The 72,089-nt window shown below is 42.8% G+C and overlaps 1 protein-coding gene across 1 annotated transcript; it reads right to left on the bottom strand.

The window, feature by feature from the left end:
- Positions 1 to 22,968: 22,968 nt before the first annotated feature.
- On the bottom strand, positions 22,969 to 49,226 carry EMX1 (empty spiracles homeobox 1). The gene is made up of 3 exons (XM_029594567.1): positions 48,638 to 49,226; positions 43,079 to 43,263; positions 22,969 to 23,551 (listed from the first exon to the last, which is right to left on the bottom strand). Exons 1-3 carry the CDS (start codon positions 48,984 to 48,986, stop codon positions 23,384 to 23,386), a joined length of 702 nt encoding a protein of 233 aa, XP_029450427.1. The 5' UTR covers positions 48,987 to 49,226; the 3' UTR covers positions 22,969 to 23,383.
- Positions 49,227 to 72,089: the final 22,863 nt, after the last annotated feature.

Below are 72,089 nucleotides of genomic sequence, written 5' to 3'. Positions count from 1 at the left end.
TCCCATGGTTCCCCAGATGCCGACAGTGAGGCATAGGACAGTGTCTAGATTTGCACGCCATGCACTACATTCTCATAACCTCTTGCCCTACTTTTGATAATTAATTTTACCATCTGTTAATAAATAAATGGTTAAATAAATAATTTCCTTTTTCTTTGTTTTCTTTTGTACAGAATATTCCTCCTGCTCCTTCCAGCTCACTAGGAATCCACCTCTATTGGGCCGAAGTATAATATGTTATCATTCATAACCACCTTAGGATTTTCCCCTATCTTTATCCATCCTCAACAACTTAGCCCAGCCATTGGAGCAACAGTCCTGGGCCAAGAGCCACAGACCGTATCTCCTTCCAGAACTTGGTACGTGTGCCTCCTGAGCCTGGTCGCTAGCTATCACATTTGCACTCCCTTCTTCCAGGGCTACGAATGATGCCTCCACAGCATGCCCAGCCCCAGTAATCTCGGAGTAGAATCCTGGCCTGAGAAGCAAATCCAGATTGTCCACATGGCGGTGTGCATTGCTTCCCACTGAGCCCCTAAGCAACACAAGAATGGTTTTCTGAGCCCAGAGGCATTTAAGAAAGCATTCAAGCCAAAATCCTTTTTCATATTTAAAGGAAAGATGTCTTACAGAAGAAATCTTATAGATTTTGGGACCTATGCAATAAGGCCTAGTGGGTATGTTCTGGCTGTTTGGCATGCGCCAAAAATAGCATGCTATGCAGTAATGGCTTTTCACGCATGTTAAACCAGTCTGGAAAGATGCTAGGATGTGACAGCTAAAATGAGTGTCTATGCACATGTAAATGAAAAAACTCATGTGTAAATGAGGCTGTGACATGTGCAAATAGTGTGGTATGCTCTCCTTCACCCATTATTTAGCATGTGCTTGTTAAAGTAAAAAATCAAACACCTATTTTGAGCCAGGTGTTAACTTTTTAGCATGCATGCTATAGAAAGAGATCAGCTACCAGCATTCATTGCACACTTCCCAGAGTAGAAGGCACATTGTTTTTACTGTCTCTAATACAGGGCTATTTCACAAACTACTGTCAAATGGCATGGTTGGATGACCACTGCTGTCCTTGATGACCTGATGGCCAAGGTAATAGTGCAGTCAGGCACATGATTTGAGCTGTGAGCTGAGGATGGTCCCTTTTTAGCTAAAACTAAAAATTGTTGAATATGAGGGATTAATATCCTGCCACCTGACTCCACTGGGGACATGATGATATAATACTCTTTGCCAAAGCAGAGGGCTTAAACCTCCTGCCTAAAAAAATGTTGTTCTTGATATGGTTTAATTGTTCAAGGACCATTGCAGTCATTCTGAACCTTGATCCAGAAGAGTGGACTGGAAGACAGATTACTGTGGTCAGCAATTCTTGTTGTTTGAATGCAGAGTTCTTTTCAAAGGGTTTTCAGACACTCCTGAACCATATCATTCCTGTAGCTACAGTCTCAGCCAGGGCTGCAGCTGATATCTCCTTCCGTTTCTTGATAACCTGCACAGAACACCACCAGGACAAAAGCTGACTCTAGCCCCAACTCCTCAGGATGCTTATAGAGGAGGAATGGTCAAATGCCAGTGGCCTCAGAGTCAGGGATGGTAGATTGGTCTGCGTGGTGTCAGTGGAATGGATTTGCCAGGGTATTCCAAGGCTCCATCTGTTGTCGGCCTTTCTCCTTATTACAGACTCTCTTGGCTGAATATCAAATGAGGGTAAAGGTCCCGCATCCTGGGTGTGTGTGGAAGAGACCACCAACTCACTGCTCCAATTAATATTAACATAGCAACATAATGACAGTAGAAAAAGACAAACTGGCCCATCCATTCAGCTCCATTATTTTTGTCTGTGCTGCCAAGGACATATGCCAGCTCTCAGCAACAGAACATGACTGCCTGTAAGATATTCTCCTTATCCAAGTTTTTGTCATAGTTCTTCTTTGTTCTCTACCCTTATGGGTAGCTGAGCATGTAAGACCACCGGATTGTTCACACCCTGCACCCCTTCCCTCCCTTCTCATTTCTAACCACAAATCCAATCAGCCACCAACTACAGCATGGTTGTTGCCCAAAGATCTGGCTTCCTGGGTTCCTATGGCCTTTCTGAATGGTGCTCATAGCCTCCTATAAGACTACAGACAAAAGACCACAGAAGCTGTCACTCGCAGACCAGTCAAACCCAAAAGGCAGCTAAAATGGCAAGTGTAAATGGTGATAAACTAGACCAAAGACTCATAGAAAGGGTGTCAGCAAGCCAGGAATAGTGCTAGGCCTCTTGTACAAAGCAGAGGTAACCCATAGTGCAATAAGGAAAATGTTCTTTTTTTGAAAATTAAGTGATGCAAGTAAAACATAGAAAATGTCATTAAACATATATAGGTAATCAATACATGTCAAAGTATATAATATAATCCAAAATAAGTCCCCACGAAGGCTCTAACAACAGTAAAACATATAGGTAAAACAAATTGCCTTTTGAAAATCTAGAAATGCTATATCTACTGGCTCAGCCCATTCATTATTTCTTAACACCTTAAAAAAACAACCAGGTCAGGACTTCCCTCATCAATGTGCAATTGCATGTGATGAGCACTATTAGTTTCGGAGGGGTTTTGACATGCGTTTTGAACGTGCTAAACCCTTTATTGTATATTGGGTAGTGGATGCCTCATCCAAAACGTACATCCAACCTGGGGTAAAATAGTGCGCTCAGTTGAGTGCACTTTACTGTATTGGCCTGAAAGAGTGTGAGTATCTCCCCAAACATCCTCCCCACTTAAGATTGATACAAAGAATCTATTTAGGTTTTTTTCTTTGCTATGGTCTTGTCATCCCCTGAGTGCCCCTTTTACCACATGCTCACCTAATGCACAGCTTGCTCATTGATTATGACATCCGCAGCAGATATTGTCATATGAGACATCACCTTCTCGGTCTTCAAAATATGACTAAGGCTACAATAATCAGGAATAATTCCATGAAGCTAAAATTCCTGATGATATCTGACTCTCTAGCATTCTGACAGGTGTGCAGTGCACCATGTTCCTTGGCAATGGACAGTGAAACCCAATACTCCCAGGGGCATAAACATGCAACTCCAAGTCCCTGCTAGGAACAGGCATTGCCTGTTTTTTCTGTCATTTTCTTGCAGTAAAATCTCCCAAAATTCCCATATCATTGTGCAGTGTCTGTGTTACTCCAATATAGTGGTGAGCACCACTTGTGCCAGATGTGGAAGATAATACCTGCAAGAAAACCTACCAATGGTAATGATACAACATTTAAAAAGTTTGATTAGTTGTCAAAGATTGCATCCATGCATTTTTTTTTCCACCTTGTGTGTCAGCTAAATAAGCCTTTTCAGTTTTTCTAGCTTCTTCCAGGACAATCTCAACATCATTTCACTGAAATCTAGTTTTAATCATAAGAATACAGTGCTTGTTGAGAGACAAGCTTTCTTAATGTGTGTGTGTGTGGCAGAACTCCTGGTCAGCCACCATATTGGCCCTAGCTCTCAGCCTTAGGATTACCATCAGTTTAGGTGGAGAGGGCCTTCCCGCATAAGCTCTCCCACAGAGGCTACCTGTGAGTGATGATCTCCTAGTTCACACGGGAGGAGGGGGTTAGTGTGTGGCAGGGTAGATTTGATTTTAAGAGAGAAGGAATGTTTTCAGTGGGTTCACCAAGTTAGGCTCTCAGCTTAGCACAGAGAAGGGAGAGAGACTGACCCTGTCAGGTCCCCAGAAGTGGACTGAGGGGTGGGGGGGGGGGGGGGGTAGAGAGAAAAGCAGAAGGATTTTTGCATTTTTTTTCTGAAGTTCTGACCTGTGCTATTCCTGGCAGGCTGCATCCCCTGCCAGGGACGGATTGGCCTATCGGGGGGATCGGGCATCCCCCCGGTGGGCCGGTCGCGCTAGTCACGTGGTCTGCCGAGCGCGGCCGTGACAGAGCCGCGCTCGGCAGACCACGTGGTATCTCCTGGGCCGGCCTGGGCGGTGAATCCCCGGGCCAGTCTTCATCGGGAATCCGCCGCTGTCCCCTGCTCAGGGTAGTCAGGAGGGAACTGTGTACCTCTTCGCCCAGTTCAAGAGGAGGTTGCCGTGATCGCACAGAGAGAAGAGAAGTGTTTAGATCAGAGATTTACTTTTTCACCAAAAGGGAAGGAAGCTGTTTTTCCCTTCACCCTTCCGTCCCTGAGCTGCAAGCTGGAAGGACTGCTTTCTGTAGCAGGGCTTTCTTCCTGGAAGGCTGCATCTATCTTCTGAAGAGGAATTCAGAGGGAGAGAAAAGGAGAAGGACATCTGGAGACCCCCCCCCCCCCCCCCCATGGAGTTTCCACCCCTGGAACACCAGGCACTGTCAGGTGGAGCGCAGGATTCAACCTGGCCCTCAGGTACTGTGGTAGGGGATCCACTCACGGTTGGGATACCCCAGCCCACTTGGGTCACTTATCATTCCCTGCCATGGAGAATAAGCCAGTTTCAAGCCCCTGCCTGGAGGGACACATCCACAGACTTAGAGATCAATTAAATCCTGGCTCATGTAAATCTAAGGACCCTGGATGTAACTGGACATTTCATTTATTGCACCTCTTGATTATTTTGAACCCAATCAAAGTAAACTTGGATTTGAACCCTCATCCAGAAAGTCCAGCTTAGTTTGTAAGCGTACCTGACCCAAAGAGCTATGGTAACACACACACACGCATAGGAGAACATTATTGCCTGGGCCAAAGAAGGTTATCCGTTTCCCCCCCCCCCCCCCCAGGAGAAAGAATTGTTGGGGAAAGGACAGAAGAGCTAGCCATGGTTAATAAATTATTTTATGGCCCTTTGGACTTGGAAAGGGTTACATGTGCTGGGGCAGAGGTCCATACGTAGCCCATTGAGCATTACTATCCTACCCATTAGGCTCCAAAGATATGGTCACCCCCCCCCCTCCCCCCAGCAACCTGAAATTCTTTCCCTGCTGAAGCTTAGATTATACAAACTGAGTGAAGAGAGAAGGAGGGGAAGGGGCCAGGGGCATGGTTGCCATTTTATGGGGAGCTGCCATGCAACCCTAGCCAGGTGCCTAATTTCCACAGGCAGGTAATCCAGTGCTTCACTGCACTCCAGAAATATTGTCAAATATTCAAGTATACTACATTGGTTAGTACGTTACATTGTTTGCTAGGTAACTACACAGCACTTTCTCCAGTTATTAATGACATTGTCATTATGTGGCAGGCACGCTGTTTATTATTACAGGATCAGTACTCCACTAATTGGGAGCTAACTAGGAAATGTGCTCTTCTGGAGCTTTCAAAACTATTTTAAAAGTGAATTTAACAAATATGTGGAAAAATAACTCACACAAGCTTGTTACAAATGACCAGGGCCTGCCCTCTCTGCTTCACCCTACTTCTCTTTTGCACTGTGGAGATTGGTCTGGAAAACAGAGCATTGACAATTGTTCCTTTTTTATTTTGGGTTGGTTTTTTGGGGTTTTTTCTTTTTTAATCTTTCTTTCTTGCAGGATCTGACAGGTGAAAGCAACAAACCAAAACCTGAAAAGTATCCAGACTCATTCATTAACTGATAAGAGATAAGGACAGGAAGGCTAATAGCTCACAAGAATAATATTGTTTTGTTTTGTTTTGTTTTTTTTCCATGTTATGACATGATCTGTATGAGATAGATATCAGATTACTACTTAAAAACTGTAAATATTTTCATCCTGAGTAGGTAATACAAAAAAATGTGTTCTCATCATAACGTAATGGGAATTTGCTGAAAAAAATTACATATTTGCAGGTGATATGACTTGCTGCAAGGGGTGTGGTGGCTGTAGGGTAAAGGAACATGCAGAGCCTAAAGAGCAATCCTAGGCATCGGGAACGATATCTCATCCGGCCAAGGTCATCAGAAATCTAAACATGATGAAATTCTGCCACATCTCAACTTTTCTCCATCTGAACAATATTTTTAGGGATAGATGAGTTGACTTTTACTTGATTTTGAGTCCTAGCTTAGATTTGTTGGGACACAACCCAGGGTTATGCGAACGCCGTCAAAGCTGGGTGAAAATCCAGTTTGGAGCATCCTGGCAAAGTTCTGACTGAGTTCTTTGCTTACTTGAAGGGCCAAGATTGGATTTTCTGTCTCCGAGACCCTCAAGGCAGAAATGTTCACAGATATTCTGGATTTTATTTTCCTTTTTTTTTTTTGCAAATGCTGATAATATTTCTGGCCTTCCACCTGAAAATATTAATTGGCGATCCCAAAAATTGTTGCAATAGGGCAAATTTCAGGAGTTCAGACTGAATGAGAGCCAGAACCCAAAACCAGTCTTGGGTGAGTTCAGGTCTAACATACATCTACGTACTTTCCTGTAAGGGCAATTTATTTATCTGCTGCAGTGGGGTTGCTACTCTTTTAATTCATTCTTTTCTGTCTGTACTAAATAAACTTTTTCCCTGTTCCCATGTAATTATGTCTACTTTTAGCAGATAAAGATGGATTGATCACCAATTTTCTCTGTAGGTTTTATTAAAGTAAAACTGCAGATGATTTAAATGTTACTTACTGCCTTATCTATGGCATTAGAGATGTCAGCTTCTGCCCACTCTGAACTGAAAGTTAATATCTCTTGTGCTTAAGGCGACTCTGCTTCCATCATATGTTAAGGACAAACTGAGCCAGTCCCGGTTGCATCCCATTGCATGCATGGCCATGTAGTTCTGTTTTTGTCTTAGAGAAATACATTGAGAAATCAAAAGTACAGTGCTATGCTAGTGATGGAGCAAAATCAGAAGTGGCGCAAATTGTTTCACTTGATATGGAGCTACACTGTCACTCTATTTATGCTAAGAGGTCAACTGCACAATTGACTGACACAACTCCATCCCCAACTCTTATCCTGCATACCCAAGCAAAGTTGGACCATTTCACTCCAAGCAGTGCAATAAGTTTTCCCCATAGCATTTGTAAATTATAAAATCTAAGTTTTTCCCCTAAAGCATGCCTCAGGCTTCTTTCTCTCTGGCTGTAATTGTTGTAAGCTCCTCCTCTCACGTTCCCCACCCATCTCAGTGCCCCTTGACAATCCATACAGAATGCAGCAGGAAGCACTTCCCTCTCACCCCTCCCCTGACTTGCTTCTGCACTCAATTCAAGTGTTTTTCTTCTCTCTTTCAGACCCTGTGCTTCTCTCTTCCTTCCTGTACCTCAGCTCTCGTTTCTTCTAACAGCCCTAAGCACAACTCTCACCTCCATTGCCTCTTCAGCTTATTCTTATCTCCCAGTGTTTTCTCTTGCAGTTACCTATGTCTGGAGGTTCCCCCTTACACCTGGCCTTAGAAACATATAATACGGCAGCAGATAAGCACCGTAAAGATCATTCAGCCTGCAATACCATAGTCCCCAGTGGATCTCTGCTTCCCTGTCTTTTCTTTCTCTCCGTCTTCAAGATGCACATCAGGAAGGTATTTCTTACTCTCCTCATTTTGAAATTGAATCTCCAAATTCCACAGCTCTGCATTTTAACCACCAGGCTGCAATGTCAGTACAAGCAATGAAGAAATGGGGTTATATCTATGCAGTCAGGTGTGCTGTGTCTAAATGCAAAGGTAACTTCTCAGCAGGCCCACTTCATCAGTTTGAAATCAGCCTAGGATGAATTGCACTGAGGTTGGAGAGCTTTCTTTCTACAAGGTGAGCGCAATGTAAAATAGGGAATGTGTCTTAGCCTGGAAGTATATCTACTTTAAGCTTTCTAATTAAATTACCTATTAATCAGAGAAACTGGAAGCTATCCTGGAGCACAGGATAACTTCTGCCTTTGCGGTTGTAGGCGTACCCCAGTTATTACAGATACTTGAAGGGGGGAAAAGAAGGAACTCACAGTTTTCTGATTTATCTAACACTCTCTACTGGTGAAAACTCTTCTCTGAAGAGCCATGTGGGAATCTGAGGTGCATTATTTATCATCTTCTTGTAGGCAGGGTTTGAATTGAATGGGAAACAAGAGGAAAGAAAAAGAAAATCATTCCCCTTGTTAAGAAGGGCCAAGATGGCGCCTCTGCTCCAACAATAATTATTAGACTGGCTCAGTCCCATTAATGTTTTTGAGCCACAGAAGAAGGCGATGAAGATCCTGCTTGTGAGCAGCTGGGGAGCAGGCCAGAAAAAGATCCAGTCCACAATATACTTGCTAAGCCTTTCCCACTTCGATCCCTCCGTTTCTAGAGCCAGAAAGCCAGCCTGTCTCAATGCCACCTTACAAAAGATGACTGCAAACTGCTTCATCCTGCACAGGGGGTGGGGAGCCTTTCAGATAAATGAGATAGAAAAGAGCAGAGACACAGCAAGAAGGAAAGAAGAGTAGAGATACAGGGAAGGAGGGGAGGGAGAAGAAAAAAGACACACATGCAGGGGGGGAGTGAAAGCACAGACACACAGGGAAGGCAGAAAGAATAAAGACAGGTACGGAGGAAGGGGAAAGAGAAGATCAGAAACACAGGAGAGAGGGGAGAGAATAGAGCAGCGATACATGGAGGGAAGAGAAAGAGAAGAGTGCAAAAAGAGACACCAGAGAAAAGGGAGAGATAAAAGCAAAGACAAGCAGGGGAGAAAGAAGAGCAGAGACACACAGAGGAGAGATATGGAAGGAGAAGGGATGGAGGAGAAACATCAGACAGTGAGAGGGCCATGAGAGAGGGCAGAGAGGACAGCAGGGACACACAGGAGAAGGAAGGAAGGAAAAGGTATGAACAGAGACATTTAAGGAGGGGCAGAAAGAAGAGCAAAGCTACCCACAGTGAGAGGCTAGACAGAAGAGCAGAGACAAACAGGAAAGGAGGGTAAAAGGTAATAAAGAGTAAAACAAAAACACGCAAAAAAAATGCTCTTTTCCTTTGACTAAATTGGTAGATGAGAAATATAATAAAATTGTGTCCTAGTCGTCATTCTGCACAGAGGAAAGACTAAGTGGGAGGAGGCAAGCACCATTGGATGGGATGGCGCTCGCAGAGCACTCGGAGCAAGTAGTAGCCGAAAGAGAAGTATTGTGGCTGGGAAGACGGGCAGCCTTAAGGAGGAAGCAGAGGTAAGGCCCCGATGGGGATCAGTGGGAGGGGGCAGCAACAGATCAAGGCCTTGGAAGCTGGAGGGGACTTCTCCCTTATTAACTTTCTCAAGCACTGCTCTTGGATGCTCATAGGACAAAGGAATGATATCACATTCTGCAGGCAGGCCGGGTGCAACAGGAGGCCGACACTGAATGAAATCAGTTTGGGGAAGATGTGAGCCTCCTCACCTCTCTAGTCTGCAGTCGTTCCAAGCCGCCTGAGGCAATAGACTAGAAATGCAAACATTTTGTCGCATTTGGAGACTTGAATCATGCTAGATTTGCATTGAGGCTGACAGAAAGATTTAGGAGGATGTGATCTTTTTCAGCTGCTACACAGTAGAGTACAAATGATAAAATGCAAGGGTAAGGGAAGCACCGTATCTCCCCTACTCTCTCTCTCTCTCTCTGTATATATATATATATATATATATATATATATATATATATAATATCTAGATTATAGAGTCACATAGATATTATTTTAAGGGACTGAATGGAGGGAGATTCACATTTATCTTTCAGTAATTTTAAATTCCATTCCCTCTCTAGCTGAACTTTTACCTCTCTGTCATTACAAACAGCACCCAAAGCCAAGAGTTTTACTTCTCTCCTTATTCCCTTTCAGCTCCTCAACTTCCCCTGGAAACGAAAAGAGAGAGAAAGAACTACCAGTCTTTTCCTGCTCCCTTTCTGTGTCATCATTACCCTTCCTTTCTGTGCGAGGGCTGTTATTCTTTGGTCCCCTCCCTTCCTGTGTGTCATTTTTCTTATGAAAGCTGAGAAAGAGCTTGCTTTTCCTCAGGCCCAGTGTCATTGAGTGTGCAAACCGTGCAAATGCACAGGGAGGCACACCCGGTGGGGTGGCATCAGGAGCTGGGAGAGGCCCATGCTGCCACCAGTGGACCAATCCCACCAGTGTCAGAAGAAGAGGATGCCCGTGGTGCTGCTGGTAGACACAATCCCCCCGGCAGCGGAAGAAGAGGAAGCCTGTGGTGCAACCGATATATCTGATCCCAACAGTGGCAGCAGAAGGACATCCATGGAGTTGCTGGTGACCTGGTCCCACTGGCAACAGAAGAAGGAGGTCTGTAATGCCAACAGTAGACCTGATCGCACCGGCAGCAAAAGCAGGAAGCCACAGCAGAGGAAGCTCATAGAACATAAGAACATGCCATACTGGGTCAGACCAAGGGTCCATCAAGCCCTGCATCCTGTTTCCAACAGTGGCCAATCCAGGCCATAAGAACCTGGCAAGTACCCAAAAACTAAGTCTACCCCATGCTACTGTTGCTAGTAATAGCAGTGGCTATTTTCTAAGTCAACTTAATTAATAGCAGGTAATGGACTTCTCCTCCAAGAACTTATCCAATTCTTTTTTAAACCCAGCTACACTAACTGCACTAACCACATCCTCTGGCAACAAATTCCAGAGTTTAATTGTGCATTTAGTGAAAAAGAACTGTCTCCGATTAGTTTTAAATGTGCCACATGCCAACTTCATGGCGTGCCCCCTAGTCCTTCTATTATCCGAAAGAGTAAATAACCAATTCACATTTACCCATTCTAGACCTTTCATGATTTTAAACACTTCTATCATATCCCCCCTCAGCCGTCTCTTCTCCAAGCTGAAAAGCCCTAACCTCTTTAGTCTTTCCTCATAGGGGAGCTGTTCCATCCCCTTTATCATTTTAGTCGCCCGTTCTCTGTTCCTTCTCCATCGCAATTATATCTTTTTTCAGATGCAGCGACCAGAATTGTACACAGTATTCAAGGTGCGGTCTCACCATGGAGCGATACAGAGGCATTATGACATTTTCTTTTTTTTTCATCATTCCCTTTCTAATAATGCCCAACATTCTGTTTGCTTTTGTGACTGCCACAGCACACTGAACCGACGATTTCAATGTGTTATCAACTATGAAGCCTAGATCTCTTTCTTGGGTGGTAGCTCCTAATATGGAACCTAATATTGTGTAGCTGTAGCATGGGTTATTTTTCCCTATATGCATCACCTTGCACTTATCCACATTAAATTTCATCTGCCATTTCGATGCCCAATTTTCCAGTCTGACAAGGTCTTCCTGCAATTTATCACAATCCGCTTGTGATTTAACTACTCTGAACAATTTTGTGTCATCTGCAAATTTGATTACCTCACTCGTCGTATTTCTTTCCAGATCATTTATAAATATATTGAAAAGTAAGGGTCCCGATACAGATCCCTGAGGCACTCCACTGCCCACTCCCCTCCACTGAGAAAATTGTCCATTTAATCCTACTCTCTGTTTCCTTTCTTTTAACCAGTTTGTAATCCACGAAAGGACATCGCCACCTATCCCATGACTTTTTACTTTTCCTAGAAGCCTCTCATGAGGATCTTTGTCAAATGCTTTCTGAAAATCCAAATACACTACATCTACCGGTTCACCTTTATCTACATATTTATTAATCCCTTCAAAAAAGTGAAGCAGATTTGTGAGGCAAGACTTGCTTTGGGAAAGGTCATGCTGACTTTTTTTCATTAAACCATGTCTTTCTATATGTTCTATGATTTTGATATTTAGAACACGTTCCACTATATATCCTGGCACTGAAGTCAGGCTAATTGGTCTGTAGTTTCCCGGATCACTCCTGGAGCCCTTTTTAAATATTGGGGTTGTTCTGGCTCAATAAAAACATACATGTTTTCTCATCCACTGCTGGGGACAGAACAGGGATTACATTAGCCACCCTCCAGTCTTCAGGTACAACTGGAAAATTTTAATATGTTACAAATTTTTACTAATAGATCTGAAATTTCATTTTTTAGTTCCTTCAGAACCCTGGGGTGTATACCATCCTGTCCAGGTGATTTACTACTCTTCAGTTTGTCAATCAGGCCTACCACATCTTCTAGGTTCACTGTGATTTGGTTCAGTGCATCTGAATCATTACCCATGAAAACCTTCTCCGGAACGGGTATCTCCCCAACATCCTCTTCAGTAAACACCGAAGCAAAGAAATTGTTTAATCTTTCCATGATGGCCTTTTCTTCTCTAAGCACTCTTTTAACCCCTCGATCATCTAACAGTCCAACTGACTCCCTTGCAGGCTTTCTACTTCGGATATATTTTTTAAAGTTTTTACTGTGAGCCTGGGTCTGCTGGTAGATCCCAACCAAAGAAGAGCTGGAGACACCTGTGGGTTTGTCTGAGAGGGAGCGTAAATGTGTATGAGCTTGTGTGTATGTGTATAAGAAAGAGAGGAGAAAGTTTGTGCATCCCACTCCCACTAATCCATGACAATCTCAGGGTGACTGGAAATCAAAGGTTCCCAGGTATGGGGAGTGTGAATTTTTAAAATCCGTTTTAGTTTTATTTTTTAGGTGTTATTTGCTGTATCTGCTGTTTTAAAATATTTTATTGGTGTTTGGGACATTTAAAAAAACATGTATATGAGTTTTTAATTATTTGATCTTTTATTCATCAGCTTTTAAAAAATAATATTATTAGTATGTTTTTAGTATTATGATTATTTATTTTATTTCTTGATTTTATTGTTTGATGTTTGAGGAATGGTGATGGGTCTGTTTTTTTCATTGTTGCACTGCATAGAGAGTCTCGCTTCTTGCGGTTTCCAGTTCAGTTTTTATCTGTGCATACATATGTCTACTTTTTGGTTGCTCTATTCTGTATTTAGTGAGGGTCTATTTATGTTCTGCATGTGTGACTGAGGTAAGGCTTTCAGAGGGTCAAGCCACACACAACACATATCATAAAAGGCCTAATCCCATATGGGTTCCAAATGTCTTTTTTGCAGGGCTTTCTGGTTGGCATCACAGCAGTGCATGTAAATAGAATGCAAGTGAAATTTTTACCTCAGAATACTGTACTTTGATATTTTTCATGTAAAAGATAAATGCATAACTCTTAACTGTGTGTGTGGAATGGGGCGCTTTGTGTAAGGCTATAAGGTTCGCCTGGGGCACCTAATACCCTTGCACCAGCCATTGGTATGGAGGGGTTGTCAGTTTTTAAAGTTTGTATCGCTGAAGGAGGATGGGGGTGTTTTTGGTGACCCTGGGACAGAGAATGAATGAATGGGGGGGGGGCAGCACAGTAATTGTTTGCACGGCGCAGCAAAAAAGCTAGCACCGGCCCTGTTTTTCCTTTATCCCTGCCCTTCTATGCCAGTCACAGTGTAGCTTGCATGATTCTTCCAGCCCCAGCTGTTTCTCCAGTATCACTTCTAATTCCAGGTCTTGCACGGGATGGCAAAGATCATTAACCTGTGAGCCAGACCCATGGTCTTACTTGCGTCCACTTTATACATTCAATCCAGATGTTAAAGTCTGGGATTCAGAGTTGGGAGATCTCCTGGCATTTCTAATTTTTCATTATTGCTTTGTGACTTGTGGTCTCCATGACTTTGGACCAGTCATTTTAGGGCCTGCGCTCTTCCCAGAGTGCTCTAATTTACCAATTGAATTTAAGTGATGATAGTGCAAATTTAAATTTAGATCATTTAAAGTATCTCACCCAGAAATGGCTACATGCATTTGGAAAAAAAATTACGTCATTAATACAAACTAAGATTAATCACTTTAGTACATAATATGCTCCATTAATCCAAGAAAACTTAAAGGAACAAATCTGATCTAATGTTGTAGCTTGGGACTATGATTCATATTTTAGAATTTTGAGTGGCCTTGGCACAGTCATGTTATCTTCCATTGGCTCGGTTTACCCATGTACAACTGAGTAATAATAGCATGCAAAGCAAATTTCACCAGTGTGTAATTTGGATGTGTGCACAGTTTAGATTAATGCATTTTATAAAACCCAGTGTATTTTGCTTAGGTCAGGTGCACCTGAATGCATGACCCTGGGAGCAATTTTGAGTTCACTTGGTTGCAACGTATATGGATGCTTTTACAGGTAGTTTCCTTTTGAAAAGTAGCTAGCATAAAGAGCATGCTCTAAATGCCTCCACATACTTTGCACTTACAGTTTGCGTGTGCAGTGAAGGAGGGATCAAATAGTATGTGTTCAATTTAAAAATACTGAGTATGCATGTTATTTTGCTCCCCGGGCCAAAATACGCTTCCAAGTACATTCCTTTCTAATAAGACTAAAAGTGTACATGCTGTGAACTCTATGCATGCTTTTCAGCCACTCTTATTGCTTGCTTATAAATTCAAACTTTACTTTCAGGCCTGCTCTACTCATGCAAAGTAAAACTGAAAATACTGCAAATGGCTCTTAAAATTCTAGTGAGGGCTATGCAACAGAAACATACTGAACTTTGGTACGTAACACATTTGTTGTTGTAAGAACCCTACAGAGTGGCCAACAAGCTGAAAATTCCATTGCGCAATAGGATGCCACTGTATGTTAAACTCATTGTGGCTCTATCCATTTCACGTTTTCTCAAGGTCACAGGGAATGCATAAGAAAGGGAGCCACTGTACTAGTTTGTAACATACATGGGGCACATATAACCAGCATGCTTTATGCATATTTTCAAAGAGAAACAGCATGGGCAAACGGTAATGGATGTACGTTAAATGCAGGAGGATCACTGGGGGTGGGGAATAGCACATATATTTGTAATAATGGATACATGTGTTAGTTTCCTCCTGTGCTGCCTCTGCTGACGGCTCCTGACAGTGCAGCTAAAAATGTGCAGGCTGTGGAAGAATGCATCTGCTTTGCAACGGACTGAACCCAGGGTAAATGGCATTGAAAATGTCTCTGTGAAGGCGATAGCTGGCTGCGGCCAGATAAAGCTGCACTGGCTGACCATCCAGTCTAAAATGACCCAGATGTGTCCAGGTAACTGTGGACCTGCTCTGCACCCAGACAGAGTTACTTGAGTAACTTTGTCCAGACAGCACTGAATATCAGGCCTTGCCAGGTGAAGCTGCTCCCCAGGAACACCCCCCTCCCCACCCCGTGCCACTTTTCCCTCTGGGGGTACATTATTTCCAGGCATTGATTTGCTCAGCCAAAACTTGACTGTGGGGGAGGAAAGAGGGTGGAATTTAAGTCTTGAACTTTGTCCGGCTAACTTCCAAAGTTAGCCGGACAAACCCTTTGAATATTCACTCTGTAGGTTCTCTTGGGAAAGGATTGCACTACTATGATGCTATTTGGTGCTAGTGCGCTGTGTGCTGATGATTGCACTACAAAATTTAAGAAGAAAAATTCAATCATCTTTTTAAAGTAATCCAGTTTATCTCTCGAACAAAAGTTCACTGTGTCCAAGGATTCACTATGAATCAAGAGGTTTTTCCCGCCTTATGTCTCTGACACATGAAAAAGAACTACTGAATAGAGCAAAGAGCACACAAACAGATGTGCAATGGCACACCTTTCTTTTCAGGGCATGGCTGGGAATTGCGGTCATTATGCATTTATATATGAGAGGAGTCTGGAAAGGTCAGAGTGGAATTTACAGTGGTATTTCTGTGAAAATATCAAACGCTAATACGTCACAATACTTGCTCACTATAATTTCCTCTTCTCCTTTAAGCCTCCTCCCCACTGGAATACACTACAAAGAACTGAGAGCGTAAGGAAATGTTCATTATATCAAAATATTGACCACAATGGAGTTCAATGTAAGAGGCCTCCATTTGATAATGACCAGGTCAGCACAATACGCCAGCTCACCCGACTCACTGAGAGACATGGAAACCTCCAACTTAACAAACCTGGCAACCTTTATTCTCAGAAAATAGTTCCTTATAATTACATACAGTTCTTTTTTTAAACACACATAGGCCATTATTAATTAACAAACACTGATATTTATAGTACAGTCTTCAAAACAAACAAACAAACAAAAAGAGACAGGAGGGAAACTTCACTATGATTACCCAACTTTCAGAGCAGGTCCTTGTTCATTTCTTATAGGGTAGTATGTACAGAAGAAGCCGGAGGCCAGTGATAAACTTGGCTTCTAGGAATTCATCTTGGAAATGTGTTCAAATGTAAAAGGTTCTTTTTTACTTCATTTTGAAGAGAGGGGGCTGGCATACAAAAATAGTTTGCTTTCCTGAGACAACCCCTATGAAAGACACCTCTATTTCCCATACTTTGGTTTAATGTTAGGGAAGGCTATTGAACATATACAGTACATAAAATATTTCCCAAACCGTTACAATCCTCATAGAGTCAGATGTCTTAAGCATTTTCCTCTTAGGTGCAACAGGGAGAGACCCCTTCGTTCATCTGTCTAGCATTGGGCAGTAGTCTTCCGGATGACATCTTTAAAATTGATTTCCTAGTATGTCTATGGGGGGGGGGGGGGGAGGGGGTGTGGAGGGTTCAGAAGCCAGAATAGACTTTTTATTAGCAGAAAATATTGACCATACAAGAGGAAAAGTGACCCTCAGGGCCTATATTGCCAGAAGCACAATTCCCCGTTAGCTCGATTTGACTCCAAGAGGACCATTACTTTTCCATTGTGTACATCATTGTTAGTGCATATTTACTATTATTGTGTGTTATGAATGGTATAAAGATATTATGGGAAATACATGTTTCTTTCATACTGCCTTATGTACCCACCCATATCTGAAGTATCTTTCCATAGTAGAGTAGAGTTTATAAAGAATATGTTACCCATATGTGATGATTAGAATATATGGTATATGTTCACATTATAGCAGTGATCAGATAGCCCTTAAGAATATAATGATAACTGCCACATCTGGCATCAGTCCATCTTCCCATGTAGAAAACAACATTAGAGGATGATTTTTGTATTTGTGTACTGAGGATATTTGTAGAATGTAGTGTTTTAAAAACTTTCAAAATACACCGAAATCTGAAATATGACCTGTTTCCATATAAATATAATACACTGAATCTTATTATATGTGCTACATATTTAAACTATACGGTACAGCATGTGTTCATGGAATATTCATATGCATCAGATTTTAGACATATGGAAATAGGCCTATTTTTATAGCGCCAGTATATATTATTTATTGGAGGTAATTTTCAAAGATTTACATGGGGGCTGCACGCATAAAATTAGCAGATACTTCATAAGTAGCATATACATGCATAGATGCTATTTTCTAAACCTTGACAGTACTTGCATTATCACGGGTAAATGTGAACAGGGGAAAAAAAGGAGCAGTTTAGGGATTCAGAAGTATGCGCACAAGTTGCTATTTTGCAAGCAGTATGCACACATACATTACCGAACTTGTCCACATGCCTTTACACCTGCTAACTGACTTGCACAGTTGAAATCGCATTTGTCCTTTTGGGTGGGAGGACTTAGGGGTGAGAGGTTCAGGATCAAGCACTGGAGAATCTGGGTGAACTGGTGAAGGTACTGACGAACTGGTGATTCTGAGTGATTTCAGAAGCTAAACACGTGCATGCGTTCTGAAATGCTTGCCTTGCATTTATTTAGTTCTGGATTATTATGCGCATAAAATATATTCATGTCTTTTTATAAAATGGGTAGAGAAAGTATGTGTGTTTGTTCATATCTTATAAACCATGCAGCTCCTGCACCACAAATCTCCATAGGCCCACTTGAACATGCAAATGATGTACTGTGGACAGTTTTGAAAGTTGGGCTCTATCTTGTCAAGTGAATTTTTTCCATACAGGACATTCGATATATTTTGTTAATCATGGAACAAATATGTGATGATCACTTACAGTCTCGTGAACACGCACCAAAGCAGAGAACAAGAGAGGTTTTTTTTTCCAGAATGACAGTTTAGGGAGCTGTTTTTTACTTCTTTAAAATGTACATTTAAAGTTGAATGTTTTATTTTTAAAATTGGGGCTAGCCAGTAGGTGTCCTGGTTTTACTTTTTTGATGTATGTGCCTGGGGGGTGGTCAGGGGGTGGAAGAGCAGTACCCGAGATCCCATGCCCTGTGCCCTTTCCCCTTTCCCGACTCTCATTCTATTTCTCCTCAATATAGGCCTTCTCTCCCTCCCACACTGTACAACTTAATAACCAGAGGTGAATAACTGTGGCATTACCACAGCTGAACAGTTCAGCCATGCATCCCACCCTGTCATCCCATGGCTATGTTTAGGAATGACCTTTTCCTATTAACACAAAATGAGAAAAAAATGCTTTAAATAAATTAGCTCCATAATCATAAAAGGCCATATTAGAAAAAAATATTTTCCCATGGCTTTGGAATAGCATAAATTATTTTCAAAATATTAGAGGGTTGATTTTCAAAGCCCTATGCACGTAAATTATGCTCGCGGCCGGGCCTTGTGCGTGCCAGGCGAATTTTTGAAGAGGCGCGGCCACATGCATAAAGGCCGGTACGCACACAAGTGCTGGGCTTCCTGGAAGGGGCAGGCCAGGAGGGGGCAGGGAGGGGCGGGGGCAGGCCAGGACAGCATCATTGATCACCGTCCCGAAGACTCGCGCACCGCCCGGCTGCCAGCACGCGCAACTTCCTTCAGCTCAGGAGACGAAGTAAGTTGTCAAAGGAAAAAAAAGAAAAAAAGTTAGGGTTTAAGGGGTGGGGAGGAGAGGGGAAGAGGGAGGGAATTTAGGTAGGGGGGTAGGGAAGTTCCCTCCCAGTCCGCTCCTTAATTGGAGCGGACTGGGAGGGAACTGGGGAATGCCGGACTGCATCACCGCACGGAAATTGTGTGACTCCCCCCTTGCGTGCGCCGCCCGCACATTCACGTGCCGATCATAAAATCCAGCACGCATGTGCGCGCGGTGCATGGATTTTCTAACATGCACGCGCCAGCACGCGCATGTTAGAGAATCGGCGCGTCCATGTGCGTGCGCCGGGAAGCGTGCGCACAAGGACACACACGCGCACATTAGAAAATCTACCCCTAAGCTTTTAAAAGCACAGGAGTGGTGTTGGGAAGGTGTGGGTTCCCAAGACCATGAAAGGTTTTGGTTCCGATAGTCAGTGGCAAGTTAGCTGTGCAAGGAGTATTTGTGGAAATCTTTTTCACTGGCACAATGACACTGTTAAATTCCAGTGAAATTAGAGAGAGAGAGAGAGAAAAAACACACAGTTTTAGTTCAATATAAAAATTTTAAATGACTAAAGGATAGACACTCTGGGCCGGATTTTCAAAAGGTTACGCTCACCGAGCCTATTTTCAAAAGGCCCGGCAACGCGCGTAAAGCCCCGGGACGCGTGTAAGTCCCAGGGCTTTACAAAAGGGGCTGTCCGGGGGCGGGGCAGGGGCGTGGCCAGAGCCCTCTGCATGGTTGCTCGGCCGGCACACGCAACTTACTTCAGCCCCAGGGAGCGGCCTGGGAGAGAACAGGGTTAGGCAGTGGGACTCGGATAGGGCTCGGCGCGCGCAAGGTGCACAACTGTGCGCACCCCCTTGCGCGCACCGGGTAGCGCGCGCACATGTAGGCCGCGCGCATATGTTTTAAAATCCGGCCCTCTATGATTACTTCACTACAGTGCTGTGTATTGTGGTGGGGAAGGAAAGAAAGGTATATTCTTATGCAGATGATTCTAGGATAGGTTTATACTCCACAGGGTATGGAAAAACTGGGGAAAGATTTTTAAAAGATGAAGAGGCATCAGGTCTGGGGAAACTAAGATGTAATGCAAAAAACAATGCATCTGGGGAGCAGTACATGATGCAGAACGAAGCTCAGATGAACACAAACTTGGAGAGGGTTCCCGGGATGGTCATATTTTATGAACTCAAAGTAGCACAGCAGGAGAGTAGGGAGTGCCTGTGAGCTTCTAGAGTGCCTAGAGCAGTGGTTCTCAACCCTGTCCTGGGGACCCCCCCCCCCCCAGCCAGTCGGGTTTTCAGGATATCCACAATGAATATGCATGAGAGAAAATTTGCATGTTATGGAGGCAGTGTATGCAAATTTTCTCTCATGCATATTCATTGTGGATATCCTGAAAACCCGACTGGCTGGGGGGGGTCCCCAGGACAGGGTTGAGAACCACTGGCCTAGAGAGAGGTAGCCATAGCCAACAGAAAAAAGGAGGTGGTGCTAACTCTATAAAAGTCATTGGTAAAATAGCATCTGTAGTACTGTTATACAGTTCTCAAGGTCAAATCTGTGGAAAAACATAGAACAGAGGCAATCACAGAAACCTAGAATATAATGGCATCTCGTCTGCACCATTCAATTATTATAGAACTCAGTTTATCTCTGCCTTTCCCTTCAATTCCTTACAGCTAGGAAACCACTGAGTAATCCCATAGTTTCTTGAATTCTATTACTGTTTCTGCCTCCCACATCTCCTGGAAGGCTGTCTCATGCATCCACCAGCATTTCTGTGAAGAAATATTATCTGATGTTACTCCTGAGTCTGTTACCTTGGAATCTCATACTCTCGCCTACTATAACTTCTTCCCCAGCAAAAATAAAAAAGTTTATTTCATTTACATTGTTCATACCTTCAAGATATTTGAATGTCTCTGTCGTATCGCTCCGTCTCTCTTCTAGGGTATGTATATTTAGGTCTTTAAGTCTCATCTCATAAGGCTTTTGATGTGGGCCCTACACCACCTCACTCGTTCCTACCTGGACTCCCTTGAATCCAGAGAAAGGCCACCAAAATGGGGTAGAATCAGCAACAGGAGCCACAAGTCATGAGACTTAAGGCTCTAAATATATTTGCCCTAGAGAAGAGGTAGCTTGACAGAGAAATTCTGTCACTACCTGACAGGCATAAACTGTGTACTAGAGGCAAGCATATTATGGTAGGAAAAAAAGATTCTAGAACATGAGCTCATAATACAAAATTCAGGCCTAGCATAAGGAAGCATTTCTTCAGAGAAAGGGTGGACGATGCTTGCATAAAACCTCACAGTAGAGGTGGCAGGGTTAAGCATGGTAGTGAAATTCAAAAGGGCAAAGAAGGAAGTAATGATAAAGTTGAATATCAAGTAGGTTGTGTAGTAAGGCAGTAGGTAGGAAAACAGGCATGCTGAATGGGCCTAGTGACCTTTATTTGCTACCAGTTTCTCTGTTTGCATGATACCCACATTGCGTCATCTGACAGGCATGCGGACACAGATGCTGATGATTAGAACAATTCATCTCATTCAAATCCATCTTATAAATTCATAGTAAAAAATAATCAAGGTGTTTTGTGAGGACTCTAGATGCTGTTAAATTATGAAATGGTGAAAAAGGCATTTTCTTTTCACATAATCAATGTTTAAGATGACACACCATGCCTCTCATTGTCATCAGCCATGAATACAAAACTGAAAGAAAGAATCTGTGTCATTTGAATAGAATATTTGGCTAATAACCCCAGTGCTGCTAAGACATTTTGCATTCTTAAGATCCTAGAACTGTTTTGTTCTGCTTCATCATACTTGTTAAAGGGACTTCAGGTCCTGAAAATAGTAAACAGACTTGTAGAGAATCATCAATACAAACAATGCTAAATAAGATAGAAATTTGTAGCAATTTTATCTTTCTCCAAACAACTTTCGAGCTCAGCTTGAACAGATGGACATTAACTGACTTAACTAATATAATCACTAGCTTAAACAGACATCTCACAATAATGGCAACTGCCTAGCTAACTAGGCCTGTCTGGAAATGTACTTAACACAAGTCCAAGTGAATTCTAGTAGTGCAAGCATTAGTAGAACAAGTAGGACTTCAAACAAGAGAATACACTTGGATGGGAGTTAAAATACCCAAATGGCCTCAATTCCCTTATGACAACATGGAGTACATTTAATAGTTATGTTTCACTGTCTTGAAATCATAAGCATACATGAGGAGAAGAGACATTCTTGCTAGCACAAGAGTACCCCTCAATAAGCCCATTAATAGATAAATAAAGCTTGTGAATAATACACTAAACCAGAACTGCTGTCTTGTCACATAGGGCATTTAATAATGAAAATGCTTGCGCATTGCCTTGGCCAGAATGAATTAAGACAGTATCTGGAATACAATCTTGGAACATACACCTGACTCTGGTCTTGATCTGGAGCCTTGGAAAGGTCACATAGGCCTTTGTGTGTTTTCAGAATCCTGTAAGAAAGGCAATGTTTTTAAAGGAGGTTGCAGCAACAACAAACTTGTTACTAGAACAGTAGAACATGATTGTTTCCTTTCTGGTTAGAATATTTCTTGTCAGTGGCACATTTTATTTAGAACACTACTATTATAAACAATATCCTTATTATTCTTATTATAATAGGGCTTTTGTTTTCACATTAAAAATGTGTAGCTCTAAAATATAGGAGCAGAGAAAGAGAAGGTGCACTATAATTAGATGCAAATTTGTCACAAATATATGTGCAAAGGAAATCTCCATGATTTTCAGAAAAGTCCAGAAACTGCCTTCCAAAGACATCTAAAGAAGACTGTGAGAAAAACAATGTATTACTGTTGCCAGCTGGTCATGAAAAACCATGAAATAAGTCATGGCTAGGAACAAAGAAACACATGGTGTACACTGCAGTGTGAATGATAAACGTTGCTCAGAAAGTCGAAGGAACTGCGTCACTGTCCTGTAAAAACTGATGACTCATTTCTGCTTTACCCAAAAGAGCATCTTTGGCCATTGGCCTATGGTTACCATGAACCTGATAGTTTTAAACTGTGAAATTCACAGTAAATGTCTAATAAATTCCCTTTCTCAACCTTGAGGATATTGGAGGAAGTATGAAACCTATAGAAGAGTGACTAGCACGTGTAATTGTTTTTTTGGACGGCTAACCTGATTTAACTAAAGATTTAAGGTAACAAGCACTCCTTCCTGCCCAGTCCCTTCCTATGCCACAGCAGCTAAGATAATTCAATCTGGCATATTGCCAAGCTCACACGTTCAGCACCACCTATGGCTGACGAAATGATAAGATTCTCATTAAGCACAGTCAGAAAACTCAGGAACCTGTTATCTTCCTTGTTTATTAGCACACAGTAAAGACACTAGCTATTGTACCTAAAACAGAAGAAAAATAAATTAAAATTTTAAAAATTGATCTCTTTGTCAGTGGTTAATTTATAGTTGACCAACAAGTTCAGCTGTGAGGGATGTCGGCATATGACTGAACTTTTCACCCCTAGCTTCCCATTCTTCTTGCTCTTCAGAGATATCTGATTCTCCTTCTTTGAAAACAGTGGTAAAGCTGAGCCGCATTGATAGAGTGAGCTGCATGACAGAATCTCAAAGATCATTGTCAGTTATGCAAACACACTCAGAGATGGGATTTGTCTCTTGCTGCTGTCACTAGAGGTCTCTTTTGACTTTGCCCCATACTTGTTGCGATGGGTGTTGCTGCTGTTCATGGCCTCATGGTCCCTTAGTCATTGGAAGTGACATCAATGTCTTCTCCGTTGGACTGCTTGGTGGCAAGTCGCCACCTATTGATGTGGTGGGAACCTTTCTTCTTCTGTTCTGATTCTGCCCCTTCCTCTTCCAGCTTTTGCCTCTTGTATTTTGTCCTTCTGTTCTGGAACCACACTTTCACCTGCAGGATGTGACACAGAAACCAAACACGGTGAGATGGAAAACTGGCTCCAGTAATGTCCTTCAATAAAGTTTACATGAGATCAATCTTAATCTTTAGGAACAGTTCAATCAGTTCTAATTTCCTAACTTTTAACAGAACTCTGGAATTTGCCTTATTTTTTTTCCGATCAGAGCAATAAACTCATATTAGTGTTAAAATAGAAGTTACAAAAAAAATGCAACTAAGCAGAACGAGTTCACCTAAACATCATAGATGCAAGCTTTTATTGAGTTGCCATAAAGAATAGTCTGAAACAGGATTCTTATTTAGAAACATAGTTTTGGAATAAAGTTTAATATAAAGGAGAAAATAAGTACCATTGTGCACATCATTCTTAACTACTAGCTAATTTCAGAACACTAAATTGACATATGGATGTACATAGCTTATTCATCTTTAAAAACTGTATCTGATGAAAGAATAAACTAATTTTTTTTCCATTTAAAAATAGCATATCTGGGGTTTTATTCAATAAAGACTTTTTCTATAGGCACAGAATGGGGAAGAATCCTTTTTGAATAAAACCAATAATGGCTGCCCATTATATTTTGGTAAATGCACGTATTCCATATGTAGACTCGGTAGCATTTTTTTAAATCTTTCTGATCAACCAGTAAATAAACTTCCATGGGAACATTTCATATCTTTATTTATTTTTATTTATTTATTTATGTATTTATTTATTTAGTAGCATGTTAAGCAATGATATATCTGACCATTTTTGTCCAATCAAATGCTATTGATATCACAAAGGCACTCTGGCAGTTATAATCAAGCCCCTCCATTAGAGGCAGAGTTTCTTCTCACTGATCACTCGTAGGGAGAAGGAAAGGCTTCCATGATGGTATGCCAAAGACTTGCACTCACTCACGATTAGTGAGAGTGAAACCTGTATCTAACAGGCAATCGCTCCATTATGCATTCTATGCCTGTGTGGGTAAAACCACTACATACAGATTGTTTTGGTTTTGGCCCAAGATGGAAGTGACCATTTTGATATTCATTTGCTAAAATCAGACTTGGCTCTATTTGTCACTCAGATGAGAGACTCAGAAAAGAAGCCACATAATGAATTGTTGCACGGGAATTAGATTTGCGTCTTACTCCTAAAGGTGGAACTTTCAAAGCTGTGTCAAAGCAGGTCCATTTGTTGTCATGACAAAACCTGCAGCGCTTCTAGTCATGCTATGCCTTATTGGTGGTTGAGTGGAGGACCGCAGTTTCCAGGACTATAAATCCGGGACATTTCACAAGTAATAAAAATTAACTTATTAAATAATATATGGTATTTCATAAAACATGGACAAAATTATTTGACAAGCTTTAGATTTATAGGACAGTTCTGCGACTGATTTACTGGTACAGGTTCTTTCAGTGTCTGACCTAGGTGTATCAAACAGAACACTCTCCCCCAATCTCTCCTCCTCCCACCCCATCCCTGCACGCTCACCCCCTCCCCCTGCTTGTGGTTGCTTTCACATCCAGAGCTTATACCCAGTTGCTACGCCAGTTATCTGTCAGCTTGCATTCTTTATTCTGCACAAAATGCTCTTTGCTCTCAAGGGTTTCGCTTTCTCAGAAGTGTTTCTTTTTTGTAAAAATGCTGACTGGCATCTGTATATCAATTATTCACAGAAGGGACAGCCCTTGTTTCTAAATCCACCCCGCGATTAACAAGACAGCAAGGCACCTCCACTAAGCAGGAAATGAACGAGCAAAACTTCACAGTATCTGTGATGGTAGTCGACGGTGTATAAGCAGTAGCACAATGCTTCCGAGAGCTGATGGACGTTAGCATTATAACCTGCACCAAAACATTATCTGATAATGTTTGTGCAACATCACACTAACATTAAAACAGGCTGTGAATGCCTGCCCGAGGGCAGGAGACTTTCTCAGGACTGTCTGTCCGCACCACGGAAGGTGATAGTCTGTTTACAGGTTTCTCCTGCCATTCTATACCATCTTGCTAATGTCAGAAAAGCTCAGTTAAACTGATCCCCTCTGTCAGCAGCATCCCATGCTTTGGAGCAGATTTCCAGGCTCTCTGAATGATTACATATCTCCAGTTTGTCTTCCAATAATGTTGCCTGGTTAGGCATCGTGAGGTTTCTAGCTTCAGTACTGATCTCTAGGACCCGAAGAATTTCCAGTAAATTCTTTGCCCTCATCAGAGATATGATCTATCTTTAGATGTCAGAAGTTTTTATATAAGATTTAAATTGTGGATGTAGTTGTTTCAATTGTAAATTGTTATATACATTCTTGATGTACACCACTTTGAATAGATAGACTATATTTGCGGTATATAAAACTTTTCATATAAACCTCAAAAGTTACCATACAGTTTAAATAGCATTTTTCTGAAATTCAATACAGGTCTGGTTATATTATGTAGCGTTTAGTCTTTTTGAAGAAACCTAGTCACTGAAAAAACAATTGTAATACATGATTGATCGCTAAATGATACCAGAAGCTAAACCACCTCTCCACCCCCCACCTTAAAAAAAAAAAGAAAAGAAAAACACATTGGGAAGATCATTTTCTGCAGTCCACACAGAACTTTCATAGCAGACTTAGATGCATAGCCCCGCTTCAAAAATTCCTGGTTTTACGTGCATACTTGGAAATGATTTCCCTTCCCCAGTTCTGCCCAGGAACACCTTTTTCTCATGCCCATAAAAGTACACACCAAATTGCTTTTGAGTGTACTTTACATGCGCAGTACTTCAGGTAATTTTCCAAAGCCCATTTGCATGCATAAAATTGGGTTTTATGTACTTAAATAGCTTTGAATTCAGCCTTAAATGCAAAAAAAATATACAACAAGGCAAATAAAAATTCACGTGCATGCACATTGATTAGAATCTGGTAAATATTTGCAAAAACCTATCTTATTATATCATAAAATAAAGGTACAGTATAAAACAGAATGAATATTATTATTAACATCACAATTAGAGTAAGGGAATGCAAAGGTGCTTGCATTATTTCATTGATATTGAGGCTCCTGGACCAAAGATGCAATCTTGTATTAAATTAGCCTTCAGCATAGGTTTAGGGGCTTGGAAAAATGTTGATATTGCACAGTCACGGAAAACATGTTGAAGGCTATTGCACTGTCAGACTCTTGGAGGCCTCAGAATTTTTATTGCATATGTATAGCAAATGAATGAACATCAGAATCTGAGGACTTAAAAAAACGTCCTTAATGTTTTCATATCCTACTGCAATAAATTGGATGCACATTTCTTCACATATTTCTTTTATTTTTTTATTTATTTAAAGCAGTTTTTATACCAACGTTCGAGGGACATCACCTCGGTTTACACGTAATAGCAATACATAAAAGTAGGTAACTTTACAGAATAAAAGGACGATATAATAGGAGGTGTAACAAAATATATCTAGATAAGGAACATAAGTGCCAAACATTAAAACATAATAAAAACCTGGAAATGGAACAAGAAGAATAAACTGCAGGGATTATATGAGCACAGGGGGGTGGTATAACATTAACATGGGGGGCTGGGGGAAGTAAGAATAAACAATATTAATAAATACAACATGGTACTTATAGCATACTTTATGGGCCGGATTTTAAAAGGGTTACACGCTTAAGTTAAGCGCGTAACCCTTAAAAAAAAATCCTCCGCGCGCCGAGCCTATTTTGCATAGGCTCGGCAGCTTGTGCAAGCCCTAGGATGCACGTAAGTCCCAGGGCTTTGCTAGGGGGGCTTGTTGGGGGGGGCGTGTCGGGGAGGGGGCCGCGCGACGTTCGGGGCGTTCCGGGGGGCGTGGTGCCAGCCCGGGGGTGTTCCAGGGGTGTGATCGAGGCCTCCGGACCAGCCCCCGGGTCGGGTGATGGCGCGGCAGCGGGCCACCGGCGCGCGCGAGTTATGCCTGCTGGTGCGCGAACAAAAGTACGTGTGCGCGCTGTTTTTTAAAATGTACCCCATATGTTCATTCTCAATACGTGTGTCCATTCCTACCCATCTGTCTCTCGTCAGGGAGTCATTATGTGACTTAGCGATTAAGCTACGTTCTCCCAAAAGCCACTTTTTAATGCTGCTCTTGGACAACCTACTACAGATGCCAGAACTTGGCATTACCTATCTCAAGGCACTGGCTACGTCTTCAACATCTTCAGACACGGTCATCCCAAATGGCAGAGGTTTGAGTCAGGAATTAAATCCAGGACCCCCCCCCAGGGGATCATTTTCAAACGTCCCGCAAAACTTATGCTGCAAATACAATGCCTAAGTTACTCCAGTTTTCAAAGCGAATTTTACTTGCATAAAACCACTTTGAAAATGATCCCCACCAAAACAACCTCACACGCGTTTACACCTGCACAAACCTTCCCTAAAAGTGAACGTGTATAAGGTTGAATTTTATAAAGTTTCAAACCGATGGCGCGTTAAATGGGCGCGCGTGACTGAGCACTTTGCTTCCTTAGCGTGTGCCGATCCACCCCTCCTGGGCACCCGATTTTAATATTTAAATCGGGTGCCACAGTAAAAAAGGAGGCACCAGGGGAAACTGCATGCCCCTAGCACCTCCTTGGCAGTGGGCACCCAGGAGAGGTGACTGTCAGCAGTCATTAATTGAGCATCCCTTTTCCTAACCTGACCGCTGGCACCTTTTTTTTTTCCCCCAGACATTCTAATTTTTTAGTTTAGCAGTATTTTCTGCTTTGCCGTACACTTTTTTGGCTTCTCCAAAATTAACATCTGCTCGGGGCAGGCGTTAAATTTGAGGAGTAAAAAATGTGCATGTTGGGCACACTTTTTTTTTTTTTGCATTGGGGAATAGATGATAGCCTCATCAACATGCATTTGCATTTGAAGAGTGCTATTACCAATGCGCACGATTGGATACGTGTTTTGGACGCCCTAAGCCCATTGTGCATCAGGGGTTATGGTAGGACGCTTGTCCAAAATGCGCGTCTAATCACGGGTTGAGCCGTGCGCTGCAGCCAGCACGTGGTATTGTATCGGCCTGTATGTGTGTAAATCCAAACTCCTCCCCAGGAACACCTCTGCTCAGTCTGGGTAAACGTTTTTTGCGGACATGACTTACGTGTACACGTTTACCCGTGTATCAGTGGACAATTTTGAAAAAGGCTGCGTCTGCCTATAAATCACTATTTTACATGCAGAATTCCCTTTGAAAATCATCCCATGCTGTTTAGTTACTTTTCCTTCAGATCTGTAAATGTCTTGGGGGGGGGGGGCTTAATGGGACATTTCATTCTATTGCTTTGGCAATGGCTCCCTACATTTGTTTTTTCTTTTTTTTTTTCTTGTAATTTTCCTATGTTGTTCCCCACTCATCGATTAGGTGGACTTTAAATGTTAAATGAGCTAATTGTTTGCTTATTGTGCTTTCTTTTCTTTTTTTTTGCTGTCATAACTCATTCTTTCTTGGCTTTAATTCATTTATTTGTTTCAAATGTTAATAAAAATAAAGTTTGTTTGTTTTTAATTACCCCATCAATTGGCAACATTTGGTGTTAATCAATGATGCCCTGAGCTGATGTGCTACTGACATTTCTGACTCAAGATTGACATTGAGGTCAAATTAGTTTGCTTTCTAAACAGCTAAATAAAATATGAGAAAAGTGATTTTTAGTGCTTTCAACAATTATTGAACAGATCTGTTTGCATTAAAGAATTTTATCATCAGCCAATGAAATGATTTTCTTGCCCAGTATATGTAACCCTTTTAATTCTATGAAACCCTTGAATATGTGTCATATTACTACACTTAGACTATGATCAAGGTGAGCGGAACATCATACTCAGTGATAAGGTGCACTCAGCTGTGCACACATGGTTGCCTGAGTGCACATTTTTATGAACACTTTACTTGATGCATAAAAAAAATGCACACAAACATGAGTAAACGTGTGTGTGCAAATTAGTGCTCCTCCATGCAACTCCCATGTTAATCAAGGTATTAGCTACTATTCCCCAATGCAGAAAAGTGTATAGGCTTCACTCCTGTTTTCTTAAAGCTGGGAATTTAACTCCTGGTTGGAGGTGGAGTAAAGTTTATGGAGCTCCTGTCAGTCTATGGAGTTTATGGCGTGGGGGGTCCTGTTAGCAGAATTTACGCACAAAGAACATGTACGAATTGTTTTCAGTCCATGAAATGTATGAGGTGCACATAAATCATGTTTTATGTGCTGAAAACAGGGTTATTGTGCATAAATTATGTTTTATGCATGCTAAGCATACTCTTGTGCACACATTTTTTGGGTTGGCCTGCTTTTTTAAACCCCTGATCCATTAGCAAGCTATTAGCTTACTGCACTGGGAGTTTACTCTTTTATCAGCACCTGAGTAAAGAAAATGTACACTGAAGTTCAGCACACACCTTTTAGTCACATCTTATGATATCGGGCTCTAAAAGCGATGTGGGCACATCTGGGTTTGATGAGACCAGATCAATTACTCGGGAAAATGTTCGGCCATGTTCAGTAGACTAATGTTGCCAGGCATTTCTTACTGTCTCCTAGTGAATCTCCGTCTCATCCTTCTCCCATATCCACCCCCCCTAATAAACAAGATGTCATTAGCACATTTTAGCAGAGAGGAGGATGACCCTGGGTGTGGAATTACCCAGGGATATGCCAGAAGTTGCAAAGAAAGTTGATGAGCGATGTACTGAAAACTAAACCATACTAACTCATGCCTGAATTAAAAAAATATTTTAAACAGAATCCATTGGGTGAGAACACAGTGTGATGGCAATTATACACATTGACTGGTTCCAAGATATGCAGTGTGAAGTACCACTCTCATTTGGCCACATTCCTTGGAATGCGAAAATGCAAACTGTGCATATTTAATACTCTATTTTTCTCCACACGAAGTCAGATGTGTATTATTGATATAAAGTCAGTAGGATTAGGGATTTGAAAGAACTCTATCAAAAATGTCATCATCCATTCTGTATCATAAGTCATAGGCTGTCATTAAGACTAAAAACAGTGGGAATGAGGTATAAGGCTATGAACTAACCAGGAGAAAGATTTTGAAATGAATTTTCTATTTGATTTAAAATAGGACAAGACTCTCTGTAAAAGGTTTGCTATATATTCCAGCTTTAAGAGAAACACTTGTAGACAAATTGTCTATTTCCATGTTCTGTTAATTACAGCACCCCACTGAAAGCTTCCTTTGATGGTGAGCTCAAGGAGACATCATCTCTGTTTTCTTCAGCTTCCCATGCAGAGAGTTCCTCTCATAGCCAAGTCTAGGAGTGGAGGGGAAGTAGCAAAGCGACTATTAAGCAAGGAATTGAGAGAACTGGAACAGAAAGCGAAGGCCTTTATGTGCAGCGGGTAGGGGATTTGTGGTCCCTAAGTTTCAAATGGGATCTCATAAAGATCTGCAACCTGCAGCTTGGCTTTTTCCTGAGGACGCTAATTTACCTTTATAAATCAAGAGGGCAGAAAAATTGTGAAATAAAATCAAGGAAACTGCTCTGGTGCATGCCTTTCAGTCCCAAAGCAGGCTAATAATCAAAGACGAACTGACTGCCTTAGCTCTCTTGTCTTCTCTGCAAAGACCCTGGCTATGTCCGGTTGATGTGTTTCCTTTCTCTCAAGGAGGGCTGATGGAGATCTCATACAATTTTATGCCCCCCCTGCTAGCTCAAGAGAGGCAACAAAACATTCAACCTCAGAGAGAGGCTTCCTGCAAGTATGCTAGGAAATCTCGAGAGAAGGAGAAAGGCAGGCATACTCAGTAAAATAAGGCGGCCAAAAATGACACTCCCTAAACTAAACATTGTCATCGAACACTTCAAGTTGTTAGCATTTTGGGGGGGGGCGTCTCCGGTAATTTTGCCCCATATATTCTGCATGTTGACGGTGTTTTCAGCATTTTCAGTACCAGAAAAAACATCTGTCAGATTTATCTAAAGCTATAGTGATATCAGCATATCCACATTAAAACCCCGAAAGCCCTTAGAGGTTATACTTTAGTCACCGACCAGCGACCCTATAAAATCTCTGATCTTTGCCTGCCAATTTAACTCTCTTTCTTTCTCTCTCTCTCTCTCTTCTGTTCATGAATCAGCTTTGTCAAAGTTAATCTGTTTTATGTTGCTGCCAAGCAGACTGCTCATACATTGGCTTGAGCTTGCTTTCTTAGGGCAAGGTTCTCTTAGCATACCTCCTAGAGAGTTAATTACTCAGCTCCCGAATATCACTTCTTTCTCATAGATAACAACCTGATAATTCCACAGCGATTATTTGTATTATTATTCATAAAGCTCTTAACAGTACAAATCACATGTTTACAGAGAGCTTGCAATCTAAATATGAGCACTCGAGGTTAAGTGACTTGCTCGAGTTAGCACAGTGAGTGGGAGAGATGGGATTAAAACCTGGATCTCATGTTTCACATGAGCACTAGGGTGCACTGCCAGCCCCATTTAATCACAAGCCGAAATCACAAGATGTGCCCCGAATCCCCCTTAGAAACCAGCAAATTTGAAGCTGCGCGCGCACGTACACACACACACACACACACACACCATGATAACATCTAGCTAAATTGCTAAAGGAAATTCTCAGGAACAGTGCCATCAGCTGTCTTTATCCTGTCTGGAATCCAGCTCCACCACAAGGCTCTGATGAGTTCTCCAAAAACCCTGTTTGTCTTCCCTCTTCCAGCATCAGCAGCTATAAAAGTAGCTAACGCTGTTTTAATAAAGTCCTAGGGGTGGTGATCTGGTATCATTCCCATTAGCTGTATTGAGTTGCTAGCTTTAGAGCCATCACTGATGAAACACATGATTGCTTTATTAGTTGGAAAGTAAATGTGAAAAGTATCTTTATATTCTCGGACTAGCACAGTACCCCTATATCAGCAATATGTTGCTTTAATTGACAGTACTGTGCTATTAAAAATGTCCCAGTGTCCGAATTGTTTAATATTTCAAATAACCGTGCTGCAGAAAACATGGCAAATATTTTCATGGATGCTAATTCACACTGGCATAGCAGTGAGATAATATAATACCGGTTATTTATGGCGTTGTGTTATACTACAGTGCTACTGATAAATATTGTTACAGTAAGTTGAAAAGAGAGCTTAATAGCTTTAAATATCAGAAGGAAGGGTGTAATAGGCAGCCCATTGAAGATGGTGCTCAGTAAGAGATACCTTGCGCCTTTAATTTAGGCATCTAAAAATTGTGTATTTGTCTTGGCAAGCACTCAATCTGAATTTATTGGTCTCCTCAAACAGACCATTATTTTTATCTGAAAATTAAAAAAAAAAAAAAAAATCAGCCTTGCATGAGAAAATGTAGCCAAGGAGAACGAGAAATAAAGCTGGTCATAGAAAATGTATTACTCTCCTCCGTGTTCCAAATAAATAAGGTAAAATATAGGGAATGTCTACCAGGAAAGTCAATTAAAAATAACAGGGCCTGCCTAAACCTCAGAAATCACCCAGATTATAGACACAACAAAAGCAGTCTAAGTACTGCCAATATTATCCTATCAGTTCCCAGCCCACGCTTTCTGCAAATACTCATCATACCACTGCCTTGCGTTCCCCCAGCTACGTATGGGAGTAGAATTCACGGGGTTATTATTATTATAACATGGAGAGTCTTTTTTTTTTTTTCTTTATACATGGAGAGTACACACATTTTAACTTTATCCTTGTTGAAGGATAACATTCTAAGGTGGATCAATGACAACTGGTAAGGTGATCTGGCTGATAGGATGTTTCAGATGTTGCAATTATAAAGGGTAAATACTAGCAGCCGGGGAATATCCAAGCTACAGCATTATCATCTGCCACCTACAGGTGTTCCTAATAACAAAACAAATATTGCATTCCTACAGTGCCTTTAAGTTAAACTTAATCACATGGAGCCAGATGTAATAAGGTGCGCTGAAGCTGCCGCGGGTTTGTGCGCACTTGTACGCACGTTTGCATGTGCATTTTCCTGCGCAAAGCCCTATACGGAATGTAATAAGGGTTTTGTGTGCAGGAAAATAGCACATATGAATGCGTTTACAGCCCCGCGGTTTTTCCTGCACAAATGATGCTAACGGAATGCAAAGGAGGCAATTAGCTAATCATAGGCAATGCAGGGAGCCGCACTAATGCTAGTGTGGGTTTTTTAATTTGGGTTTTTTACCGCCATGGTCAGGGAATGAGTTAAGTGTCAGCACCAACTTGGGTGGCCTATGTTGGCGTCTGAGCGTCCTGAAAACCACCTAGCTGAGCGCCTATCTCGGCGTTTGAGTGGCCAGCTTAGCTAGGTGCCTTCCTGGGTGCCCGATTGTATAGATTTGTGACCAACTAAGTGCCTGGCTCAGCACCTGAGTGGCAACATTTGCTAGGCACCTTTCTGGGCACCAGAGCATCCATATTTGCTCCCGACTGAGTGCCTCTGTCGGCACCCGAGCATCCAGATTGGTGCCCAACTGAATCACTATCTCACTGCTATGCCAGTGTGAATTAGCATCCATGAAAATATTTGCCATGTTTTCTGCAGCACGTTTATTTGAAATATTAAAATACTTTCCAGGGTCATACTTTCACTTAATAGAGAGACCCATTTGCTCGCTCACTTTTATGTGTGGATTATCGGCACAGGTTTTGAGCGCAGATGCGGCCGCTTTTTACATAGGCCTTAACCGCGCTTATGTACACGTATTTCTCCATATGTGCATGGATTTCTGTGCGCAAATCAGCTGCATAATTTATTTTGTTTTCATCTCACGGAAGCAGCATCTTCAGCCATGCATGGTGATCAAATCCCATGCTCATAACTAGCGCTTGTTTTGCCGTGGGTCTTATTATATCGGCCCCATTATGTTTTAGGCACCGGCAGAGCTGGACGGTTGTGCAAGTTGCCCAATAGTTTTCCAAAGGGCACAAGGAGATGGAACAATTCTATTAGTAGCACCCCTACAGTTGGATGAATTGGCCCGCAAGGAGGAAACATTTTAGTGAGAGCCAGAAATAAATTCTAGACCCATAATTTTTCCTGATTCCCAGTTACTTACTGTAACCACCAAACCTCTGCTCCAGTTCATATGCTAATCATCACCTCCTAATATAACCTCATTTCACACACATCCAGAGATGGTAACAACTTCACAAATATCATTTTTGTACTAATACTTTCTGAAGCTATAGGAATTCCTATCAGATGCTCTGTATTTCTTCCAATAAGTAATCAGCTTAAATGTCTCCGATCACAGAATTAATCTGATCAGTTTGGGATGATACATTGGATGTGTGTGAGGGGTGCAGGTGGAGAATTTCATGTTGGAGGTAAGTTGGAATAAGCTGGCAAGAGCTGCTGACTTGTTGACAAAGACCTGGGAGTCAGAGTTTGGGGTAAAAGTGACCAGATAAATATATAAATACTGGAATATTTCTAGCTGCATATGTATCGTGTTTGTGTGTGTGTGCGTTTTATTATCCATTCTGAAATGATTCTGGGATTTGTAGCTCTGCTTTTGCTATTTATGTAATAGCACTACAAATGCCAGGATTCTGGTTTATGGAAATTGAAGAGCAAGAATATAAAAAAAAAAAAAGTCACAAGATTCATACAGGTCACATTTTTCTAATTTCTGTCCTAGCTCTGCTACTGATTCTCGGTATGAATTTATGGTAGCTACTGTAAAGCCCTCAGCCTTGCTGTACCTAGCTATACTCAGATAACAAATGTGCTCCTTTTTCATTGTCTCTTTTAAGATCGTTTTCCAATATGGGAAAGCAGAAAAAGATATTTGCGCTCTCAGAATCCAATTTGGAAAAATATATATCAAATCAAATCCATATCGCTATTTACTCAGTCAAAGGCAGTTCATTATTGCCATCAAGCCTCACAAATCTCTCAGATAGACATGCTATACTTACACAGCTCTACAACTGCTAATGTATTTTTGTTGAAAGTCTTTTTAGGATAATTCATACATTGTTGGCTGTTGTAAACAAACAAACAAAAAAAACCCTCCAAATAAAGATGGTTAGATATTATTCTTTCGGGATAAGACCTGTGGAATTTTTAATGTATCACAATACATTTGCAAGCAACACTAGTCACACTTGATTTCTACCTTACACCCTAATACCTGCATGAGCAACACTTGTCAAGAAATGGTTTCTATGCACCTAAAACCTTGTGCTATATAGCATAACTAAACATGCCAAAGACAGCAAGGTAATAGAAACAGGGACAACTTGGCACATCATGTCAAAATTACATCCATGAAATATCACTGCACCGAATATTCCTGGTGCTATGACTTCAAATATTTTCAAATATTAGATACTATCTATGGGCAAGAAGATATCTCATGTGGGTATGCATGTACTGTATCTGTGTCCAAACTGCTAATTTCTTTAAATTTTATATAGCGATATTATGTCATAAAGGTTAACAGCAATAAGGCAATACATGGTGTGATTACAATTCAAGTAATCTAGCACCAAAGAGAAAACACCAAATAGCTTCCAAACCGGCCCAAATATCTTTTTCTGTAGCATGAGAAAAAAAAAAGCCACAGGCTGAATATCTTCAGATAGTTGGCCACTAACAGCATGCCCACCTGTTTGGTAGAAAGAATGACTGATAAACAATTGGACAGGATTTCCATTTGTCTAGAGAACCCATAACAAACAGGCCCATACAGTAAGGAACGCTAGGCTGAGTGCACTGTTTAACCTGCTTTTCTGTACACCCTCTGACTTAATATCCTAGCAATATTAAGTCGAAGGAACCAAAACTTAAAAAAAAAAAAATCTGCCCGCTGGTCAGCGGTTAGCAAAACGAACGCTCAATTTTACCGGTGTCCATTTTCCTAACCCATGGCTGTCAGCGGGTTTGAAAAATAGAGCATCAGTTGTCAGACCCGCTGATAACCACTTCTGCTATAAAGGAGGCGCTAGGGATGCGCTATTGTTGCATTGGGAGAGTGGGCAACACGGAGCTCTCACTCTCCCGCATTTTTTACTGTATCGGCCTGAAAGATAGCTAGACAGATGAAACTGCGCAAACTTTGTAAACAGAGATAGACAGATAGATAGATAGATAGATACAGATAGATAGATAGATACATAGATAGATACACTAAATCTCACAGAGAGCTAACAGACAGAGAAAAAGACATCATGAATTTACTAGACTAATATAATATTTATTGTTGCACTACTGCTTCGGACACTCCTGAATTTTGTCCAATAAAATTTGCAGTTCTGTTTTCTACAAAATTGTGTGTGTGTGTGTGTTTTAATGGGCAAGAGGAGAAGGCTGCATTGTATCAAATCTGCAGTACCTAGGAATGTGCAAGAGGTGGTCTCCGAAAAAAAACTACACCACCACCCCACCCACCCCCCAGCCTTGCCCCTCCTATACTTTGCATATCCAGTTGTGCTCTAAGCAATATCAGACAATTTTCATGGTCATGCTATGGAGAAAGCTAAGAGGGTTAAAAAAAAAAAAAGAAAGAAAGAAAGAAAATGCTGGCTTGGCAGAAACCCAGAACAAAAAACTGAAGTAGAGTAATACAGTATGCATCAACCAGCACTGTTTGCATAAACAAAGTCTCCAAGGGACTGACTTCGTAGGCATTATTTACTTCCAGTAGCGCTTGTTAATGGTTCAGAACCTGCTCCTGGTTTCACGCTTCCGTTTCGGTGCAGGTCACCGGTCACTCAGATACCGAGGAGTGGAGGGGACATTTCCCGCCAGTGACGCAAGAAGCGCGCCAAGGAGCGTGAGCCTGCAACACTCCCCCGCAGCTTGCAGAGCTCTCCTCGTCCGTCGGAGTCACAGTCTTAGGAAAGCGCCAAACGTTTGCAGGCCTAACAAAGTCAGGGTCTCCTTCTCCAAGAAAAGCCTTACTAAATCAGACCCTGAGACCGAACTGGTGGCGATTCCTCTGGAATCGTCTTTTTTTTTTTCAATGCAATTTGTGGCTCCCACCCTGAGCTGCAACCTGCAGAGCCTTGCGGCACTTTATTTCTCTAATACCTATTGATGCTCCCTGTGACTCTTTCCCAAGGGCTCTTTATTTGCAGAATGAGATTGTAAAAATCAGCTGCCCCACCTTGTGAGTTTCTGCCGTGGATCTACCAAGGTAACCATCAGCTGCCACCCAGCTGCAGTATTTTTAGTCTCTGTGAGCTGTAAATTGTTACAGTCTGACTGTAAATTCTAGCCCGCTGTAACACACTTTGCACAGTACAACTGGAAAAGCCAGCAATGAACTGAAGATGATGAAGATGGGAGATAGTGGAGGTCTTTCCAACCAGAAGAAATTTGTTTCCCACAAACAGGGCTCATTAAAAGGAAGGCTCCACTGAATCTCAGTCGTTCGCGCTATAAGAAAAGATCGTTTCTTGTAATGAAATGACACAGCCCCACTGCTAATACCAAGAGCCTGACCTGAAAACGCCGAATTTGAAAATGGGAATAAACCTTTGCTAAGGCGCATACTCCTCGCACAGAGAATTTTACTAACCAACGCCTGCATCACTTTGTGAAAAATAATGACTAACTCTGCTTTGAATGGAGGTTGTTGTGTTGTTTGTTTGTTTTTTTTCCTTGTGCAGAATGGTGACATTTGTGTCAGAAGCAGAACGTAAGGCCCTGGCGTTGCCACATCGATAAGGGCGGAAGCCTGACGGCCGTAGGAGATTTCAGCTCCGCTTTAAAGCTTCTGGGTGAAGGTGAGGTTGGGAGACACAATGGCGGCACATAGCCAGCGAGTTCAAAATCAGATCATCCTCTGCCCATCCGTCACAAAGAGACCAATGAGGAAGAGGGGAAAAAAAGGGTTTCTGAAAACTTACCTGTAAAGAGAAGGAAGATTTATAACCATCTAAAATATAAATTTAAAAAAAAAAGTCCTCTTAAAAAGTAGCAGTATCTCAGGGTTTAGGTGACACTGAAAACATCCTGACGAATGCTAAAGATCACCAACTGCACTAGCATTTCCTCCTTGGTAGACAAATAGCTACTCTTGTATATTTCTACATAGTTTTGGTAATATAACTATATGTAATAGGTGTGGAAGACGTTGGGGGGAATGCATCCGAAAAGCATACATTTTAATTAAAATGTCACTTCACTAACTGAAAGTTTATATTCACGAATAAAAATCTCTTTACATTCGCATAGACTTTATTTTCTCCAGGACGGACAACCCCAAAACATTCTAGTGCTAGGCAGGATATTCCCTGGAAGAGGAGCCTAAGAGCAATTAATCGGACCCAATGACCCCTCTATTCTTCTGTTCCTTAACAACAAAGTTGCAGCTTATTGATGACACTCAGAACAATTCTTATTTACCATTTGATTCTTATTTTCATTTGGAATCTGCTCTATACCTGTGTTTTTCATGATAGTACAGCACCTTACAGCAAACTACACACTCGTAGGAAGGTGAGTCAATCAATAAGGGGAATTTAAGTTGCTTTGATGCTATGCTTATAAACGCACCCTATTTATTGCCTCCCATTCATGTGTATGCATGCTTGAAAAGAAAGAAAATAATTAAGATCTTAATATCTAATTACATTTCAAATTCATATTTATTAAGTCTCAATTTGGTAGTTTGAGAGTTGACTATGTATGCGGCCAGAATTGTGGTCTAATATTTTTATCTGAACAAAAACAAACAAGCAAGCAAATAAACAAATAAATAAAACGCAAACTTCCTATAGGTTTGGTCCATGATCTGTGAGGGGACTGTGGAGGTCCTGTCTCCTTTCCTCTCTGCAGTTCGGTGTCTGACTGTATCCCTGCACCGAGCTCACCTCGGGCTTTTCCGCTCTCGGGGCTCAGTTGCTATATGAAAGGCCGGACGGAATAAAATACCATAGCTCCTTTCCCTATCTCGCCCTCCCCACCCACTGAGGACAGATAACAGACTACAGTGCGGCGAGCACAGACTAGATTCAACGGAAGGGGACCTCCAGCATGTAAAATACAGGCAAGACCAAAAGCGGCGAAAGGTTCTACCTCCCCGCTCTCCTGCAATACATATAACCCCGATCCTCCTCTCTTCCTCTTCCTCCGTGTACACACGCATGGAAGTGATGGTAAGAGGATACCATCTGGCCCCGGATATACCTTATCACCGGCTTTACCCCTCAATACAAGCATGACACTGGAGTCAAGGCACAAAGGTACCTGCAGTACCCAAATGAAATCCGCCCTGGAAGTGTCTGAAAGGCGGAATATAAATAAATACATACATACATACATACATAAATGCATAGAAAACACATTACAGAAATAAATAAAGCCTGTATCCCGATGTACACGGCAGTGAATATGTCATAAGGGGAAATCTGCAGACCTTTTGACTGAATCTCGAATACATTCTGTGCAAACGGTTTTTGGTTTGTTTTTTTTGTTTTTTTTTGTTTGTTTGTTTGTTTGTTTTTGTAATTGACGAAAAGTTACGACACCTAAGGGTATCGTTGAAATCGGGAACTCCACAATCAAATAAGGCTCTTCTCTGGGTCTCCGGTAAGTTTATACCCTTCCGCGGACCACGGCATTTGCACATAAGGGGAATAACAAATAAAGAATAAAACACACACTGATCTTTAACGTGAAATTTTCCTTACAATATTCCATTCTACTCTTTGGTTAAATCTACGCAAATAGGCCGCAAACTGTCAGTCTGTCTTTGCTTCCCCGTTTTTCACTTTTCATTCCCTGTTTCATTTCCTTTTGTTTGCTTGGACACTTTTGTGACTGCTGTAAGACACATGCTTATGTTTTATTAAAATTCTTCAGATGTGATTTCAGTTGTAATATTTAAACCTTATAAGGGTGCATCGTTTATGCTGACAGATGTATACTAAAAATGCATAGCTATATAGTGAACATAAGCGCGCAGTTATGTATAAGGAAAATATATACTATATGTAGTAACTCCGTGCATAGGCATATAAAACTGAATATATATTATCTAGTTAATACTAGCTTGCCTTCAGCTATTATGCTTTATTCTTTGAAACGATTATCCTCTCTCTCTCCTATTGGAAAAATCAGAACACCTGAGTCTTGCCAGACTTGTAGGGTTTTCGCTTCCTGGGCGTTTCTCATATATCCTCACCCCCCCTCCTGGCAGAGAACTAAGTCTTGGCCTTTGCGGATTTGATATGGTATTCATACATGGCAAAAAAAAAAAAAAAAATCTTAGCTAGAAACCTCAAAAGTAAAAAAGAAATGGATACATTTCAAATTGAATTAAAAAACAAGTTTCCTTTCCAAATAGTATTGGTGGGGCTTATTTATTGGACATGGAGCCCACTATGACAATCTGGTATTTGCAGCTTCAGATCCATTCACTATGCCGAGGTCCCAACGGGGACGCTGTTTATCTGCATTACTTTACCCATAACACGAGACTAATCGTTGTCTTTAAACCTACAAAGGTTCACGTGTGGTTACGGAGCTGCTGGCGAGCTGTTGTGTGCGTTACAGTATGTTTCTGCGCATAAACGATCTGGGAAATCTTAGCACAGTGTACACTCAAGTACCAGTATCACAGATGGTTAAAGACTAATATCGCTGGAGACTGCATGGTTAAAGGTGTGACGGCTGTCAGTGTAGGTTGGCATTGTGAGGAGAGAGAGAGAGAGAGAGAGAGAAAAAGAGAGAGAGAGAGAGAGAGAGAGAGAGAGAGAGAGAGACCCCCGTCAGCCCAGTTGGGGGATCCCCGCTGAAGGTCTGGGTCAGGATGGGCACTGGTTGGGACTCAAGCAGCAATCACTATTTGGGTAGGGTAGGGCAGGTGCACCCTGGCTGTTTCCTGAGCTGCGGCTCTTCTGAAATACTTGGATCGGAACCTTGGCTTTTACTTTTTTCGTTTCACTCGAGTAAACAGCAAAACGGAAATCACAGCATTATTTCTGCTATCGCTTTCTGCTAAGCTGAAAATTGCCCTGTTACGTGCACAGAAGAAAAAAAGAAAATTAGAAAGCGGAGGGTGAGGGGAGTCGTTTGGCTGCTAGGAGCTTTTACTGAACCGGGTTTGTATGTTCTTCTCCGCTTTCCCTTTCATTGATTTCCCTTGTCTTATTTTAATCATATAATATAGCAACATGATCTCACCTCCTTCGCTTTTTCTCCCTCTCACACATACACACAAATATATATATATATATACATCTATGTATACACATCCACCAATATTTCCATCTGACCTACATACGTTTCCCTGTTGCATCAAGGAAGGCTCTCGCCCAGGAGCATTCACAATTTCGGGCGCTAATCAGGAAAGGCGCAGCACAGAGCACCGCAGCTAAGGGAGCCGCTGCGCACATTTTCAAAGCAGTGGCAAATAAATCCTAGGAACCTGTTCAGAGAAGGCCGAAGCTAGAAAGAGCGCCCGCCTGGCACTCAGACTGTCAGGTTAAAAAATCTGTGGAAAAGACACCCACCCCCAATCCCTAACGAAAGAGAAAAGCCCAGAAAACTGTCCCAATCTGGACAATCAAATTTGAAGTTTTTGGTTTTTTGGGGGGGGGTGGTTATTTTTTTGTAAACGTTAGCATCAAGTTTGCCTCTGCTTTTCAGCAGCTGTAGGTCTGAAGAGCGAAACGAAAGTGAAGGCAGGGCTCTTCCTAATGTACACAGCATCGTACAGCCTGTCCGCTTCATCGGTGCCAATTAAATTGCGCGCAAAGCGCTAATCGTCTTATCACGGACGTCTAAACAGGATTCCCACTTTTGCGCGCACGCTATCGCCTCGGCGCTGATGGCAAAAAAACATTTGTTAAAGAGCCCCCACCACCTATTATTTGGAAGGACCTCGTCAGAATTAGCCTTTGCTTATCTGAGCAAGCTCCATCTCTCATTTCCAACCACGTCCTAGAGGATTCCTGTGCCCAATCAGCGTGCGATTGGTAACATTAGCAAATTATCTGAGGTGGATTAAGAGATGTACCGTGGCTGGATGTCACCCAATGTAAATATATTTAAAACACCTGTTGGGCAAGAAAAAAAAAAGGCTAAATCAAGAGCTGGACTTGCATCAGAAGCCCGGGGAAAACAGGACGGACAGGTGAGGCTGCAGGACCGAGAGCTGCTGCGCTTTTGCTTCCAATCTGGTCTCTGACAAAAACTGAGGAGTTTGTGCCTTGTGAGCGGGAAACACGTGGAGGGCGTATTTTAGAAGAAGGAAGATAAACTATGCTGCCAAGTTCTGCTTTTGCTCTGTCGTGAGGCTCTTTCATCGGGCATTTGTTGTTGTTGTTGTTGTTTGCTTGTGTTTTGTTTGCTTGGGGGTGTTGGAGGGAAGTGGTTGAGGAGCAAAGAAGCCATTGGGGGGGGGGGGGGGGTGAGGGGTTTCTACTTATATTTTGGCTTCCTTGATCGTTTGAATTGGGTTTTCGCTTGCTTTGCTGCAGGGAAACCTATTAGAAGAAACCGTCCGGGCCCGGGCCGCCTGCTCCGTTCCTTCCTTACCTGTGTTTCCGACAGGCTGAGGCTGCTCGCTAGCTGCTTCCTTTCAGCTCCCACCACGTAGTGGTTTTTCTCAAAGGCTCGCTCCAGTCTGAGGAGTTGGGAAGGAGAGAAGGCCGTCCTGATGCGCTTGGGCTTCCGGGCGAAGGGGCCGTGCAATAACAAACTTTCCTGGGAAACTTCACTCCCTGAGAAGAAGAAGGGAAAAAAAAAAATCAAAGCCAGGCCGTCAGTCTCCCCCCAACTCCCACAGCTTTCTTTTTGTGCCGAAGAGAAGGCCTTCAGCCTGCTAGAAATGAGCTGATGGCTTTCTGTAATTAACCTGCGGATTATTAGCTTCAGACCCCGGGCTGCCGACAGTCCGAGTCAGGAGAGCAAGAAGACCCCCTAGCCCCCCTCCCCCCAGTGGAAAGCTCTATTTATTTAGCCTTTCCTCTTTTCCTAGCGTTATTGGTTACCTCCTACATATCGATGCATGACTGAATCAAACAGCCCTGGCTGCCATGCTGCGCTTTGAAGCAGGAACGATTTTTAAAGGATGTATATGTCATTAAAAAAAAAAGGAGGGGATAATATAATTAAGATTAATTGTATAACTGTTGTTAAATTTGTTTCTAGTGCATATCGGAGCACATATTGATATATTTATTTATCACCTGCTCATTGCAATTTGTAACCGTCGATTTTATATTTAAATACTAATAAAAAGGACTGAACATAAATTCCTTTCTGGAAGGAGCAAAGAGCAGCATTTCAAGTCTTTTCTCAACTTTTTCCGTATGATTTGCTTATTATTATCCTCCTCCTCCTTTCTTGCTTCCCTCAACAAGTCGTTCCCCCCTCGAATTAATTTTATGTAATCTCTTTGGACAGCCTTCAGGAAGGGTTAAAATTAAACCTCTTCCCAGGCAGTTTTTTGTTGTTGTTGTTGTTGTTGTTATTATTGCTCTGTGGTTCTGCAGACGTAATTATTGAGCTTTATTGTGCCAGATGCGAAGATTTGACTTTTGGGATTTCACGAACCTTAACCCTGGAATTAAAGAAAAGGCGAGTGGGGCAGGTAGAGATTTGATAATTCGCGTTTCTTTATTTGCTGGTGAAATGGATCGATGGCCTAACACTATCAGCTTTAGAGAATAAACATTGAATATTTCCGGGGGGGGGAGAAGAAACATTCCGCATTGCTCAAGCGAACACAAATGAACTGTCCCCCTGGCTTGCAGAAGAATTTCGCCAAGATTTATAGCGCACGTTTCCCAGCTCGGCTCCTCTGCATAACTGCTTGAAAGCTGCCCCTATAATTAAACGGACTTCAGTCCTTATTCTTGCACATCCATCGCAGAGGGACTCACTTTGAAAACGTCTTATCTTCCGCTCCCATCAGATCTGGGGTCAGGCAGAGGGAAGGGAAAAAAAGCTGCTATAGGGTCCTAATAGACCTCAGTGACAAATTACCTGTTGGAAACCAAACTTTTAGGGCAGCTGAAGGAAAAACCTGCACTTAAGCAATTGCGGGCATATTTAAAAATATCCCGAAGCCCCATACTACGAACAGGAGAGAAAGGTACCAAAAAAAAAAAAAAGGAAAAGTCCCAGCAAGGCTGCAGTATCTACGTACTCAGCAGTGCACACAAAAAAAAGGACCTGCAAGTTAACTAAAATAACAGATACTAAAGGAGAGGAGATAAGCAAGCAAGACCCTGCCCTTAAGGGCTTACACGATAGAAGGAGGCCGGGAAATACCTGACGGCGCTGGATCCCGCCCCAGTCGCCAAAGATGTTTTCAGTAATCGGGGGGAAACCTGTATTTTCCGCTTTATAGGGGGCTATGGAGGAATCCCCCGCAAAAAAAAAAAAAAAAAAAAAGTAATATTTTTGTTCTTAACTAAAAGTAACTGGGGTGTCTTATTTGGGGAGGGGGGGGGGGATCACTTAGTTTATTAAATTGATGCTGAAAGAAACCAAAGGTTGGTTGTTAAAATAAATGCCCATGAAAGGGGCCCTGCCCACGAACACGCGACATTGTTATCGTGACTTGTACAGCGCTGCCAGGTGTACGCAGCGCTTCACGCATGCGTAATATTAGGCAGCCCTTACTTCATGAAGCTTGCAAGATAATAAAAAAACTCCTCTTGGGGTTTTGTTTTTTGTTTTTTTGTTTGTTTGTTTTTAAGCGTTACTGTTATAATTTTAAACCGTCCTACTTCTCTTCCGAGTTTTGCAGAGGGAAAGAGATCCGAGCATGGAGAGGCTCGGAGGGGAAAGAGAAAACAAATATTTGTTGATACAATTTTCTGTTTCTGATTTCAAACACCTTCCCCTCCCTCTCTGTGCTCCTTCCGTACTTCTGTTTTAGAGAAAATTGGACAAGCAACGACAAAAAATATCCAGGGAAAATAGGCGTGGTAGGAGCGTGTATATTTTGCATTTCTTCTTGAATAGAGTTGTCCGGTCAATCCTAACATCAGAATAAACGCGAACCCTCCTGTCCGTAAGAGAAATGTAAATGCGTTTTCTCTTACCCCTGAAAGAAAACAAAACGTTGGGGTTTGGGGGTTTTGTTTTGGTTTGGGGGGGTTACAGATCGCCCCTTGAGGATAGGTAATTCATTTTAATATATTTATAGCCAAGATAAAATGGGATGAAACAATCATTTTATGTCTAGAAAATGCTCCGTTTTTTGTAGCTTAGAAAGTCACCCAGGATTATGTGGCTCGTATTCCGATGTTTGGAATCAGAGCGGTTTGCAGCAGAATAGCCGAGGGTGCGGAGTGGCTGAATGGCGGTGACTTGCGCGCCTTTTCCGCCAAGGAGAGCCGGGACCTTTCGCTGGGGAAAACTCACCTTCCGTCTACAAAGAGGCATCCGCCTGTCCCTTTCCTTTTCTCCAGCTAAGAGACCAGGAGGGATGCAAACATTTTTATTTTTTTTTTGTAGATTGTGTGTGTGCTGTACCCAGGAAAGCCCGGTTGGTAAAGGAGACTCGGGCACTTGCTGAGGCTGCCCAGCTCTGTCTCACGCTGGGACGAGGTGAGCCCCCCCTTATATGAACTCTTCCCCGGGCTTTGCAGTAAAGCAACAGCAGAGATATTTCGGAAGAGGGGGCTTGGGATGAGCCCAGAGAGTAAGCGGGTTACTGTCTCAAAAACATCAGAAACCTTCTTAGCCGTGTTTTCACTTCCAAATACAGAGATAATAGTCGTCTATAGTTTGCACGCTCACTTTTGTTGTTGTTGTTGTTGTTTTGGATTGTTTTGTTATATCCCAGGAATAAACTATAACTGATGCTTCCGTTCCGACGAAGACAATCTTCTAACTTGTTCTTAAGCAGCAGTAAAGTAATTTCCCCGAAGAAATGAAAGACTCCCCTAAGTAACTGTGGCACGTGAAACCTTTTCGCCTCCCCTCAGCCTGTAAATGTTTCGATTTCCTCACTTCATTCTCTCTACAAAGCTTACTGAGGATTTCTTTCGGGGTTCTCGTTTGTCTGATTGTCTTTAATGTCTGATTGTCTTTAACGTCACATGAATGGGTGCGAACGATCTCGGCTCGGTTGTGTCTTCTTTTACCCCGGCACAGGAGTAAGGACGCGTCTGTTTGTATATATTTTTCTTGTTTTCAATTCGGTGGGATGATCAGCCCAGCACCCTCACCCATAAAATGTTGCGGGACTGGTTCCAGACCGGAGCCTACCGTGCTCGAGGATTCGGCACCGTTTCTCTCTCTCTCTCTCTCTCTCTTTCTCTCTTTCCTTTTTTTCTTCCGTTTATTTGCTCTGAACGCCTCTTTGGTTTGTTGCTGTTATTCGGCCTGCGGCTTTTTCTATCTGCCTCTCCTTCTCGTCTGACAAGGCCTTAAAGCTGAAAGGTGAAGTTAGCAATTTTCAGCGAACTCTTCCGCCAGGTCTGCTTCCTCTCCCTCAAAAAAATAATAATAAAAAAAAATACCAAAACAAAAAAAAACAAACAAACACACACGACAAGGGGGCAAGGCCGTCAGCAAGCCACACAAGTACGAATCCGCGGTTTCTCCTCTAACATGAGGCCGTATTTATTTCAGACATTTAATTTTTCAGTGATAAAAACAAACTGAAACACCCTCTTCCACTCCGATCTCCCCCCACCTCCCAATTCCCTCCTTTCTGTGTTGTTTTTTTTTTTTAATCTGACTAATCAATGCCACTGACACATAACAATTTCAGCAATCCAGCGAGCGGCAATTTATTATAGCCAGGAGCAAGGCGAGAGAATTTGCTGTTGAGAAGATAACTTAATCTTTTTCTTCCCTCCAAGAACAAAGACAGCCTTTGATGATCCCTGCGTCTCTTTTTACTTGGTTTAGTGTATTGAGGGGAAAGCCTAATGTGGATTTGCATTTATAACTCCATAATGAGGTGGGGAAGGGGGGAAGGGGGTTGGGGGGAGGGGGGAGGTAGGTAACGGCCCCTCTGCTGAAAGAAACGAGGTTTTACCTACAAATCATGCTTTACTGCCCCACTCCCCCTTCTTTATTCATTTCTCACTTGCTTTTAACTGCTCCTTTTTTTTTTTTTTAAGATTAAAAGGCAACCAAGACGCCCCCAATGTTACCCTTTTTCCTCTGCTCCACAAAGTTAAAAGGAATGTAAAAGTGAGGGCCGAGACGATATCTTTTAAAACATTGGATCTCTGAAGGCTTCTTCTCCCAACTCCCCGCACATACACAAAAAACAAAACAAACAAACAAAAACAAAAAAACAATAACAACAACAACAAACCCATAACTGGTAAACGAACGCATAAACCTGAAGTAAGGGATCGCATTCGCCTTGGACGTGTGGCACGCGTCGGGAACAAGATTCTCCGATCGAGCCGAGCAGGTTTTCACATTGAAATGTACAAAGATCCCGCAAAATCGTGCGCCTTATTTCAGGAGCCTGCCACCCTTAACGATTTCACTTCAGGGATCCCAGTTCGTGCGCGAACTTGGCTTCGTGTTCATCGTTAGAAACAGGAAGCTGCCTGAAGTTTGTTTGCTGGTTCCTCACTTTAAACTGTAGTTCGACTAATATCTGAGCATTTTCCTATGCAATCGGAATTTGTCCGGATAGATAGGATCTGCCACCTCAGAGACAGGGAGTTTGTTTGGCGAACCTTAAGGACAATCCATTGTAACATACGTTCCAAAAACAAGTACTACACATATAGGAAAAGGGAACCCTGCCTGAAATGTTATAAGAAGTGTGTGTGTGTGTGTGTGTGTGTGTTGTGTACACAGACTTTGTAATTCAGGAGACATAACGACATACAGGCATACGTGTGTCTCTGTTCTCTGTATGCGATCGGTATTTACATGTCTATCAAGATCTCTACATCCTAAATCTCGACAGAATGCCTACTATTAAATTCGGAAGTTTCAGGGAACTTAAATCTTACTCCTTACGTGTCAGTGTCCTAAATGTGCCCCCGGGCTCTTAGCATTCTCAGCCCAGCAGAAACCCATCGACTACACAAGCTGGGATTTACAGAAGGGGCTCTGGGCGGTCGGCGGCGGGGGTCATTGTGTGATTTTTTTTCCCTTTACCTTGAAATCGGTGTCCAAAGAATCTGTTCCTCAGTACCCAGGGGTAGAAGTTGAGCGGATCCCTGTGCTGGGCTCCGAAGAAGGAGTGCGGGTGCTGGAGGTGGGAGGCTCCCAGCTGGTGCGGGTGGACGCTCAGGGTCGGGTGGGTCACCGCTTCGGGGAAGACCAGCTCCGGGTTGCCGTAGAGGGACCTCCCCGCCGGGCTGGGGAAACCGTTCACAAAGGCCTCGGCGGCGGCGCCGGGGTAGTTGAGCGCCGTGGGTCGGATGGGCTCTTCCGAAGTCAAGTGATTGTCCTTGGCCACCAGCGATTCAATGGTGAAACAGCGTTTAGCTGCCGGTTGGAACATGATTTTGGGGAGTTCGCAAGCTCTAGGAAGGGTTGTCCTTGTGTACAAAAAAAAAAAAAAGAGGACTATCCAAAAAAAAAAGAAAAAGATGAGAGCCAGTGCTCTATCCCAGGGAAGAGTCGGGAGAAGCAGAGCGCGCCATGCAAGCCGCCTGGTTTCGCGTGCTCTTTGGGGAAAGATCAGGCTGCGACTGAGTGCACGGCAGACGCCCCGCTTCGGTCTCCAGCGCGAAAATCCGTTCGCGGGGGGGAGGGGGGGGGGGGGATCGGGGAAGAGAAGTAGAAATAGACGGGTACCTGGCAAGCGCGCTCTGATTGGCCGCGCTCACCTGCCCAAAGGTTGGGGAGGGCGCAAGGGAGAGAGAGAGGGAGCTCCTGAAAAAAACTGGACTGGAGCCTGGCGCCAGCGAGCTGGGGGCAGGGCTGCTGCGGCGGGGCCGCGTGACTCCCGCCCGATCCTCCCACCCCCACCCCTGCTGAAGCTCGGCGCTGGGGAGGGAGGGGGAGGGGGCAAAGAAAATGAACTCTCCCCCCCCCCCCCCCCACAACCAGCAATTTAGCAAAGGTGGCTCGCTTGAAGGGAATTCGTTTCGGTTCCATCCTGTCGTGTTGGAGCTTGCTTCTTCCCTCCCCTTCCCCCCAGTTCCCCACCCTCCAAGAATAATCTCTGCAATCCTTTCAAAGCAGAGATTAGAGGAGGGGGGGGGGGGATAAATGGGACATGGATCAAATGTGTGTTTCAGGATCGTGCGATGCAGTGCAGGCAATGCGTACAAAAATATTTCTGAATGTAAAATTCGCTTCAGTTAAATAGTTGCCTCAAGACAATATAATATTATATCTAGATATATACTATCTATCTATCTATCTATCTATCTATATGATCCCGTTCATAACTACGCACATCATTGAAAATAGGTCTTCTAAAGTAAATAACTTTCTGTGCAATCCACTCTGTGGTATATATTTATAAATGTGCATTGTCTCTTATCTGTTCAATAAGGTTAACAACCATTCTGTAATTATCTGTCTGGGCAGCTTAAGTGACATTTCCATTGCACGAGACATCAAGTCACAAATCATCTCTCGCATCAGATCCCGGCTTCTCTAGCAAATCCAGCAAAAAAAAAATAAACCTTTGCCGGAAAGGGCTGGGGCAGAACTGAAAGCAACATTTTTGTTAATGGTTTTTAGCAATTCCTTAATGGCTTGCACTTTTCGGGAAACGATCTGCTTTTGACTGATTTCTGCAGCTCGGAAGGATTCGGCCCAAGGTATTTTAATTCTGAGTTTCGGAGGAGCTTGCCAGACTCACCCTGAACCATTTTCGCCTTTTAACTCCAGGACATGCACGTTGATTTTATGAAGCCTCTGGTGCTAAGATTATTTATTGTCTATTGCGCGCTAGATTACACGCAAACTACTCATCCACTTTATATCGGGAACAGGAAACCATGACATGCAACCCTCTTGCTGACGTTGAAAACCATCTGCAGGTTATAGACTTGGTAGTACAATATGTAATAATAATGTATGTCTGCAATTAACAATCGTTTCAGAATAAGCTGTTTATGTTTTAAGAAAAAACTACCTTTTTTTTTTCCGGAGGTGCATTTAGAACATAATACAAGAACGTGCGTAAACAAATAGATTAACACTTCCATTTTTTTTTTGTAACAAGTATAAACACAATTTATCTACATTTTCAGTAAGATCTGCCCTCGCGATTTCCGATGCAATTGTTTTAGTGTTTTCCTTGCTCAAGTTGTTTTTGATTGCTGTTGACTCATGAATCACATCAGAGAAGCCCCTCACATTAAATTACTATCAACAACCTACTCACTTGATGGATACAAAACACAGTTGGAAATGCAGCTGGGACTGGCAATGACCTGTGGGGTGCTTCTCTTAAGGGTGTGTTTTTTAATTACATAAAAATAAGTTTGACTTGGAATAACGTCAGACTATGAACAAAAAAACCCAAACACTAAGGGAATCTGTAGGGGTGGAAAACATCGTGGGGCGCTTCCAGCGTGGAGGGTGCAGTCCAGATTTTGCAGGTATCCTGCTGGAAGGATCCCAGCGTCTATAAACTGATTGAGTTTTGTTAACCCTGTGAAGGGGGCTGTTCCTTAACCTCCACCACAATGAGGGTTTAAAGTCTATTTTCCACTCCACTGAGCTGAAATACTCCATGTGGCTCTGATCTCCGCTTCCTTCTGCTGGAAACCAGGACTTAAAGGCGTGTAAAAGTGCCAGCAATGGGAAGCCAATCCCTCTCACTTTCTTCGGTGGGGGGGAAAGGGGGAGGAACCCAAACGCCCCTACAGTAAAAAGAAAGAAGAGAAATCCAAATACACGGCCCTGATCTTCCAACAATAATAAGACTCGACTGCTGTACGCTTCGATTTACTCCTAATGTTCACGTTAAAATGAACCGGGGTTTTGTGTGTGTCCCCCCCCGTCCCCCCCCCCCCCCCACCTCGCCGGAATCCACAATCAAATGACATCGCTCTCTCTTTCTCCCTTTCTCTCGCCTTCCGTTCCTGCCGCTTTCCGATCGCACAAGCGCTGGAAGTCAGACAGCGATGGGGGGGGTGGGCAGAGCGACCTCTCGCTCTGTCCCCGCATTGCACCGCGACCGGCTCGCTCCCTGACATTTCCAAAAGTTGCAGGGACCTCCCGCGTAAGAAGGGAGGCTAAACGTTCAAAAGGAGGGTGTGCGAAAACGCAGTCTCTCTCTTCCAGGGGTGGGGGGGCAACCGTACGCGCAAAACCACTAAACAGGCCAATACCCTCCTACCCTCCTGTGGATAGGGGAATGGTTGTCTCTATGGTGGTCCTTATAGGGGAGCCCAATCACCCAAGCAAAAGGGGAAGCACATATGATATACGTTGTGTTCCCGCGTGCCACACACCCCGGCCAGCGCGGAAAGAAAGCCGCCCCGGTTGTCTTGACCTGTAGAATTATCTATCGCACCCTGGCATTTAGCTGACCAGGCTGCAGAACCGCGCGCGAAATCGGACAGGATGGATGCTTGCAGAGGGTGTGTTGGATGTACAGGGGGGGGGGGGGTGGCAGGGGACAGTGTAATATTTTTAAATAATATAGGAATGATTTGAAGATGAACCTCGGGGAAATGTAAGGATATTTCCTTCCGGGAAAAAAACAAAACAAAAAAAAAGTTAAAAAGGAAAATATTTTTCGCCTGAAAAATGCCCAGAATAAGTTATCTTGAATACCAGCGATTCCTGGATGTTTCTTTTCCTTATTTTTCTTTCTTTCTGGTTTTTTTTTTCTAACTAGAAACAAGAACGTGAAGAAAGGAAGAAGGATGTAAAAAGGTTGGTAGGCATGGCTTCCTATAAGAAACGAGAGCCACTTCCAATTTCGAGCAGAAAACACTGCCTGAATTAATATGACTTGGAGGGGGGGGGGGGGGGGATAAACAGATTTTCCAGGGAACAAAATTTAGAATTCACGCTGAGCCAGGAAAAAATAAATTAATTTTTTATTTTCTTTTGCACTTGCTATTTTACCACACTGAAATTCTTTCCTCAGTGATTTTTTTCTCTAATTTTAGTAGCAGGTAATTTCATTTTCTTATTTACAAATATTTTTCGGCGTTTTACTTTACGTTTTATTTCGGTCTTCCTCATGCTCAGAAAACTTTTAAAAACTTTCTTTTAAATACTTAAAACACATTTCCTCATCCTTTTTTTTTAATGGCACAATATCTATTAAAAGGACTTCAAAAGGATGTGTTGTACAAGTTAATTCCTGTAAATCTCCAGACCTGCCCGTTGTTCTAATGCTTCTCTGCAGCTCTTAATACCAGTTTAGCTGTTGAACAAATAGCTCGGCAAGCACTTATCACCGGCCATAAATCTTCCATTTCTACCAGCTATTCCTTCCCCAGCAGCTAGAAAACACGACCTGGTCTTCTGTTGTTTCCCCTATTTCTGGTAGTCTTTATTTATGATAGCTTAAAAAAAATAATTAAGTAGACCGCAAATACAGATCACATTGCAAGGACTTCAATGTGTGTATCCAAAAAAGTCAAGGAAAAAAAAAAGCAACGCGCATTCACACGATATTAAATCATGAAATTCCCTATGGAAAAAAATGTGTCTTTATTATGTCTTGGATAAAGAGATTACTGAATCAGAAAGTTAAAATAAGGTTTGGAGGCCGTTTTGGAAGTCTTCCTTGAAATCTTTAAACAAAAAGATAAAACGCTGGATGCTAGTACATTAAATTGTTAATTAAAGAACCCCGTTTCACCGCGCCCCTTTCAACGCAAGCCTTGCTTTTCTGTCTTTTTAAAGGCTGACCTCTTAAAAGGAGGCACCCACCTGTTTTTCTTCACAATTTTAAATGTAAAGCAAAATCCTCTCTTTATTTTCTAGCCATTTAAAAAAAAAATTGGTAAGTCACGCATTTTTATGAAGCATTTTAATATGGCCCATGAAGAAACATAAGACACGTCAACAGGACATTTAGAATAGATGCACCCTGGGAAAATGAGTTGATTGGTTAGAGAAGGAGGCATTTGGAAAAACAATTCATTTTAGGTTTCCTGGGATGTATGTGCATATTGTTAGTATGACCGAAAGATAATCCTAGATTAATAATATATTGCTTTTTATCTTTCCTTTGTGACATAATCCAGCCCCACTCTCCCTGCAATGAAACAATATTCGGACAGCCCGGATCATTTTACATTGATATCAGGAGAGCTAGGGTTATCGTTTCTTCCTTTCTAGTCAAGGGTAAAAAAAAAAAGCAGAGCATAGCATTTTTACATCTTTGCTGAAATGATTTAATCAGATAGATATTTAAAAAAATGAAACCTTCTATCCTTACCCCCAAAAGTCCACGTTCTTTAAACATTTACTCTAACAAACTCAATGTATTGAGAGATAACTTTCACTCTTATCATCTATTTTTCGAAATAAGACCTAAGAAATTGAGAACAATCTGTAGACATCAAAAGTTACTCAAGATCTCATTAGTGTTCTTGGTGAAACCCAGTGGAGGGGGTAAACATTTCACAAGACTTATGGTATAACAGGGAAATAAAAGTCGCATGAAGTTATAACTACACCTTATAACTTTAGAAAACATTAATCTGTACAATTTTCTGGAGAGGACATTTTTTTAAAAAATCGAATGTAAAATCCTAATTTAATAAGAATTTTTCCCTTTATGTGCCTATAGGAAAAACACAACTTCTGTAAAACAGGGTCAGCAGTAATTGCACAGACAATTAGCCTTTTTCAAATTTATCCCTATTTTACAATTTGTTGCAATTTTAATAATTTAAGTGTTGACTCAGTAAAAGGCATTATATTCCACTCCGCCTGAAAATGTTTTTAAAGTGAAACTGCAGGGCAATGGGGGAACCACGGAAAATGTGGGCTTCCTATAGTCCATTTCCAAAATCTGTGGTTTCAAAAAGGAAGAAACGACTGGGCTCGATTGCCAACATTTATTTCTCCTTTTTCTAGAAAAAGTGACTTCTTATCTTTCTGACTCGCACTCACAGTTTTCCCGAACGTTATGGCGCCCCATTCAGAAAGTAGACTCATGTAAAGTATATACTTTTTAAAAAGTCTTTTTTTTTTTTTGTAGCTTTCTTGTGAATAAACTGTGCTGCGTTCAGGAAAAAGTAGGAGCACAAACGAAATGAATAGAAAGAAAACGGGAATCACGTGTCAGATCCAGCACACCCCCCCCCCCCCTTCCATTATCTCCCTATGCGTGAAGAGCTGGGAGAAGCAAACTAGCCCCAGTACAGGTGTGCGCTACCTACCGCGACCCTCTAAAGTCACCTATGAACACGATTAGGGGCAGGAGAGCTGAACAAGGGGAGGCGATCTCCGGATCTGCTTAAATATATAACTGCAAACATTTGACGGCTTTTTAAAAGAACTCGTTTTCCGAAGTCTGACTGGAGGATATGCGACCTTTCCACACGTCGGCTGGACTGTCGCAACGCTTTGTCTCTCTCTCTTTAGAAGGCACACGGCTCTGAAACCTAAATCTCCAGGCGTTTTAGAGAAATAATGGATATAGACTTTTTACTTGTTAATAGGTAACACAGCAGCCACCATCAAAAGGGCAAATTGTGGAAAATTAGGAAATTAAAAAACAAAACAAAAAAAAAAAACCCTTAAACAATAACCAGGAGCAGGATGCCTGATGGGCTCTTAGACATTAAAGCGCAATGCCATTTCCTTTCAACTGTTCTAATTATTTTGTTCAGGTTATTAACTTGATTTTGCTGGAATTTTATCTCGGGCGTTTATCTCTCCACGCCGAGCTCTTGATCCCCGCTGCATGAAACCTGCCTTTACCAAGTCAGGTGCAGGTCATTATGTTTTACCATTTTATGACTCGGACGCTTAAATGTTCTAATTACAGCATCACGCGCGAAAGCCCCACGTTTCCTCTCCCACCGGCGCCCGGCTTCCACCCCATCCAGGGGGAAAGGGGGGCACTTTTTTTTTTTTTTGGAATCCGGTGTTTCACGAAGGCCCAAGGTTTTTTGTTGGCGAAACTATTTTAAACCATTACAGCTCTTCCTGTCCCCGGCCCCCCCAGTGCCTGTGTATCCTACAGCTCTGGATACTTCATTCATTGATGGCGATCTCTCTTTCTGGAGGCTGCCGCGAACACGTCACGACCGGGGCCTGTCCAGCTCTGGGCGTCGGAAGGGCCCCTTCTTCGGATGTAACCATCCCTTCCATGCCAGCCTGCCGAGCTAGGGGTGCACAGCTCACCTGCCACGGGTCCCTATGTGGCGGAGCGGCTACCTTTTACCGCTGACCCCCTTTTCCAGGGGAATTTTGTTTATAGCAAATAAATCAGGTTGTGTTTAATTAAACTAGAGTTGTGACTGGAAAGTGAAAATCACATTACTGCTTAATTGCCGCATGGTGCATCCAGCCCAGCAATAATCTTTTTTTTTTTTTTTTTTTTTTTTACACAATGCGGTGCATGTACAAATGGATGTTAAAGTAACTCCTAAGGTGGCCCTTTTTAGGCTGCTTCTGTTTTGACTGTAACTGTCATACTGTCTCTCTGATGTCACCTGCCACTAAAACAGCTGCTCCTGGAAACCACTGACTTTACGACCTCGATCGCAAGGGGCCGGACAGCTGCGCGCGTTCACCTCACTGCATTCTAATTACAGCAGAATAGTTAAAGATCTTTAAAAAAATAATAATTACAAAAGAAAAAAGAAGCAGAAGATACAATAACTTTACAGAATGCATTTGAAGGCATTGTAAGTGCACACCTATTAAATGGCTCGTTGTACAGTTGTTATTGTGTTGTATTAATCTTTCTCAAGCAGCCATTGAGTTTTACTGAATTTCAATAAAACACCACCTAAACATGAAGAAGGGGAATAAAACTCGCTGCCCAACAAGCATGGGCGGAACTTCAAACATGTCGTGATGTAAAACTGCTGCGACGTCACCTTGCCAAAGTAAGAAACACAACATTTCGCTGCCCGCGCCACCTGCAACGCCAACAGGAGGCGCAGTGGCCCCGCAGTGGGATCGGGCACTGGCACGCGAAAGGCCCCGCTCCTTGGCCTTGCGAAGACCGCGCTCACAGCCCCAGCCCTCGCTCAGAGGGAGCCTTTTGTGACCGAGGTGCATCTTCAGGTCCGGTTGGCCGTTTGGCTGGTTCGACCCTGTGAACTGTTTCGTTTGGTTCAAGGCGCACAGAACGAAGGGGGGGGGGGGGGGGAGAAGGCCCGATCACCAATGCAGTGGCAAAACCAGGAAACGATTTGGCAGCACATCTCAGTGTCCACAAACGGTCGCAATAGTTCGTGGATAATTTGCCAGCGTCGTAGCTTTTAGCAGTGGCACATGCAGCTGAATTCACCCCCCCCCCCCCCCCCCGAGACGGACCGTGTTTCGTTAGCTACGTCGGGAGGGACCCGATCTGGTAAAAAAAAAAAAAAAAAAAAAGCAGCCAGAAACCGCTGCTGAGTACATTTCAGGAGATCTGGTCCTCCCGAAGCAGTTTGCGAAACCCGGTCCATGTCCGGCCCCGGGATCGAGAATACAGCTCTTAAGTACCACTGATAAAAGCTAGGAGTAAATACTACTGCTAAAGCTATGGAGCTCATAAATCATCAATGAACCTTTACACTCATTTAGTTCAAGGCCAAAACATGTATTTTGGGGTTTGTTTGTTGTTGGTTTTTTTGGTGTGTGTGTCATTCGAATTATTCATTTACCATTAAAGCCAATGGAAGAAGCAATGCATAGTAGTATTTCGGGCTGGGGTTTTCTCTCCCAGCTTAATGAAACATGCAGACAGGAATCAGAAGTAGAGGGAAGAGCACTCCCAGACACCGAGAGTGGCCAGGAGCATTGCAAGGCCACAGTGAGAGCCGAAAGAGCCACCAGCAACAATGGCATGGACACCCCAAGGCACCGAAAGAGGGGCGAAGCGCTGCCGAGGGTGATTATAAACACCTTAAGGAACCACGATCCAGCGCACAAAGCGCCGGAGGATCAGCACAGCAAGACCAATAGCAAGAGGGGCGGCTCAAGGCAATCCAGTGACTGACGTGAGGGATGAGGTGGCAGTCTCCCCCCCCAGGCACGGCCCCCGTCTAATCTTTAATAGAGGGGGGAGGGGGGTCTATTTGTAGTCTGTCCCTTTTGGTGATTTCAAATGCTGCGGAAGGGGGAAAGCAGGGGTCAGAGTTCCCAGAGGAAGCTGGCAAGCCTGCCACACTCCCAGGAGCCCTACGAGCTGCCCTCCCACCCTTTTCCCAACATGAGTTCCCCTGGAGAAGTAGGAGATTTGTGAATGGAAGGGGGGGGGGGGATGGGGGGGGGCGTTTTTTGTGTGGCCCACTCTCTCCAGGCCGGTGCAAGGGCATTAGGTGCCCTAGTTTTGTGCCCGCACCCTCCTGCCCTCACTCACCGCACACAATTAAAAAATTCCTCATTTATAATAACCAATTTTTACATGAAGAAGGACATGGAAAGTCTAATCTTCCGAGGTAAAAATATCACGATCCTGCAAAAAAAAAGCCAAAAAAAAACCAAAACAAAAAACCCCACACTGGGAATGCAGCTTGGATGTAGGACTCCCCCCTACTTCTTCAAAGACTCATTGGGATAGAGTGGGGCCCGGGCCCAAGCCAAAACCATTTTCCAAAATGCCGTCGACCTGCTTTTGTCCTGTTACGTGACGGGGAACGAGACTTTGGTCATGTGACGGGGTAAAGTCTGCTCAGTCCCGTTTTGGAAAATGGTGTTGACCGGGGCCAGAGCTAAGTGGAGGGGGTGCTCCTGGCCCCACTGCACCCAATGAGCCTTTGGAGCGATAGGGGGGGGGGGATTTTGGTGGGGGGAGCTGCCTACCCAGACCACTAGGGTCTTTTTTCCTAGCGGGGAAAGGGGCTTGGACGGGGACCACTAGACTCCAGGGATGTTGTCAAATTTTGACCAGGGGGAAGGGGAAGGGAGGGGATTGTCTGCTTGGGACAGAGGGTTAGCTTTAAACCCAAAGGGTCCGATGCGATGCAATGCGCTCAGCCGAGCGCACTGCCTAACCCGCAGTCGGACGCGGGATAAATAGGCGCTAATCCACTCCCTAATGCAATAGGGGGATTAGCGCCTATTTAACACGCGTCCGACGCAGAGTGAATGAGATAGCGCTCATCGCACGCAAACGCACGTGAATGAGGCGATTACTCATTCACTCCCAATGCAAAAAGATAAACGTGCGTCTCAGACTCCACATTTATCGCTCAGATACTGACGCCTGCCTGGAGCAGGCGTCAATAGCTGAGCGCATTGAAAAGAAAGTACAGAAAAGCAGAAAAAAAACCTGCTTTTCTGTGCTTTTATAAAAGTTTAAAAAAAAGAAGAAAAAAACCCTCTGCCGGCCGCTTTGAAGACCGACGCCGATATACTCGGCGTCGGTCTTCAAAGCGGCCGGCCTGCGCGACCTTAGCGCCTCCTTGCTAGCGCGACCCCCTAATTTGTTTATCGCATGGCGCTCCCCTTGCGGACGCCATGCACGCGTTGAAGTCAGCGCCCGCTTTCCACATTTAATATTGCATCGGCCCCAAAGGGAGGAGTTTGGGAGGGGAGGCAGCGCATCGCTGTACAGTTTCACGGCTTCTTTTTTCTTTAGGTTGCCGCCTCGGAAGGCAGAGGGGGTAGGGCGGGGCAGGGGTATTGGGAGACTTCCAGGGGAATTTGTCACATTTCAGGAGAGTGTGTGTGATTTTACGGCCCTTTAGAGCAATGCTGACAAAGCAGAGGCAAGGATCGAGGACTGGCTAGGGCAGCAGGGGCAGGAGCAATTGTTAGGAATTGTGGACACTTGGCCTGAGGTGGGGTTGTTGCTACCTGAAGGGTTGGGCCCCACAGGTCCCCACCATCGGGAGGCGAGGCTGGCCGGGAACAGAGGCGAGCTTGACCTTCACCTGTGCCGACCCTCGTTCCCCGCAGGTTGAGCCCTTGGGTGCTGGGGCCAGCAGGACCTGGGTGGCTGGTCCCGGAGAGGATAGGCGAGTGCGTGCAGAGAGTGTCAGAGAGGTTAGGCACAGTTTGAGACAGGAGCACTCCAGGAGGTGGGAGGAGAAAGAGTCTCACAGGGAGTGCAAGGCCACTGCAGCCCTGAAGGGAGTAGAGCAGGACCACGTGGGAGTGGCCTCGAGGTGAGGAGATGCAGATGAAGAGACTCAAACTGTAGCATGCTTGATAAAGGCTAGAGCGGGAGACCCGCTGAAGAGTGTGCCTGGAGAGTAGCAGCGCAGGGGGCACAGCCCGGGACAATGGCACGCCGAGGACAGGGCCCTCTGTAGTGACAGCGCAGAGGGTGCCCCGAGGAGCAGGGCACCGAGGCCCAGTCTGGAGGTGCACTGCGCTGAGCCAACTCCCGAAGAGAGAAGGCACTGTAGCAAAGTCCTCAAGGAGAAGTCCTGTGGGGATTCTCAGGAGCAGCGGGCACTGCGGTTGAAACTCACCAGAAGAATGGCGCTGAGCCTGGCCCCGAGGAGCGGGAAGCGCTGAGAGAGAGTCCAAGGTTAGGTTGCGCTGAGCCAGGGCCTGCGGAGCGGGAGGCGCTGAGAGAGGAATCTGGAAGGAGAAACGCAGAGATCCGATGATGGGAACAACCGGTCCGTGGAGAGAGCATGGCACCAATAGGAACCATGGAACTCATTGCCAAGTCGGTTAGTGGTGGCTAGAGGTGAGGCTTAAATATCCCGGGTCAATAATGTCATCAGCCGGGGATAAACCTGGAGTTCCCGCCATAGGCCCTTTAAAGGAAGGGCAGATAGCTCACGCGTGTGCGTAGAGAGGTCTAGGATTGGAGCGCTGGTCGGCGGCATCCCTGCCACCACGTGAAGTGCAGGGAGCCAAGAGGAACGTGGCGGTAGTGACCGGCTACCATCACAAGAGCACCAGAGGTGGAGAGCCAGGCATGACATGACGTGAGTTGAGCCTGCCTCGGATGGCCGCAGCCGGTGCTCATAACACCAATTATTGTAATGAAGTTTTTAAATTTAAATTCCACTTTTTTGTGGCTGGTCAGCCACTTCCAAGTGGATTATATTCAGGTATCATTACTTGGCTCTGCTATCCCTACCACTTACTCAGACTTCCCCTGTGCTGGTCCCATGCTTTTTTGAATTCAAATACTGCCTTTATCTCTACCACCAACACTGGAAGGCTGAGCCATACAACCACCACCTTTTCTGCAGATAAAATATTTCCTTCAATTATGCCTGAGTCCATCCCTTTTCACACTCATCCTATGATGCCTCATTGCAAAGCTCCCTTTCCATTGAAAGAGGCCCATCTCTGCTGCATGGCTACCTTGGAGGTATGTCTCTACCATATCTCCAATATCCCACCTTCCCTCTAGGGTGTACATGTTTAGATTTTTAAGTCTGTCCCCAAAATATCACTGACCATTTTAGTAGCCACCCCCTGGACGAACTCCATCTGGCTTATATCTCTTTGAAGAAGAGGTTGCCAACTGGCTCCAGATTTTCAGGACAGGTAGATCCAGTCCTAGTTTTACCCCATTGCATGCTGGGACTTATTGTGATTTCCCTATTGTATTCCCTAACAAAAGCAAGACTCTAAGTACCTGCATGCAGGGAAGTAAAACCAGGACTGGATCAACCTGTCCTGAAAATCTAAAGTGCGGTCTCTAGAATTGTACACAGTATTCCAGTTGAGATCTCACCAGGGACCTATACATGAACAATACCACCTTTTTTTCTGCTGATCATTCCTTTCTCTATGCACCCAAGAAATTCTTCTGGCTTTTGCAATCACCTTATCCACCTATTTGGTCATCTTAAGGTCATCAGATACAATCTCCCCCAAATTCCACTCTTCTTTCATGCTTAGAATTTCACCTCCTATGCTGTTTCACTTCCTTACAGTTTTATTTCCTAAATACACGACTCTGCATTTTCTATCATTAACTGCCAGAGTCTATTCCAGGGGTGGGTAAACTATGGCCCGTGGTACAAAAATGACTCATCTCCCTCTTTTTTGTGGCCTGCCTACCTCGAACGCAATATTCATTGTCTCCTGTCTTTCAACACTCTGGCCTAATGTCATCAGTAATGGTTTGACATCACGCAGATCAGCATGTCATTTCGGGCCTATGTTGATGGTGGACTAAAGTGTCATAGAGCCAGAGACAATGAAGATCGTATCGGGCAGGTTACTCAAGGACATCAGCATAATGGTCTTTTCTTCCCTCCCTCTCTCCCCATCCTCCCGGGTCCTTCTAGTGTAAAATGCAGAGATAATGCTCTGACAACACCAGACAATATGACTATTTCAGCAACACAGCCAGCTTTATATAACTTCCTCAGCCAGTTAAAGCCACAAGTATGACTTCCGGTTATGCTCTGAAGGAAGAGGATGCGTAATGCTGAGCTCCCACTGGGCCTACCTGTTATTTGTATCCTGATTGCATCAGTTTGATTTAAAAAGGCAGAAATGGCCCATTCCAAGGAGTCGAGTCAGAGTTCTATACTGGTGCTTTGGGCTGAGGGATGAACTAAGCTCTGGAAAGCAACTAAAGATAAGTCACCCAAGCAGGAAAGCACAATGGTATCCCCTTTCCTAGACGAGAACTCTGACAATGCATTAATTGATGTGGATGGGGGGAAAGATATGGCCTCTGATTTGTTGGAAGCGTTCACAGCACAGAAAACTAAACACCTAGATATTCTTCTAGGTATTGTAGTGGACAAAATAACCCAACTAGTGGAAACTGTTTGGGTGCAATTGGCCTGACTGAATGATGCTGAGACCTGAATTTCAGACCTCGAGGACTCGCTTATGTCCGTACTAGCAAAAGTTGATAAGCTGGAGCATCAACAGAATGCTGCCACAAATAAGATAGATGACCTCGAAAATCGCTCAAGGTGAAACAATTTAAGAATAGTGGGCCTGCCTAAGAAGACTAAAGGTAACGACATGGTCACATTTGTGGTGCACTTGCTCCCCCAACTTCTAGATTTAACATGTAAAGATGGCACCATCAAGATCAGTCATGCACACAGGATTGCAGTGCCGGTTCCGACACTGGGAGGTTTGCCGTGTGCCATGATAATCTGCCTCAACACTTCTTGGACAGCAGTGTATCTTGAACTCAGCGAGAGTGGCAGGATCGGTTACCTACTCCGGAGTGAAGATTAGGATTTTTGCAGATATTTCACTTGAGTTGCAAAAGCAGAGGCAGTCTTTTGGCACAGCTAAGCGGGAATTTGGCAATATGGGCCTTCAATATGCCATGCTGTACCCATCTAAGCTTTGAGTGACAGTGAATAATAAAGCAATTATCTGCGCAATACTTCAGGAGGTGGAGAAACTTCTTAAAGAGGTCAAGAAGGGTAATCGCTCTTCGGGTTCGGCTTAGAAATTCTAGTTTGAACTCTTGTCCCATTTCTGTCCTTCTATATGGTTTCCTACACTTTTTTGAGCCTGGCAGGAGGGCCATGAGCATGGCTTATTTTGCTGTAGACTGAAGCCCTGAGGTTGGATGTTGTACACACCGTATTTGCCCTGATACTATGATTACCCTGGCCATTATTTAATTTGAGGTGGGCCCTAAGATTGCAAATCGCTGCCTCTGAAATCTACAGTCCGGTGTCACTGTTTACAGATAACAAAAATTTGACTAAATCACTAAATCACTTACTCTCCCTTTCCTGGTATAAAGCATTATTTCTTCAACCGATGACTAGTAATTTTTCCCAATCTGTTTATCTATGATCTGAGATAGAGCTACTATTTCTTTTACATTTTAGACTGGTTAATTCTATGCTTATTTCTGTGAGGTCACTAAAAAATACCATTAGGCACAATTATTTTCCCAAACCCTCTAAGTGGATAGTATCCTATATACCAAATTTGAGTTTATTTTGCACTTATTTCTTCAAAGTACTAATTTTCTCCCAGCTCTCTAGTTTGGCAAGTCTATAAGTAAGGATTTGAAATAGGAGTGGGTAGGTGGGGAAAGCAAAGAAGCTCTGTCACTCTTTGAATTAGAAAGAAATAAACTACTAGGGCACAGTTAAGCAAACCAAGTTCTCAAACAGAAATAAACTAAAGAGTAGCATATTATCTTGATCATTTTTTAACTCAAAAAATAAATTGCAGACCTACCGTGTTTCCCCGAAAATAAGACAGCGTCTTACTTTCTTTTTACCCCCAAAAGTCCCACTATGTCTTACTTTCAGGGTATGTCTTATATTGGAAAAAAAGTCGAATTTGGTTTTAACCATAAAATAAACAGCGCGATATCAGTGCGGGAGATCGCGCGGGGCACATCCAATGAGAGCTGCCGGAGACACATGACGCTATGTCTCTGACAGCTCTCATTGGCTGTGCCCATGTGACCTCCTGCTCTGCTACACAATTCAATGAAGCCGGCGCCACCGTCCTCCTCCGCGCTATGCCGTGGCTACCTTTTACTTTACTACGTCTTACTTTCGGGGGATGTGTTACATTAGCCGACCCCCCTAAAATTCCCACTACATCTTACTATCAGGGGTGTCTTACTATCGGGGAAACACGGTATTACTAGTCATTTTTAACCTATCATTAAAATCATCCACTGTACCTGAAGAATAGAAGGTGATCAATGTAATCCAAATTTTTTTTGAGTAATTTTTTTTATTAGAATTTTTCAAAATAGGGGAGCCTCCTAAGAGGAGAGAGGGAGAGGCCCCCAGTGTCCCTGGACGTGAACCGGACCCTTTTTTCCATCTAAGCACCAAGAGAACAGCTGAGCCCCGATTTGAGGGGCGGGGCCTGTGACATCATCGGCGAGTGCCTGCCTTAAAATCGCCAGGACAGCAGTGTTTTAACTGGGGAGCCTCCTAAGAGGAGAGAGGGAGAGGCCCCCAGTGTCCCTGGACGTGAACGGACCATTTTTCCATCTAAGCGCCGAGAGAACAGCTGAGCCCCGATTTGAGGGGCGGGGCCTGTGATGTCATCGGCGAGTGCCTGGCTTTAAAATCGCCAGGACAGCGGTGTTTTAACTGGGGGGCCTCCTAAAGTGGAGAGAGGGAGAGGCCCCCAGTGTCCCTGGACGTGAATCGGACCCTTTTTTCCATCTAAGCGCCGAGAGAACAGCTGAGCCCTGATTTGAGGGGCAGGGCCTGTGACATCATCGGCGAGTACCTGGCTTTAAAATCGCCAGGACAGCGGCGCACCGCTGCTGCTGGCGCACCGCTGCTGCTGGCGCACCGCCGCTGCTGGTGCATGCCTAAGCTGCGCGCTCCGAAGGGGCGCGCGGCTTTGCCCGGCTTAGCCCGGAGAAGACCGGAAGTCCAGGAGAGTTGCTGGTGAGTTCAAACACTGTTTTTGGATATTGAAGGTTTTTGTATTTTAAGTACAACCCATACAATGGGGAGGAAAAGAAAAATCAAAAGCTTTCCTATATCCCCAATAACACCTAAGGGCCCAATGGACAACCATGTTTTCAGACGGGTTGAATCGCCATTAGGGGATAGCTCAGGAGGACAGTTTTCACCCTCCTTGAGCCCTGGCACTGGACCATCATTCCCCCTGCATCCTTTGCCACCATTACCAGATCAGTTTCTACACCTAGAATCAGCTAGTCCACCTAAAGGAAGTGACTGTGCAGTTTCCTGTGATGTAGAGACTTTAAATAAACCTGAAGGAGGGATAAATGGGCCAGGTCAATGGCCCACTGACCCACCAGAAGATGTAACATTAAAAGATATTTGGAAAATGATGGCAAAAGTGAATGAAAATGTTACCCAAATGAATATGTCATTGTCAGCTATTGTGAATTCTAATAAATTGCAAATTGGGGAACAAAAACAGGGTATTTCCAATTTAAAAGATGATTTGGTGAAGGTAACAACTAAAATAAAATTGTTGGAGGATACTGAAATAGTTCATATAAGAGACAGCCTATCTGTTCATAGGGAATTGGAAAAATTAGAAAATATGATGAGATTTAAAAATTTACGGATAAATAATTTCCCTCAGACTAGGCTATTATCTCCAATAGAAATGCTTAAAAAGTATATGAGAGATATACTACAATATGCAGATAAAGATTTGCCACTAGTTTCTAAGATCTTTTACTTTTCGGATAAATTGGGAGATCAGAAAGGGGAGAAAACTGAAACTTCAACTATTGAAGTTTCAACATTTCTAGAGGAATCTATAGATCTCATCCAGAAAAGAGCTACCCTATTTGTATCCCTACATTTGGAGTCTGACGAAGATAGGTTGTTTAGAGTTTTTCTCAAACATAAAGATCTTAATTTCTGTGGTCAGAGAATATTTATGTTTCCTGATGTCTCAAGAGCCACTTAAGCTAAGAGGAGACATTTCCTCTCCTTGAAAAGTAAATTGCTAGCAATTGGCACTAGCTTTTTCCTAAAATATCCTAGTGTATGTTATGTTACCTTTCAAGGAAATAGATTTAGTTTCTCTGATCCACTACATTTGGAGACGTTCTTACAAGATAAAAATTAGAAGGTGGTAATTTAGATGGTTAAAAGAATTAAACACTTTCTCTCCTCTTAATTCTTTTTATGATATTTGATTATTTAAATTGATTTCTCCCCCAATTATTGGATGTAATTGAGATACAAGATGTTTATCTAATGTATATTATTTTTATGTTATGTTAATCTTATGGTATCAATATTACTTATGTTATATTTTTGTTTAAAAATCTTCTCTTTTTTGAATGAAAATTGAATAAAGAATAAATTGAAAAAAAAAAGAATTTTTCAAAATAAAAAAACCCCATTCCTTTGCACAGTAACAACAAAAGAGATATATACTTAAGTATACAATCTTAAATATAATCAACAGAAAATCTTCCTCGCTCTATAAAGATCAACAATTGGGGGGGGGGGGAATCAAAATTAAGGGGAGCAAAAAGAAACAATTGACTTAATCCTGTATTATACAACACTGAGAGCGAGAACTTGAAGGAAACCTTTATGTCATTCTTGTGTGACCTTAGCTAAGTCAGGATAAATCCTGACTTGAGCACCCAAAAAACTAGCATTAAAGTTTTGAAAATAAGACTTCATCACAAAATTTAACTCCTGAACATGTGAAAAGGTAACAAGCAGCGTGGACCTTTCGGAAACTTCAAGAGTAGAATTTTCCAAATATGTAGATAGATTGGCTAAGTCCACAATAGTTTGGGGGTGATCCAGTTGACTGGAGTTCAATTTGTAAAGAAGAAAAAACACTTTGGCAAGGTTAGGAATTTTAACATCTGGAATGCTCAAAATTTAAATGGAATATTTTCTAAACATTAAGCAGGATAATTCTCCCACAACTTTAGGGAAATTGGTCAATCTCAGGTTCAGATGTCTAAGTTGATCTTCTATAACTCCCAACCTTCTAGATAAAGAAAAATGCTCTCGAATAATTGTAGCATTAACTATTTTACATCTGTCCTCAAAGAACTAAAAGTCTCTGAGTGTTCCTGTAAGATTCTCTGATGGACTTGAACAACTGTGTCCACTCTATGGAAAACAGCCTCTAAATGATTGGAGTGATTATCAAAGGACTGGGATAAGTTCACAATCAAATTCCAGAGTGATTCTAATGTGACCACTACCAGTTTGACGAATGAAGGGGGAACATGAGAGACAATACACTCACCTTCAGGAGCGATAACCACTGCCAGCAAACTCCCCTCTGGCAATTCTGGGGCAAAATTGCCTTCAGCATATCTCACCTCTGAAGCAGAATCCCACCGCGGAAATGGCACTAAACTCATTTCCCCCTCAGAAGAAATGCCGATGATGCTCTCCACTCGGGTAGTGAATGTGAGGTCATCAGCAAGCGACCCCCTGAAGTCGGCATTCCCTTGAATGCTAGTAGGCAGTGGCAGCTGGATATCCAGTGGGCTAGTGAAACTTCCCCTGGCGGAGACAGGACTCCTCTCCCCATCCCAGTAATGGGGCTCAATGCCCAAACTTCTGGAGTGGAGGAGGCATATTCTAGAATGGAACGCTGGTCCAATGGGAGCGAGGGCTCAGAAGGAAAAACCCTCACTCGACCCTTCCTCTTATGTGGCATATTCTGAGAAGAAAACCAGGTATGAGTAAATTGAGGAGGAGCAGCAGAAAGTGGTCCGGTCATGCTGCCATCTTGGAATTCCCCCATCCCAATCTTTATAAAGGGGTCAAGGGGAAATTCAGGAAACTCTAGAACAGTGAGCCTGATTCCAATGTCAGGAAAAAATTATAGAAATTATTCTAAAGAACAAAATTACTGAACATAGTGTTAGACATGATTTAATGGGAAACAGCCAGCATGAATTGACCTAAAATAAGTTTTGCCTCACCTATCTGCTACATTTTATTTAAGGGGATTAATAAACATGGATGATGGTGAGCCAGTGGATATAGTGTATCTGGATTTTCAGAAGCTGTTTGATAAAGTCTCTCATGAGAGACTCCTGAGAAAATTAAAAAGTTAGGAAGCAATATCTTTTTGTGGATTGTGAATTGGTTAAAAAATAGGAAACAGAGTAGGGCTAAATAGTCAGTTTTCTCAATGAAAAAAGGTAAATTATGGAGTGCCCAATGGTTCTGAACTGGGATTTGTGCTAGTTTTGGAAATATTTATAAACGTTCGTGCTAGTTTTGGATATGTTTATAAACTATCTGGAAAAAGGAACAAAGAAGGAGATGATCAGATTTGCAGATGACACAAAATTATTCCAAATTGTTAAATCAGAAATGGATTGTGAGAAATTGCAGGAGGACCTTGTGAGAGAGACTGGGCACTCAAATGGCAGATGAAATTTCATATGAAAAAGTGCAAAGTGATGCACATAGGGAAAAATAATCCAAACTATAATTATACAATGTTAGGTTCTTATTAGGAGTCATCAACAAAAAAAAAATCTAAGCATCATCATGGAAAAGAAATCTTCAGCTTAGTGTGAGGTGGCAGTAGTCAAAAAAGCAAACAGAATGTTAGGTATTATTAGGAAAAGAATGGAGAATAAAATTGAGAATGTCATAATACTTCTCTATTGTTCCATGGTGATTTTAAAGGGGATGGAACAGCTTCCATATGAGGAAAGGCTAAAGAGGTTCGGGGTCTTCAGCTTGGATAAGGAACAGCTGAGGGAAGAACTGATAGGGGTCTATAAAATCATGAGTAGAGTGGAATGGGGAAATGCAATTCAGTTGTCTATTCTTTCAAAAAAGTAAAAAGACTAGGGAATACTCCATGAAGTTACTAACAGGCCGATACAGTACTGTGCGCTCCAGTGGAGCGCACTTTTAGCCCGCGATTGGTGCGCATTTTCGACACGCTAGCTTTACCCCTTATTCAGTAAGGGGTAATAGCGCATTGAAAACGCGCGCCCAACCCCCCCCCCCCCCCCCCCGAACCTAATAGCCCCTGCAAATGCATGTTGATGGCCCTATTAGGTATTCCCACGCGATACAGTAAGTAAAATGTGCAGCTAAGCTGCACATTTTACTTTAAGAAATTAGCGCCGGGGAAGTGCACAGACGTGCACCCTCCGACTTAATATCATGGCGATATTAAGTCGGAGGCCGCAAAAGTTAAAAAAAGTAAAAAATTAAAAATAAAAATTTAAAATGGGCCTGCGGCTCACGGGTTGAAAACCGGAACCTCAATTTTGCAAAATTGAGCGTCGGCTGTCAAACCCGTGAACAGCTGCCGCTCCTGTCCAAAAACAGGCACTAGGGACGTGCTAGTGGCCCTAGTGCCTCTTTTTGCCGCAGACCCTAATTTAAATAAATTAATTTACTGTATCGCGCGCACAGGAGAGTGGGCGCTCGCCCGCTCTCCCACAATTTTTACTGTATCGGCCTGTAAGTATCATAGTAATTGATGGCAGATAAAAACCAAAATGGTCCAAGTCGGAGAAAATATTTTTTCACTTACTGCATAATTAAGCTCTTGAATTCATTGCCAGAGGATGTGGTGAAGGCAGTTAGCATAACTAGGTTTAAGAAAGGTTTCAACAAGTTTCTGAAAAAAAAAGTCCATTGATAATTATTAACAAATAGACCTTTATTTATTTATTTTAAAAATCTAATCCACATCTTCCTAGAAATCTACATCTAGTATACACTACGGAAGCAACAATCACAATAAATATAAGCATCAAGAAACATACAGACATATAAACCAATAAAATACAAAGATAAATATTGAAATGCTACAATATTTAAAAAGTCACTGCTTATTCCTGGGTGTAAGCAGCATGGAATCTATATACTATATGGGATATTGCCAAATATTTGTGACCGAGATTGGCCACTGTTGGAAACAGGATACTGGACATAAGAACATAAGAAACTGCCATACTGGGTCAGACCAAGGGTCCATCAAGCCCAGCATCCTGTTTCCAACAGTGGCCAATCCAGGCTACAAGTACCTGGCAAGTACCTCCATGAACTTATCCAAACCTTTTTTGAACCCAGCAACACTAACTGCACTAACCACATCCTCTGGCAACAAATTTCAGAGCTTAATTGTGCATTGAGTGAAAAAGAATTTTCTTCAATTAGTCTTAAATGTGCTACTTGCTAACTTCATGGAGTGCCCCCTAGTCTTTCTATTATCCAAAAGTGTAAATAACCAATTCCCATCTACTCGTTCAAGACCTCTCATGATTTTAAAGATCTCTATCATATCCCCCCTCAGCCGTCTCTTCTCCAAGCTGAACAGACCTAACCTCTTTAGTCTTTCCTCATAAGGGACCTGTTCCATCCCCTTTATCATTTTGGTTGCCCTTCTCTGTACCTTCTCCATCGCAACTATATCTTTTTTGAGATGTGGCAACCAGAATTGTACACATTATTCAAGGTGCAGTCTCACCATGGAGCGATACAGAGGCATTATGACATTTTCCGTTTTATTCACCATTCCCTTCCTAATAATTCATATTCTGTTTTCTTTTTTGACTGCCACAGCACACTGAGGGATTATCCATTATGACGCCTAGATTCTTTCCTGGGTGATAGCTCCTATTATGGAACCGACCATTGTGTAACTACAGCATGGGTTATTTTCCCCTATATGCATCACCTTGTACTTATCCACATTAAATTTCATCTGCCATTTGGATGCTCAATTTTGCAGTCTCACAAGGTCCTCCTGCAATTTATAACAATCTGCTTGTGATTTAACTACTTTTTTAACCAGTTTGTAATCCACGAAAGGACATCACCACCTATCCCATGACTTTTTACTTTTCTTAGAAGCCTCTCATGAGGAACTTTGTCAAATGTCTTCTGAAAATCCAAATACACTACATCTACCGGTTCACTTTTATCTACATGTTTATTAACCCCTTCAAAAAAGTGAAGCAGATTTGTGAGGCAAGACTTGCCTTGGGTAAAGCCATGCTGACTTTGTTCCATGCAACCATATCTTTCTATATGTTCTGTGATTTTTCCTGGCACTGAAAACAGGTTAACTGGTCTGTAGTTTTCTGGATTGCCCTTGGAGCCCTTTTTAAATATTGGGGTTACATTAGCCAGTCTCCAGTTTTCAGGTACAATGGATGATTTTAATGATAGGTTACAAATTTTCACTATTAGAACTGAAATTTCATGTTTTAGTTCCTTCAGAACCCTGGGATGTAAACCATCTGGTTCAGGTGATTTACTATTCTTCAGTTTGTCAATCAGGCCTACCACATGTTCTTGGTTTACCGTAATTTAGTTCAGTCCATCTGAATCATTACCCATGAAAACCTTCTCTGGAACGGGTATCTCCCTAATATCCTCTTCAGTAAACACCAAAGCAAAGAAACCGTTTAATCTTTCCACAATGGCCTTATCTTCTTTAAGTGCCCCTTTAACCCCTTGATCATCTAATGGTCCAACTGACTCCCTCACAGGCTTTCTGCTTCAGATATATTTTTTAAAGTTTTTACTGTGAGTTTTTGCAGCTATGGCCAACTTCTTTTCAAATTCTTTCTTAGCCTGTCTTATCAATGTCTTACATTTAACTTGCCAATGCTTATGCTTTATCCTATTTTCTTCTGTTGGATCCTTCTTCTAATTTTTGAATAAAGATCTTTTGACTAAAATAGACTCTTTCATCTTACCTTTTAACCATGCCGGTATTCATTTTGCCTTCCTTCCACCTTTCTTAATGTGTGGAATACATCTGGACTGTGCTTCTAGGATGGTATTTTTTAACAAAGTCCATGCTTCTTGCACACTTTTTACCTTTGTAGCTGCTCCTTTCAATCTTTTTCTATTTTTCTCATTTTATCAAAATTTCCCCTTCCAGTCATTAATTCAAATTTGATCATATTGGGATAGATTTTCAAATGTACGCACGGGTGTACATGTGCGTGCGCTACCTGGCATGCACACATGTACCCCCGATTTCATAACATGCGCACGCAGCTGTTTTAAAATCAGGGGTCAGCGTGCGCAAGGGGGTGCACAATTGTGCACCCTGTGCGCACCGACACTCGCGGGCTTCCCCCATTCCCTTCCCCCTAAACTAACCTTCCCACCCCTTCCCCTAACCTCTCCCCCCAGCCCTATCCTAATCCTCC

Source organism: Rhinatrema bivittatum, chromosome 1 (genome assembly GCF_901001135.1).
Source record: "Rhinatrema bivittatum chromosome 1, aRhiBiv1.1, whole genome shotgun sequence".
NCBI lineage: Eukaryota > Metazoa > Chordata > Amphibia > Gymnophiona > Rhinatrematidae > Rhinatrema > Rhinatrema bivittatum.
Note: the sequence above shows the minus strand (reverse complement) of the source record. Positions and strands in the feature narration are given on the sequence as shown.

Coding starts and splice junctions, on each gene's coding strand:
- EMX1 (XM_029594567.1), bottom strand. CDS start 48,986: ATGTTCCAACCGGCAGCTAAACGCTGTTTCACCATTGAATCGCTGGTG. Junction 43,264..48,637: donor CTTTGGACACCGATTTCAAG/GTAAAGGGAAAA, acceptor TCTTCTTCTCAG/GGAGTGAAGTTTCCCAGGAA. Junction 23,552..43,078: donor TCAGCCTGTCGGAAACACAG/GTAAGGAAGGAA, acceptor CACATCCTGCAG/GTGAAAGTGTGGTTCCAGAA.